This window comes from Adiantum capillus-veneris, chromosome 4, assembly GCF_014529385.1.
Source record: "Adiantum capillus-veneris isolate H3 chromosome 4, ASM1452938v2, whole genome shotgun sequence".
Taxonomy (NCBI): Eukaryota; Viridiplantae; Streptophyta; class Polypodiopsida; order Polypodiales; family Pteridaceae; genus Adiantum; species Adiantum capillus-veneris.
This window is the reverse complement of record NC_140934.1, coordinates 59,112,431-59,184,519: the sequence shown is the minus strand read 5'-3', so window position 1 is coordinate 59,184,519 and position 72,089 is coordinate 59,112,431. Positions and strand designations below refer to the sequence as shown.

General features: G+C 41.4%; 1 protein-coding gene and 1 pseudogene across 1 annotated transcript; both read right to left on the bottom strand.

Annotated features, from left to right (window-relative positions):
• Positions 1-36,265: 36,265 nt before the first annotated feature.
• Positions 36,266-36,756, bottom strand: LOC147459249 (uncharacterized; annotated as a pseudogene).
• A 20,454-nt stretch (positions 36,757-57,210) lies between these two features.
• Positions 57,211-59,839, bottom strand: LOC147459248 (pentatricopeptide repeat-containing protein At4g18520, chloroplastic-like). Its single transcript, XM_086510539.1, has one exon. The coding sequence runs from the start codon at positions 59,743-59,745 to the stop codon at positions 57,406-57,408; it is 2,340 nt and encodes a 779-aa protein (XP_086366665.1). The 5' UTR covers positions 59,746-59,839; the 3' UTR covers positions 57,211-57,405.
• Between the last annotated feature and the right edge of the window lie 12,250 nt (positions 59,840-72,089).

The window sequence follows — 72,089 nt, the reverse complement described above, 5'->3', positions numbered from 1 at the left end:
GTTTGTACATAGTACCAAAAGTCTAAAGATAGTACCAAAAATGATCCAGTTTGGTACTCTCTTGCATGCCAATGGTTGTACATAGTAGCAAAAACCTAAAGACAATACCAAATATGGAAAAAGTCTATTATAGTACCAAAGTTTGCATGAATAGTACCCAAGCATCATTGAACTACCCAATTTGGTACTCTCCTACCTGCCAATGGTTGCACATAGTACCAAAATCCTAAAGAAAATACCAAATATGGAAGAACCCAATTTGTTGTGTATTGGTTCTATATTGTACCAAAGAAGATAAAAATGAGTCATTTTGGTACTCTGGATTTTCAAAGTTTGGTCGACTATCAAAGATGTCTCTACAGTACCATATTGGGTATTCTACAGCTTGTTTTGGCACTACTGCACGAGTGGCATTTTACTATCTATATGAAGTTGGAACTTTCTAACCTTCTTTGTTTTGGTGCCATAGGTTGAGCTATACCAAAGATTCAAGAGCTCACCCTACAGTGGGAGTGTCTCTTAGATGCTTTGAGGCATTAAAGCCATACTTTATTCGAAAGTTGAAAGAGAAAATGCTCTATTTCAAAGTGGCTTTTAATCAGATGCGGAAAAACAAGTTTGAGCATCTCGAGAAAGGTCACCTTTGCACTTCCTCCATATGTTGTAGAAGTGATGATGTAGGAAGTGTTTTGCAAACCAAGCAGTCAGTCAACACATCACTAGTATGTGGGAATCCATCATGTGCCCAAAGCCTCCAAATAGTGAATACCATGACAAGAAATGCTTGATGGGGGACTGCTCCCAATGTGGTATACAAAAGTTAACATTTTGTCCCAATGAGATAGCATAGGATAGTAGGGAGGTGTAATGGAAATGGCCTATGAACTTTGAGAGTAGAGGAATTAGGAAATTAGATAAAGCAGTTTTGTGAGATTACTTTGTGAATATAGAGGGTGAACTTAATTTGATGGTAGCAACATAAACATAGTACTTAGTTAACTTGGCATGAACAATACTTTTGCAAGAGAAAGAGAGTTTAGAGAACACGACAACAGTTGAGGACCGGATTTATGTGGAGCCGGTCCTCCCTCCAATAGGCAATTGTACTATAGTTTCTCCCATCAAGAGAGACTTGGCCCCGGGGGATTCACTCTATATACAAAATGGGATGCCACCTGCGAGCGGACAACTTTGATAAACCCCTATATACGACTCATATTAGGGAATATGACCCCCCTTTCTACGCTTATACGATAGCCAATGCATAAAACTATCATACCCCTATCTTACATATAAAATTTAAGTCTCACATGATCTAAGTGAGTAAAACTAGTCAAAGAGCATGTAGCATAGTGATTGGAAATGTACGAAGGAACCACTTCTATTGATAACTAGATGTATCCTCAATGTGTTTTAGTTTGACTTTCAAACTATGTGCTCGTTCAGCCTGCACTCTAGCTACTCGTCCAATTTGGACCCATCTAAATTACTCAAAAAACATGGTTATAAAGTTGTGTTAGGTTCTCCGTGTAAATTTGCATCTATACAAGATCTATATGGCGTTCATCCCTCAACAAATGAACTATAATCACAAACAAAGCAATTTATACAAAGAAGTGTTAGTTCTTGCATGTATCTTTGTAGCTATTAACTCACAAGTTTGAAGGAAGACTCTTTTGGGAAGCCATAATTCTGAAACACAAAACCTTCCTCTCATTTTTCCCTCCCCCCCCCAAATTAAATATGATACCCCCTCCCTTATTTTTAAGCTTGGGAGATAGTTTATTGGGGGCCTGCCCCTACCTTATACGCTTATGTAACTTGTAAAAAAACCCCCCTCCACTGCACTTACGTGGTGCGGTAAGTTTTCCATGGTGAATCCCCCGGGGACTTGGCACAATACAATCTTTGTGTTCCTTGTGACCTAAGTGATGCAATGAAGATGGAAAGCTTCATGCATCACGAGAATAACATAAACTTTGTAGAAATACTATCCCAAGCCTCAGCCCCAAGGAATCAAACACCTTCGAAGGATGAGAGAGCTAGCGGGAAATGAGGGTAGGGAAGAGGAAGAAGAAACATTCCAGAGGAGAAATAAATAGTTTCTCATGTATCATCACTCTTCTTGCTAGCATAAATAATAGCATAGTAATGAAGATGGAGAAGATGGCGAGCTTGAGCATTGAAGCATGGCTCTTGGTTGGATTTGCATTCCATAGCCAAGAGTGTTGGTGTAGGCTCTCAACTTCTCTACTTGCTTCGAGAAGGAGATGTATCTCTTGCACTTTGCATTTCACACAATGAGTGTGTGTGTGTGTGTGTGTGAGAGAGAGAGAGAGAGAGTATACCCCCCAACCTAGTCCCCCTTCTTGCTTTGGTCTCGACCCCCCCTTGTAGCTCAAGCTTGAAGCTCATTGGACCCTTGCAAGACTCGCCAATCACATGCAAGATGCATTACAAGCAACAAGGGTAGTCTTGTGACAAGTTTCCCCCTTTCCCCTTTGAGAGAGAGGACTTGATAAATGCAAAAACAATTAATCAAATATACTAAATTATCATTGGACCCCTTGGGAGGATAACCAATAGGCTTTAGGCACACCATGAGGGCAACATGAGGAACTTGACAAGTGTTCTGTATGCTTTCTTTGTACCAAGATTGCCTTGTGTGAGGGTGTATATGTTCTCTCTCTATCCCCATCTTGTAGGGCTCGCCCCCTCCTTGTAGGGATAGTTGTTGAATTTGTGCACACCTTACCCTCAAGCACCTTAGTCATCAAGCATGACAAAGCACCTCAAGCTTGGGTAATGTTCCCACAAGCACCTCAAGCTCCCTGGTCGGCAAACACGACAAGCACCTCAAGCACCTTAGTCATCAAGCATGACAAGCACCTCAAGCTTGGGCTGGGTTCCCACCTCAAACTCAGCCCTAGCTTACCTAAGGTCAAAGGACTTTTTAACACTAAACTTTGGATGTCTTCAATGAAGCTAGCCCTAAGGTCTTTTGGGTAGCCTTGCTCTTTGATAGACCATCTCTCATTTGGACCCCTTTACCATTGGCCCCATGGTGAGATAGATCTGAAAGCACATGTCTATATTCTAACCCTTTTTCTCGTTTACTCTCCCACATTAAATGATCAATTTAATATGAGAAAATAAGTTGAGTTGGTTAGACATTAGATTCTATGACATTACCTCTCTTTTGAAATCATAGTCGTTCTCGACTATGAGGTAGAAGAGATAAAGCCTTAGTCATTAGTAAATCTTGCTTAGCGGGTAGAGGATCCCTTTTTACCCTACAACATCTTTCCAAGATGGATGACTAATCCATTTGGTGCTTGGGAGACGTAGCTGCCACAAGCATGTCTGCTCTTTAGTCCATTTCATTTTCCCAAGTAGAGTGACAAGTTCTACTTGGTGTTTGAGAGACATCATCATCACAAACATGATTCTAAGTATCCATACTACTTAAATTTGTGCACAATTAAAAGATAATTAGTCTTGTAAGACAAAAACATTGGTCATTTAAAAGAAATTTTTACATTTTCTTAACTCTAATGTAGCATTGTAAGCATTGACAAGGTTCATACTATCCTTAAGCATGTCTACCTTGTCTTCATGCCGAAGGATAGCTTCGGGTTGTAGCACCTATTCTTGGTCTTCAATTTTTGGAGGTTCTTCAATAATTGGTTCACTTGGTGGCTCTCCTTTGTAGGCTTAAGTAGGTTCACATGAAAAGCATTGTGTATGAGCCAATAGTTGGGAAACTTGAGTTGATAAGCCATCTTATTGATGGGATTCAATATTTGGAAAGGACCGTAGTATCTTTTTTCTAGCTTAGCACAATACTTTTGATGGCCCGTATGATTTTTGCCCGTCGTTTGCCTCAATCAAGCCTTGAGAAACTTAATTAAGCATTTTATTTAAATGTTAAGGCCCTTCTGTGCTTGTCAACAATACCTTTTTGCCTTTGTTGAGAGATATATATAGCCTTCTTAATCTTTTGAAAGATTCTTGCAGGTCACGGCTATACTCATCAACAACGCAGATCTTCCCATGTACTTTAAGTAGCAAGGGAATTTTAGGTCTTCTCCAATGATTTCAAAAGGTGCTTTTCCCATAGAAGTATGTACAGTAATATTGTATGCATACTCTACAAGAGGTAAGTACTTTTCCCATTGTGAGCATTGATCTACTTTGATAACATCAGTCTTTAATAAATCGAGTATCGTAAGGTTGGCTATCTCACTTTGGCAATCCGTTTGTGGGTGATAGGCCAAAGAGAAATTCAATCTTTTACCTAGATTTTCAAAGAGACCTTTGCCAAAAATTGTTGGTCATTCTAGGATCTCTATCTGAGACGATGGATGTTGGTAATCCATGGTGTTTGAAAATATGTGATATGAAGAGATTAGCCATTTAGTGTGCCTTAATAGTCTTTTTGACAGGAATAAAGTGTGCTTGCTTGCTAGACTAGTCAACTATTGTCCATATTCCCGTATTCCCATGGATAGAATTGGGTAATCCAAAGATAAAATCCATGGATATACTCTTCCATGGTGAATTTGGGATTAGCAATGGCTAGAGTAATCTAGGTTGCTTCCCTCTATCATACTTGGTCTTTTGTCATACTACACATTTTGAAACATACTCTTGTATGTCCACTTTCATGGTAGGCCAATAGAAGTACACTTCTACTCCTTGGAGAGTAGGTTGAATGCCTCTATGCTTCACATAGGGAGGAGCATGGGACTCATACATGACTTTCTCATGAAGGGAGTGGGTAACACATAGCCTATTTCCGTGCAGAAGATAACCATCTTGCAAGGTGAATGGTTCTTCTTTCTTCCCCAAAGCAAGGAATGACATTATGTCTCTAAGGTCAAGGTTCATAGCATACTCATCTATCGTAGAAGATAGATCATTTTGAGTTGCTATAGACACGACATTTACTTTTGGTCATCGTAAAAGTGCATCGGTCACTTGATTGTGCTTACCAGCAATGTGAGAAATATGAAAATTAAATTGAGAAAGAAAGTTTTTCCACCTCATTTGTTTGTCAAAAATCTTGGTTAGCGTCATGAAGTACTTGAGACTTTGGTGGTCTATTCGTAAAATGAATAGAGTCCCCAATAAATAGTGCTTCCTTGTATCTAGGGCATGAACAACTAAAAGCTCTTTCTTATAAATTTCCAAGACTCGTTCATCCGTATTGATCCTTCGGGTCTCATATGCTATGGCATGCCCTTCTTGAAGCAAGACTACTCCAAGGCAATCACCAAAGCATCACATTGGACCTCAAATGGCTTTGGGAGATCCGGAAGCATGAGGACTAGTTGGGAGGTAAGCTTCTCTTTGAGCTTGTCAAAAGAAATTTTCTCCTTAGGATCCATGAATACTTAATGTTCTTCTTTGTTAAGTCATGTAATGGTTCTGCTATTTGAGAAAATTCAGCTATGAAGAATCTATAGTATGCACACATACCAATAAAGCGTCTTAGCTCATGTATATTCCTTGGATTAGGCCATGCTTCTATTACCTCTAGCTTTGCTGGATCCATACAGATGCCATCTTGAGAGAAAATATGACCTAAGTATTGAATCTCTTGAAGGAAAAATTCGCTTTCTTTTGGTTGAGAAAAAGCTTGTTCTCCCTTAGTGCTTGAAAAAACACTTGGAGATGTTGCTTGTGTTCCTCCAAGGACTTGGAGTAGATGATGATATCATCAAAGAACACTCCAGTGAATTTACAGTAGGGTCTAAATATTTTTTCCATTAATATATTGAATGTGGCCGATGCATTAATCAAGCGAAAAGGCATGACTAGATATTAATAAAGACCAAACATTGTACGAAACGTGGTCTTTAGGATATCTTCATCCACTATCCTTATTTGATGTTAGCCACTTTTAAGGTCAATCCTATTGAACTAGGTAGAGCCTTGTAGCTTATCAAACTAGTCTTCTACTCGAGGCACGGGAAACCTATTTTTGATAGTGATATGGTTTAGTGCTCGATAGTCCACACACATACGGCATGTACCATCTTTCTTTTTCACTAAAAAGACTAGAGAACAAAAGGGAGAGGAGCTTGGCCTCACCATCCCTTTGTCTACCAATTCTTTTACCTGCCTCATGATCTCCTCTTGTTGAGCTTGGGAAACTCAATAAGGAGGCTTGTTAGGCAGTGAGCTTCCTGGTAGGAGCTCAATTCGATGTTCATCATTCCATGGTTTTAGAGGTAAGTCCATAGGGATATCATCGATGAACACATCTTGGAATCCTTTTAGAAAATTAGACAAGTCTAACTTTTCTTGATTCCTATCATTTACATTTGATGAAACATTAGGATCTTTTAGTGACTCTTTGACAAAAATCATGTACGCAAAAACTGAGCTCTTCGTTGATTTATCAAAAGCGGGAGGATTTACAAGTGGAATATTACGACCAGACTCACTAGCATCTATATACATGTTTTTTTCCCTGTAGGTGAAGTAGATTCTCCTTTCACGGAACTTCATGTTGGCAGCTATGCGGTGCCCCTAAGATAGCATCCTTATGTTGGAGAGGAGAGATGAAAAAGTCTTCTTTTTTTACATAGCTTTGGACATGAAGCCTCAGCTTCCCAATCAAGGGAGTAATGGAGGCTTGCTGTCCCTTGAAAGCAGCGTGCCATTACAACATCTCCCATCTCGAAAACTTGAATGCCCAACTTGGTGGCCAACTCCATTGACATGAAGTTGTGAGTAGAGCCAGGGTCAAACAAGATGAAGGCATCATGCTCCCTTACCTTTCCCCAAGCATAGGAGAGAGGTGAACCTTTGCAATGAGCATTCTCTTTTGTAAATTTGATGGTGAAAGCTCTAGGAGCCTCATTGCGAGCATTTCTCTTGGGGCAAGAACGATAGCCATGTCCTTGTTCCCCACACTTAAAACATTTATGGTCCTTGCAAAAAGCTTCAAGATCTTCAGGAGAGAGTTTGTTTTTACCTTTGTAAACTCCCTTCTCCTTGGACCGATTGTTGTTGTTGTTGTTATTAAAATTGCCTTGGGAAGAATTTTGGGCATTGGTTTTCCCCTTTGCATAATTTTTTTCTTTGTTTTCCACGGGCTTGACATTCCATCTAGCCCCTTGTTGGAAATTGATGCGCGAAGCAACCATGGTGTGTTGGATTACTTTGATGATAGAACCAGTCCATTGGGAGTTGACATACTTGGCCATTTCTTGAGGTAATCCCGCACAAAATTGTTGCTTTCACTCAGAAAAGTCTATCTTTTGGAAGACAATAGCCTTGAGATGTAAGTCCCAAAACTTGCCTACATATTTGCGGATAGACTCATGAGAGAGAAGTTTCAAACTGCGCCATTCGGTGAGCACTTTGTCCTTTGCATTGCTTGCAAGGAATTGCTTCATGATGGAAAGTCATAGAGTTTTCCATGTCTTTGGGGCTTTGTCGTTGCCATGAAGGCTAGCCCACCATTGAAAAGCTGTATTCTGGAAGTGCATAGCTACATGGCATAGCTCGGAGGACTCCATGAAGCCCTCGTCTCCAAAGGCCGCATCAAATTGCTGGATGAAGGCCAATACTTTGTCGGTGGCACCAAAGCTGCCCTCATAGGTGAGAAAAGAGACACTCTTTCCTCCCTCTTTGAAGTTCTTGAGCTTTTGGGACCTTTGCCATGCAGGGTATGATTTGCAATGTCCTCCCCTCTTGTATTCTCTACAAGAATAGCCATAGATTTTGTTGGAATAGGAGGAAGGTGAAGAAGAAGCAGAAGAGGGTGACCTCTTCCTTGCCCTTTTTTTCCTTTGTTTCCTCTCTTCCCTTTTGGAGTGACGAGGAGAGGGAAAGTGGCTTGGACGTTTCCTCATGGGAGGACCTGGTGATCGTCTAGAACACCGTCTTCATGGAGCCACATCTTCAGAGGAACTTAAAGTTTCATTACTTTCTTGTTCTTTGGATTCCTCCTCTCGCATGGGAGAGAGTCTTATTTTGGGGGTCTCTTCAAGAGGCCTCCTAATCTCTCTCTCTCTCCTCTTGGAGAGGACGGGAAATCCCATAAGCAGGAAGTTGTTGAGTAACTTGGGATTGCAAAGTAGGGTTGCCCATAGCTTGCTGCAGCCTAGTAACAAGATAATTGTCAAACATGGGGGCATCATCAGTAGCACCTTCATGTGCAAAATCAAAGTTATCAATGTTCATTCTACTCTGTTGGTTATTGTTAGCCATGTTAACAAATTTTTTGTACTTACTTAGTGTATGATTTGGAAATTCAACAACATAGTTGCTACTCCTCTAGCCTTTGAAAATCGGCACTTAAGTATCTACACCCACGACTCAAATTGGTTAGTTATAGAGAGTAGTGGAGTGGGTCTAATATTGCAGAGTTACCTACCGAGGGCTAGCTCCTTTTGGAATTCTTATTGTTGGTATACTTGCAATGCCCACCTCTCTCAGTTTTGCCACCACAATATATGCTGCATAGTTTGTCAGGCCCCCATATGAGGAGAAGCCAATGGTGCACATATATTTGGTGGATTCCAGCTTTGCACGCTGATGAGATCTCTATTTGTGATCGTGGATGGTACACAACAAATTTAGGGGCAACTTTGGGGGCCTTGGAATATTCCCCTTTGCTGGAATATTCCTTTTTGCCAGAATATCTTGGTCGAACGACGGTCGGAAGACAATCGAAAAATGGCCGTCCGGCGATCGGCGGCCAGTGGTCTTTGGCCAGGGCCGGATTTCCATGGCCGGCGGCCGATTTCTAGGAGAACTTGTCTACCCAAAAGCGGCTAGACGTGGGCGCATGGGAGAGTCCTACTTGGACTTTGCTATCTAAGGATGGGTGCACATGGGCGTTTAGAGGCTCCCTTACATCTATATAAGGAGGCCTTCTCATGAGTAATTTGGTAGAATGGTGTGCACACTTGATGCACACAACACATCCTTGTGTAAGGATTGTCAGTCCCTTGTATTCCTACTTGCTCTAGTTGTTTAAATCGCCATCTAAGCTCTACCTTGAGGGTGCATGGGTGGATGACGCCATCAATTTGTAATAGTGTGCTAATATAGTGTTTTTTATTTGCCACTAACCTACTTTTCATTGTATCTCTCTCTACTCTCCTTGCTACTAGATCTTTATTGTATTCTCCATTTCTTACATGATATCAGAGCACTAGGTGCTCGTAGCTAAGAAAGTACAAGAAGTACTTGTATACTTTGTAAAATCAATTATGTCGGAGTCTTCAAGTGTTGTTGCCAGTGCTACTCTGCTTTTCATTTGTTCACCAGCATTCATCGAAGGAAAGCTTGATGGAACCAACTACACATTGTGGAAATTCAAAATTTCCATAATTCTGGATTCATATGAATTGCTAGATACGGTGTTGGGGCCAAATGGTGCAGACCGGAGCCCACTGCAACAAATGATCTGGAAAATCCAATCATTGTAATTCCCCTGGATGCTACTCTTCTACGTGCCTAGAAAAGAAGGAATGCACATGCATTATGCGCCATTGTCATGTGTGTAAGTGATTCTGTCCTCACTTTGATTCAGCATACCACTAAAGCACATGAAGCTTGGAACATATTGGCTCGCCAATATGAGGTGCACAATCACACAAACTTGCTGATGGAGAGAAAGTGGAGGCCTTTATCAAGTAGATTAAGGACCTCTGAGATCAATTATCTTTCATGGGTGTGGCTATTTCTCCAAAAGATTTAGCTCGGAGCTGCATTCGCATACTTCTGGCGAGATTTGATGGTCTCATTATTGCACTCAACACTCAGGTTCATCCAACCCCTCTTATGTTTGAAGAACTGAGTACAATGTTGCTCGAAGAGGAGCTGCGACTTGGAACCAGGGATGGTGGAGGTGATGCTGCCTTCACAGCCAATGCAAAAGGCAAGGGCACTATGTCAAATGCTTCTAAGAAGAAGCCCAAGAAGAGGAAATTTTCAAGTAGCTACTTTTACTGTGACAAGAAGGGTCATGTTGTTAAAGACTCCAGAAAGAAGAAAGCAGACAAGAAGAACAACACCATGAAAGCTTCGTGGAAGGAAAGAGAATCTGCCAACAATGCTGAAATAGACCTTGAACTATGGGCCGTCATAGAAGAGGTATGCTCATCAGCACAAACTCTGATTGTTGATGGTTCTTGGATTCTAGATAGTGGTGCATCCTGACATATGACTAGTAAGAAAAACTAGTATAGTTTTCGAAAACCTCTATAGGAATCCATAAGTGTAATTGTTGGGAATAATGCCAAATGTCCAGCCGAAGGGTCTGGGACAATTTCTTTTTTAGCAGCTACAGGTGAATCTAAAGAGCTCTCTAATGTGTTGTACGTGCCTCAAATCAAGAAGAATTTCTTGTCCATTGCTGCAATCACTGATTGTGATCTTGAAGTCCCTTTCAAAAGAATGGTGCAAAAATCTTGGATTCTAAAGGCAACACAGTGGGAAAGGGCAAAAGGTGCAACAACCTCTACAAACTTTCTGCACTTATGGTCACTACAGAAAAATGTACAACTCAATTATGGCATGAGAGATTTGGTCACTTAAGCATTGCTGTGATAAAAGAGATGCAAAAATCTAGGAAGGTGGCACACATGCCTCAGTCTCAGATATGAATGAAGTTTGTGAAGATTGCATGATAGGAAAGCAAAAAAGAAAGGCATTTCCACAAGAGAGTAGTAATCGAGCTCAGTCTCCTCTAGAGTTGGTACACGTAGATCTCTGTGGAAAAATGTCTACATCCGCTTTGGGTGGATCTTTCTACTTCTTGTTGTTAGTCGAAAAATTTAGTAGAAAGATGTGGGTGTATTTCATTCGTGAGAAGTTTGAAGCTTTTGGAAAGTTTAAAATGTGGCAAAAGCTTGTAGAAAATGAAACAGGAAAGAAGGTGAAGAAGCTTCACACAGGTTGAAGAAGAGAATTCATCTCAAATGAGTTCAACAATTACTGCAATGGGCATGGCATAAAACAACACCTTACTATAGCTTACACACCACAACAAAATGGAGTTGTGGAGCGTCGCAATCAGACGGTGGTAGAAATGGCAAGGTGTATGCTCAAAGCCAAGGGTATGCCAGATTCCTTTTGGGCGGAAGCAGTAAGTACAGCAGTGTACATTCTCAATTAAAGCTACACAAAGGCTTTGAAAGGGAAAATGCCTCAAGAAGCCTATTCTGGTAAGAAACCTTCAGTCTTGCATTTCAAAACATTTGGGTGTTTTTGTTATGCAGATATTCCTGATTCACAAAGAACAAAGTTAGAAGCCAAAAAGAAGAAGTGCGTATTTCTTGGATACAGTGAAGAGTCTAAGGCTTATAGACTCTATGATCCAGAGGCAAAGAAAATACTCACCAGTCGAGATGTGGTATTTGAAGGAGGGCCACATACGGTGTAGAAACCAGGTTCGTACACTTTCTCATCAAATGAAGAAATAACTCACCATGTGCTAGACCAAAGACCAAAGTCAAGTAAAAAATCAAGAGGAGGAGTTGTCTGATGATGACTCAAATAAATCTAACCAACCTATTGCAGCATCATAGGAAAAGCCACTACCAAAGTGGGCACAACAGCTTTTTGACGCTCAAAACCCTCAAGTTCACGACCCTCATGAAGAGGAGGGGGGTTTGCAAGGGTCAAAAAGAATAGGCAACAAAGGAGAGCCTCCAAACATATCGTCAACATGTCTCTCATGATAGAAATTGTGGGCTCTATGAAGGAGCCAACCTCCCCCGACGACGAGGCAATGGCTGATCCAAAGTGGAAGGAAGTGATGCAGTCTGAATACGACAGCATCACAAAGAATGACACTCGGGAAGTAGTGGATCGGCCTCCAAAGAAGAAAGTCATTGGCACAAAATGGATGTACAAGCTCAAGCATAAAGCTGATGGCTCTTTGCAAAAGTACAAAGCTAGGTTAGTAGCACAAGGATTCTCTCAAGTCAAAGGGCTTGATGTTAGTGACACCTTCGCTCCCACAGCTTGAATGACAACTATTTGTCTTGTGCTTGCTCTTGCTGCTATCTATTTATGGGTTGTTTACCAAATGGATGTTGTGTCTCCATTTTTGAATGGAATTCTCAAGGAGGAGGTGTATATTGAGCAACCACCAAGGTTTGAGATGCCCCATTCAAAACAGAAGGTTTACAGATTGAAGAAGGCTTTATATGGCCTGAAACAATCTCCAAGAGCATGGTATGTCAGAATTGATAAGTTTTTAAAAAAACTTGTCTTTAGAAGAAGTGCTTCTGAAGAAAATTTATATGTGCTTAGAGAGAATGTAAAAAAAGTCATTATTATCTTGTAAGTCAATGACTTGATAATCATAGGTGACCACAAAGAGCTCAACCAACAAACTCGGGAGAGTTTGAGTTATGAATTTGAAATGACAGAATTACGTTTGTTGCATTACTGTTTGGGGATTTAGGTTTGGCAATCCTCATAAGGCATCTTCATTTTTCAACAAAAGTATGCAACAGAGATCCTAAAAGCTTTTGGCATGATGGATTGCAAGCATGTGGTGAGCACTCCAATGGAGATAAATGCAAAACTCTCCATGGAAGATTCTTCTCCCTTAGTCGACATTAAAAAGTACAGAAAACTTGTGGGAAGCTTAATTTTCTTGTTTAACACTAGGCCGGATACTTCTTTTGCAATAGGTGTTTTGATCAGGTTTTCCAACCAACCAAGAGAATCTCACTAGAAGGCAGGTGTGCAAGTTCTTAAGTACATCAAAGGTACTTTGGGCCATGGCATTGCCTATGGGCTTGGTAGAAATAATCTTAGTGGGTATTGTGACTCTGATTGGGCAGGAGATCGTGACTCTAGAAAGTCAGTTTTTGGATTTTGTTTCTCACTTGGTTCTGGAGTGTTTACTTGGATCAGCAAGAAGCAACCGACCATCGCTCTTTCTTCAATGGAAGTAGAGTATAAAGATACTTGTTTTGCAGCTTGTGAAGTAGTTTGGCTAAGGAGAGTCCTCATGGACTTAGGAATTTCTCTTCATTCAGCAACAACACTTCAATGCGACAACCAGAGTTGCATGGCGATTGCTAATAACCTTGTCTTCCATGCACGCACAAAGCATATTGAGGTTCAGTATCATTATCTACAAGAGCTAATTGAGGATGAAATTGTGGAGCTAGAGTATTGTCCTACTGAAGATAATTGTGCAGATATCTTCACCAAAGCTCTAGGGAAAGACCAGCTACTTCGACATCTTCGTCAACTTTGAGTTGGAACACGGCCAACATAGAGCATCTTTGGGTATTCATTGAGGGAGGGTGTTGGTATACTTGCAATGCCCACCTCTCTCATTTTTTCCACCACAATATATGTTGCATAGTTTGTAGCCCCCATATGAGGAGAAGCCAATGGTGCACATATATTTGGTGGATTCCAGCTTTGCACACTAATGAGATCTCTATTTGTGATTGTATATGGTACGAGAAAATTCAGGGGCAACTTTGGGGGCCTCAAAATATTTCCCTTTGTCGAAAGATTCCTTTTTGTCAAAATATCTTGGCCGGATGATGGTCGGAAGACAATCAGAAAATGGCCGTCCAGTGGCCGGTGGTCGGCGGCCAGTGGTCGCCGGATTTCCTTGGCCGGTGGACGATTTCTAGGAGGACTTGTCTACCCAAAAGTGTCTATACATGGGTGCATGGGAGAGTCCTACTTAGACTTTTCTATCTAAGGGCATTTGTACATGGGCGTTTAGAGGCTCCCTTACATCTATATAAGGAGGCCTTCTCATGAGTAATTTGGTAGAAGTGTGCACACTTGACGCACACAACACATCCTTGTGTAAGGATTGTTAGTCCCTTGTATTCCTACTTTCTCTAGTTGTCTAATCGCCATCAAAGCTCTACCTTGAGGGTGCATGGGTGGATGACACCATCACTTTGTAATAGTGTGCTAATCTAAAGTTTTTGATTTGACACTAATCTACCTTGCATCGTATCTCTCTCTACTCTCCCTGCTACTAGATCCTTATTGTATTCCGCATTTCTTACACTTATGTCTGAATAATGGTAAACAATAATGGTAAAGCCATAGGCAAGTCTAAAAAGACTCCATTATTGCACCATTCCCACATAGTGGGCTCAACAAAACCGATAATAGATCCCAATCCCACTTACCCTAATATAAATAACAAAATCACCCATTAATAGGCTACTTGAGCAAGAAAAGAGAAACCAAATTCTCTAATACCAATGTAACGAAAATGGCCTATGAACTTTGAGAGTAGTGGAATTAGGAAATTAGATAAAGCACTTTTGTGAGATTACTTTTTGAGAATTTGGTTTCTCTTTTCTTCTTAAGCAAGAAAAGAGTAACCAAATGCTCTATTACCAATGTAATGGAAATGGCCTATGAACTTTGAGAGTAGTGGAATTAGGAAATTAGATAAAGCACTTTTGTGAGATTACTTTGTGAGCATAGAGGGTGAACTTAATTGATGGTAGCAACATAGACATGGAACTTAATTAACTTGGCATGAACAATACTTTTGAAGGAGAGAGAGTTTAGAGAACATGACAATAGTTGATGACAGGATTTATGTGGAGCCGTTCCCTCCTCCATAGGAATTTGTATTATAGTTTCTCCCATCAAGAGAGACTTGGTACAATAAAATCTTTGTGTCCTTGTGGCCTAAGTGATGCAATGAATATGGAAATCTTCATGCATCACAATCATAACATAAAATTTGTAGAAAGTATTAACTATCCCAAGCCTCAGTCTCAAGGCCTCAAACACCTTCGAAGGTGGAGAGAGCTACGGGGAATGAGGGTAGGGAAGAGGAAGAAGAAACATTCCATAGAAGAAACAAATAGTTCCTCAATCATCATCACTCTTCTTGCTAGCATACATAATAGCATAGTAATGAAGATGGAGAAAATGGAAAGCTTAAGCATTGGAGCATGGCTCTTGGTTGGATTTGCATTCCATACCCAAGAGTGTTGGTGTAGGCTCTCAACTTCTCTACTTGCTTCAAGAAGGAGATGGAGATCTTGCACTTTGCATTTCACACAATGAGAGTGTGTGTGAGTGTGTGTGGGAGAGTATACCCCCCAAGCTAGTTCCCTTCTTGCCTGGCCAAGACTAGCCAATCACATGCAAGATGCATTATAAGCAACAAGGATAGTCTTGGGACAAGTTTCCCCCTTTCCTCTTTGAGAGAGAGGACTTGATAAATGCAAAAACAATTAATCAAAGCTACTAAATTATCATTGGACACCTTGGGAGGCTAACCAATAGGCTTTAGGCACACCATGAGGGAAACATGAGGAGGAACTTGACAAGTGTCCTATATGCTTTCTTTGTACCAAGCTTGCCTTGTGTGAGGGTGTGTGTTCTTTCTCTAGCCCCCTCTTTTAGGGCTCGCCCCCTCCTTATAGGGATAGTTGTTGACTTTGTGCACACCTTACCATCAAGCACCTTAGTCACATTACGAAAGTTTTGAACTCATTTTTGGGCCTTTTAAGAGTGTCACATCATCAAAGTTGTACAAAAGAAAGCAACCCGGTAGACCCCTCTAAATATTTCTCAGAACCCCATGATATGACCTATCATTGGAAAGCTTTTAAAAAATGGATTCTAAAGAGATAAGGTCCGAAAAGTTTGGATGACTTCTATGAAAGTTATGCCATTTTTTTTCAATCAACCAATTTTTGTTATCGTTACGGTAATCTAAAATCACCTTTTTCTTGATCTATATGAAGGCAATGTCCGATACATGCATGCTATATATCAATAGATAGCATTTGAAGAGTAGATTCTAAATATCCAACCTCCGACAAGTTTGGATCTTAGTTACAAAAATTTTACCGATCCCCACTTTTTGAAAGCTATGCCACATCAACAATTCTTACAAGGCCCAAAAATGAGCTCAAAATTTTCCTAATGCCAAGCATGACAAAAAGCCTCAAGCTTGGGTAATGTTCCCACAAGCACCTCAAGATCCTTGTTCGGAAAACACAACAAGCACCTCAAGCACCTCAAGCACCTTCTTCATCAAGCACAACAAGCACCTCAAACTTGGGTCGGGTTCCTACCTCAAGCTCAACCCTAGCTTACCTAAGGTCACCTAAGGTCAAAGGACTTTTTAACACTAACCTTTGGAGGTATTCAATGAAGCTAACCCTAAGGTCTTTTAAGATCCATTGAGTAGCCTTGCTCTTTGACATACCATCTCTCATTTGGACCCCTTTACCATTGGCCCCATGGTGAGATAGGTCCGAAAGCACATGTCTATATTCTAACCCTTGTTCCTCTTTATTATCCCACATTAAATGATCAGTTTAACATGAGAAAATCATTTGGGTTGGTAAGATATTAGATTTTATTATAGGAGGTGTCTGTGAAGGTTTTCATGGATGTTGGAACAACGAGATAGGTTGATGCTAGTGGGAGTGAGAAGAAGAGAAAGGACTTGATTGTGAAACGAATGAAAAATGTAATATTTTTGAGCTTATTTTCAACTCACTAAACAAGCTTCATCAAGCACAACTTTGTCTTCCGCTGGCAAGCCCAACAATTCAAGGATTGTTTGCTCAAGTTTCCTAGCAATGTCATTGTGTCAATTATTGACTTTGCAGAGAATTATTCTTTTATAATTTAGAATGAGATTCAATCAATGTATTGGAGAATTACTCAAGTCACAATACTTATGCACATCACTTATATAAGAAATGTAGCAGGTGATGTTCAAAAGACGCTACACTTTTACATATCAGATGACAGGAAACATGATACATTGTTTGTACAACATTGTTTCATGCTTCATGATAAGTGGTTGAAACAACATGGACATTGTTTGCAGCACCATTGGGTGTGGTCAAATGGTGCTGCTTCACAATTTAAAGCCCATAGACCATAGTATTTTGTGGCCAGGTACTATCACATGACAAGCTTGCGCATGATGTATAGCTTTTCAACATCCAACCATGGGAAAGGAGAGCATAATGGGGTAGGGGAAGTCATCAAGATAACCTTGAAGCATGAGGAATTGAATCAGGTGGCTAGCCTATGAATTGTGCGGATGATGTGGTCAACTTTTTGAATGCAACGTTTTAGCCAAAAGAATAGAGGCTAAAGAGGACCTCTACCTTATCAAATGCAAAAAATTGTTGTACCAGATGGTGAGAGCACAAAAGGATAAGTGGCATAACAATATTTTTAGAGGAGGGAAGGTTGTTGAAGGATTCTACTATAGCCAATTCAAAGGAAAAGATGATACATATAGCCTATTGGATCAAACATCTCCAGTCATGATCTACTCACATCTTGTAAGGGCCATACATTTACCGATGGATCCTATTGTAGGAGTCTTTATCAATTCAAGTTATCTACTGAAGTATATGAGAACATATACAATAGCATGCCATATGATGATGATGAGAGCGATGATGGTGCATCCATGTTACTTGAATCACGATTCCAAAACCCCTAAGTGGGATTTTTCTCCTAGATAGAATACATATTTTTCTCCTAATGAGTTACTATTTTTCTTGTTATCTTCACTTCCTCTATTTAGTATTTGAGACTATTGTACATTAACTATCAAGCTTTATACCAACTTTCCCCTAAGTAGTACCAAAATAATACTAGCCAGTTCCAAAAGGGAGGTAACCAGCACCAAAGTGATGACAAGAAGTACCAAAAATTTTATTGTAGCATTCTTTGAAAAAGCTCATGTACCAAAAGGGAGCTAACCAGTACCAAAGTGATTACAAGCAGTATCAAGGTTGGTACTTCATAGCTCAAGCTTGGTATTGAATAGCACCAGGTTTGGTACTGCATAGCACCAAGTTTGGTACTATTCTAGCACCAAATTTTGTACTGAATAGGACCAAGTTTGGTATTGTGCTAGCATCATTTCTTAAACATTTTCACCATTGTATTAATAGCAATGTCAGCGATTTAAAAAAATATGCTTTTAGACTACAAACTACTAAACAACACATGAAAAGACACTAAAGATGAAGATCCTATAGTGTACCAAAAAAATGGGTTTCCATTATATATTATGTGTCGTGATACAAAATTTCACCAAGTATAACAACTCAGGAATCTCCTATGTCAGGGGGATCAAATTTGTAAGAGTAACCCTCCATCTGTCATGGTTAGCAACATACCCACAAATATCATCTTCTATGTCAAAGATTGGTTTCTTGCTAGTGTACAGTGTTGGGTACTGATCGGGTATCAATTTGAGCGACCATGGTAAAATGAGTTCCACCAAGTAAAAAGGGTATTCTTTGCCTACTACCACAGGGTAGTATGATCTGATTGCAAGACAGTTCTCATAGTTATTTTTGAGTGACTTGTACCTACAGTCATCAACCAGAAGTGTGTCGCTAGCATCAAACTACGGGTGCCTTGCCCACACTGTCCGTAGGTTCGTTACGAGAATAGGCTTGTCGTCTACATTTTTGGGCAGGCGTGGCACCTCCGCCATACTCTGGTGCCATGTCTCACAGTCTTCTTGGGAGAGTACATCTACCATGCCAAAAGGAGGTTAGAAGTATGTGTAACTTAACCTCTGAAACACTCAAGGCTCACATGAGTTACCTGCAAAATACTTCTGGCTCACATGTTGGGGGAAGCAAGTGTTCAACATACTATCAATTTTGTCCTTTTATAGCAGGACCATAAAATTATCTTTTCTTTCTTTTTAAGAGTTAGTATGAACTCGTCAGCATTTGGCCTTATAAGAAAAATTAGCGATCTATAGACATTGAGGATTTGTAGGTGGAGTTTCTTGTTCAAAATGCAAAGGCCTTTTGGAATCTCCCTGCAACTTGTCAATAACACCCCATTGAGACCAAGCACAATCAGTCACCCAGGTTAAGCAGTCACATCAGTCACAAGCATTGTGTTTTTTGGTGTCATATCAAAAAACAGAACTGGTATGTCACCAAAAAGTACCAAATTGGTACTGTAGTGTCAAGTACTTAGTTTGGAAATGAATAGTAACATTGGAACACAGTTACAAGTTGAACACACAAGTATACCATAGAGAGAACAAGAGATGAAAGACATAGTTTGGAAATGAATAGTAGCATTGGAATACAGTTACAAGCTAAACACACAAGAATACCATAGAGAGAACAAGAGATGAAAGACAAAGGCCAAAAGTGGAATTGATTTAGTGAAATGAAATGCACATTGTGTGAAATACATAAGCATTAAGAAGGGCTACATTTTGCATGCACAAGACAACTAGGCGCGGTTGAGCTTCTTTCTTTGCACACAAAAAAGCTCCGATAGGGTCGCCAAATCAGTAGAATCACCTCTCGGATTTTTTACAGCATCACCAGTAGTTGGATTGGACATGTCCACTTACTTTTAAACTTATTTTGGAATGTGAAGTCCAAGTAGCTTTCATACTTCATCACTAGATCTCCTTTCTGTATTTTCTTGTTAGGAAGATTTTGATTGACCTTTGCAACCCACTTCTCCCGTTGCTTCACATAATAGTCTAATGTTGCTCTCTATCCATCTATAATTCTTCAAGACTAACAATACGATCTTGCAAAAACCTGTGTTAGGTGGCATTGATGCACCACATACCCTTCAAAGCACCTAACTATGCATGCCCTAGCAGCACTACCTCCTTACCATAAACTAGCTCAAATGGAGTGAAATTTTTAGCCACCCTGTAGGATGTCTTGTATGCCCATACGCATGTTTCTAGATTCATCACTCAGTCTGACTCCTGCTTGTACACATACTTCATCAACATCTTGATGAATTTTCCATTTGTGCTTCCACTAGACCATTACATTGGGGATGATAGGGCGAAGAGAACCGATGCTGAATGTCAAGATTTTTAACCAATGCACGCATTAGTTTTCTTATGAACCCTTGGCCCTTATTAGAGATGAGCACCCATGGCACTCCAAAAAAACAATAAATGTGATCAAAGACAAATTGAGCCACATTTGTGTATTTACCTCCTTAATTGCTTTGGCCTCAACCCACTTGGTGAGGTAGTCAATGGCTACTACAATTTACTTATTTCCAATGGCCGACTTAGGGAGAGGACAAATGGCATCCAAGCCCCACATCTTGAAAAAAAATTGGGCTACAATAGCTCCCTATGACTCTGGTATTAGCCTCTTTTTCCCGTGGTTTGACACTCATGGTAGGTTTTGCACCAATAGTGTGCATCACATACTACCAAAGGCCACCAAAAACGTGCTCTTAACACTCAAAACAGCACCTCATCTTTACCTTGATGTCCACTTTCTTCATGGCATTACCATGCCTATCTCTTGCTTATAAAGTACCCTCCTTAGAATTTTGTCTCTACTATAGGTCATCAGTTCTTCACTCACCAAAGTAGACTTGCAAAAATTTTGCAAAAACCTTCACTTTTGCAACCTAGAGAGAGCTTCCGGCCATTTTCTTGTGCTTAAAAAATAATCCACCTCCTTCAAAGTTTTCTTTCCTGCATAGGCGGCTGGTGTTACATACAGACCTTTCACAGGTACCCATACCTTGTTGCTAGCCAACCAATCCAGCTCTTGGTTTTGTTCTCTCTTGACATGCTTAAATTGGACCTCTTCAAAAAATATTAACAGCTTCTTGATGGCATAAAACCAACGCTTAAGGGAATCCATCTTTACCTGCCATAGGCCAAAAAGTTGCTTGATAACCAGCAGTGCATCACCTTTGACTACCACCTTGGATATGCCAAACTCCATACACTGCTTTAGACCCAAACAAAGAGTAAGGTACTCCGCTTCATTGTTGGTGTGGACATCTTTTAAGACATAAGCCCTCAAAAATCTACCCTGTGGATCCTTTATCACCACGCCACCTCTTGCCTTTTGTACCATTCTTGGATATGCCCCATCAAACCACATAGTAAAAGCATGTTGCAGATCTGGTTCCTCTTTAGCTTCATCTCAAATCACCCTTGGATAAATCGATAAATCAACCCCCTTACTGACCAAAATATCTGCTAAGTCGGACCGTCTAGTATGGTTGATTCTAAACTCAAATTCAAAGTCTTGAAGCTCCAACACCCACTTGATAATGCGCTTCCATGGCTTTAGATGCAACACCACCTCAGGCAATAGATTATTATCCCATCAACAAATAAAACTTACACACAATAAAGATGCACTTTGAACTTCTTGCAAGACAAAACCAATGCCATCAACCAATGTTCCACTTCAATATAGGTCATCTGCTTTTGAAGTAGATAGGCTTATAGCTCCTTCCTACTTTTTGCAACAACAATGCACCAATAGCTACAATACCAACCGTCATAGCAATATAGAAATCATCTTCACAATTTGGAGAACACGTGGCTGGAAAATCACAAAGAACCTCTTTTACCTTGTCGAAGGCCTCTCTCATGTGCTTGTCCATCCCACTCAAAACCATGCACCTGTTGAGATCTCTTCTGGAGAGGATACACATACTGTAACATCATCCAAAAAAATCACGACAGATACTTTAGCTTATGCAAAAATGAATCCAAGCCTTGAGCATTTTATGACGGCTCCATCAGTACCAATTCTTTCATCTTCTCTAGATCTGCTTCAATTTTGTTTTACAACACCACATGACCCAACATATGAGCTCACGGTTGTGCCAACTTGCACTTTTTAGGGTTCAACTAGCCACTTGCCTCATCAAGCCTCTAGAAACACAACTGCAACTTTGATAGGTGCTCTAATCGAGAACTGTAGCAACCAATATCCTCCATAAACACCTTAATGAACTTGCCCAAATATGGACCAAATACTCTATTCATCCAATCTAGTAAAGTAGCATAGGCATTCACTAAACCAATTGGTATTTTGCGATAGGCAAAGCATCCCCAAGGAGAAAAGAACGTCATCTTTATCTTCAAGTGCAATTCCTATTTGGAAGTATCTTGAAAACCTATCCATGATCGTATACCATTCATGACCTGCTACTTGATTCAAAATCTTGTCTTGGAATGGCAAGGGGTAATGGTTCCTCATGGTAGCCACATTCAATAGCTTCTAATCGACACACATTCCATTTTCCATTATTTTTAGGAGTGATGACCACTTGGGAAACCCACTCCAACTCCTTCTTGGGATAGATCATACCTACATCTAGTAGCTTGTTTATCTCCTGCCACAACGCCTCCTTTTGAATTTCACCTAACCTCCTTAACTTTTGTGATTTTGGCTTGTACCCCCTTAAGTACGATTTGTGTTCGACTCCCTTTGCTCCCCACAAATCCTTGTACTCCATTGCAAACAAATTAGGATAAGAAGCACAAAGCTAGACATAGATTTCCTTCTCTTGCTCGGTTAGGTCCTTGTTCAATATATCCACCACTTATTCTAAACCTATACCATGCACATGAGGCAACATATCTTTCTAGGTAGGGGAAAACTCTACGCTGACACCAAAAAAATCAGCATCATTTTCAACATATCATCATCACTCTCCTCTTCTCCTATGGTACTAATGTAGCCTTCATCATTAGCTATTTTAGTCTCAAACTCATACCTTGTATTAAATCCTCTTCATCCCTTGCTGCCATATGATGACACCGGCTCTCTCTAGTCTTTAGGTCTAGCACTACTTGCCTTCCCTTCTCTTTATCAAGCAAGGTAAACACCCCGATCTCCCAATCCTACTGAGCCCTTATTGCCAATAGCCACAACCTCCCCAAGATGATAGGGTATGCATTGTCATCTACCTTCATTAAAAAAAAGTCAATCAAACACTCTATTCTCATTACCTTCACCCTACGTCCTGAGCAATCATGCAATCTCAATTTCCCCATTGTAGTCTTTCAAACTTTCATAGTCCACTTTCTCTTGCACTTTAGGATGCAGACACGCCATAATTTGGAATACTCACCATTGGCTAGTTGCATAGCCGTTGCTATCTCTACCCAACATGCTTCAAAACGATCTAGAAATAGATTAAACTCCTCACTTACATCCTATTTTAGAGCCTTCAACTTTGCATCCATCTCAAATGGGATACTTCCTTGCATATATCATGCAAAAAGCTTGTTCGTAGAACCGGCCATGGCTGTCTCATCTTCCCTTCCAAAACTTTGAACCACTACTTAGCCTTATCATGCATCACCAATGGGAAAGTTTGCATTTTTCTATCTTCATTTGGCATCTATAGAGGCAACATGTATAGCTCAGAATCTGCAAGTCATTCGTCCTGGATTCTCTTCCCTTATAATAGCTTCATGTCGCCATGCCTCCCAATGTAAAAAAAACGGCTTCTTTATGTCTACCAAGGAGCAATCAGTGCACCTCCTCAGTGGGGGCACCAGACGATGGAGAGGGGAATGGGGAACACACCCAACACACACATAAATTCCTTTATATAGCTTAGGGCATTCACAACACCCCTATCCTCTCAAATACACCTTCAAAAAACACCACTCATGTCAATCAGGCATTGCCTGCACACTTCACAAACTCACACACCCTATATAGCTCTACAATCAAGCCCATTCATCTTGCAATGCTCAATTCATAGCCCTCTACACACATGACACTTATCTCTCACCCACTTTGCAACACTAAACATCACCAGCTTGGCGTACATCTACGCATGCACACTACACTGCGGATTGCACAACAGAGGTCAAAAAAAGGAGGGAAGGGGGAACAACACAGAATGCAACAATGATGGATTTCCCTTCTCAAAAAACAAGTTATAAAGCATGTGTGGTTGGCACCATAGCCCTCTTCCTCTTTTCTCGGCTCCACCAAGTTACCAAGCGTCAAAAAACCCCTCTTAGCCTTGCTTCCTCTCTCCCACAAAGCTCCAAAAAAAGGAACTTCAAGAAAGGCCCCCAAAAATGTTCTTCCTTGGTCGCTTATAGAGACCCCTTTTGGTTTTTTTTGGAAGCTATCATTTAATTGGTCCACTTTTGCACCCACACTTGGAAATTATTTGATAAGTAGTGTCCATCTTTCTCCCAGTACACATGAGTTTCACTTTGCTCATGGGGGGCAATGATGGTGTCGTCATTGCTCCCACCTTTGCCCTCAAAAAACGCGGGAATGGACCCCGTAGAGGATGCCACATCATCATCTTGCTTGTGCCTAGCCGTTACATGAACCATCTGTGCAACGCCTAGTGCAAACTCCATAGCCCAAGAGCTCAAGATCTCCCTTTTCTTCAATGCCTAAGGGAGGTGCCCGCTCCATGCTTTATACCCCATGCCCACGGCTCCCCCTTGTGCTATGGGTTAACCCACCTCCACGTGGTGCCCTGAGGCTCAATCGCCCCCATGGGCTTTCAAAAACTCCATACACTTTAGAAAAATCTTATAAACCCCCCTTTTTAAACCCCATTTTGACCTTCTACCACCTGATAACCAAGGCTCCAATGACCAAAGTATGAAATGCCATCAAAACCGCCTGTTCTGAGCTTTGGCCTCTCGAGTTGGCACCACAATTTGAGGCTCTCAGGTCCCCAAACTCAAGCCGCCAAAATAGGCAAAAACCACCTAGTCTCTTTTTCCGAGGAGGTGCTCCAAATTTCAACCTGGCATAACTTGCCACTTGGGATCCAGATTGAGAAGTTGTCTATTTTTGTCAACTCCACATGTTGTACTCTACCTTTTGGAATGTGGTTGAGGCTCAAAAACCTCTAGATGGCATGCTTACCAATGAACCAACCAAAGTGGGCACACAACTGGTCCCCAACAAACTTCCACTACCCACAACTTGCACTCTAGAGCTCCTATTGATGATTTGGAAAGATTGGCATGGTCCACAATATGAGCACTTCAACCCTATCCTTTCACTTTAGCTTTGACCACCTATCCCCACCTACCCTATCCATCAAGGATCTACAAAATATTCCAGCTTTAAGCTTCTCTATCTTTCACACTGGGACTCAATTTGAGGAGCCATCTGGACCAGCTTGTAGAGAATTCAGAATCCTACATTCTCGAGCACCATCCACACGTTTTCAACATCTACACCTACCACCCCAATTGGCCTTTCCTGGAGCCTTTTTGGCCTTAAAAATTGCATCAAACAAACATTTTTACCACCACTTGCTTGCCCAGGGATTTCACATCTACTTTGGCACTCTGGCGTGCACGGAAAACAGTGTGCAATTCAGTATTGGCAGCTCAGTCATCGAAGGCGATTGTGGATACGTCAAATAGTCGAGATGTAGAGCTGGCCTAGATCATGTGGTCTGATGTACAAGCTAAATTAAGGCAGCTTGAGAGTGAAATAGGGCAGATCTCTAAAGAAATGCAGCAAGCACAAGTGGAAGTGCAGGTTCAGTCAAAGCCAGACACTTTCTTGAAACAGTTACGAGAAACACGAGAAGAATTAGCCACGCTTGAGGCTAGTGGCAATGTGCCATTGGAGAGGGTGATGACGTTGCAAGTTGTGATCAGTGCTAACTTACAAGTTCTCGGTGTTCTTGGTGTCGCAGAGAGTGGCACGTCTGAAAACAACGATGTTGCAGCCATACAGGTTGATTTGCGAACACCAAGAAGATACTGTTGTTCCTCTTATTTTGTGTTTGAATACTTTTGTTGAATTTTTTTGTCCGATACAGGAGAGGCTACAACAAAAGAAGGTGCTCTTGGCGAGACTCAAAAATCAGGAGGCTTTTGTTGGCAGTGCAATTTTACAATTGCAACAGGGCAAAGCACCTGCATTCTCTCCATCACCTCCAATCATGCCAAATGTACGTCGAGGCATTATATTTATTGAGGAGCCGTGCACAGCCTGTGGGTTGGAACTTCAGGATAAAATACAAGTGGGTGTTTGCATGCTATCATGCCAACACCCATATCACAATTTTTGTTTTGCAACTTTGTCCATGTTGAGTGATTCCTGCTTGGCACCGGGATGTGGTATAGAGATCCCTGCTTCGGTGAAGAAGATGTTTGGTGCAGAGACAACGTCCGTGGTAGAAGAAAAAGTTACTACAATAGGTATGTTCCCAATTCTGGTTACTCAAGCTCCAAAGGAAGAAAAAGTTGTATTAGTAACCAAAAAGTATTAGTAGTAAGCTCTATTAGTAACCAATAGCTGTCAAATAACTGTATTAGTAGTAAGTTATATTAGTAACCAATAGCTGTCAATAGCTTGTAATTAGTGGTAAGTTGTCAAATATCTTGTAATAAGTAGTAAGTTGTACTAGTAACCAATAGTTGTATTAGATATAGCTATGAGTTAGCTATTTGATAGCTATTGGCTACCAATACATCTTACTATCCAATTACCAATAGCTGCTTATCACAAGCTTTTAAAAAGCTATTAGATACAGCTTTAAACAAGCTATTAGTTTACCAATGGCTTCCATAGGTAGTGGGTGATAGCTATCTGCTAGGTTTAGAGAGAGCTACTACCTGGTAATAGCTACCTGGCTCTTGTTAAATAGCTCCAGAATAGCTGTTAATTGTGTGAGTAAATACTTTCTCATTCACTAGTGGCTAGTATTCCTAGCTATTAGAATTTAATAGCTCTCTAATAGCTGGGTACTAGCTATTACATATCTGCTGGTCACGAAGCTTTTGACCAGCTATGAGGTAGCTATTGACTTTTGTAGCTGTACAATAGCTATTGATAGTGTGCAGATATACACACTCAGTCACCATGTGGCCACTATTTCTAGTTAGCAACAAGGAATAGTTGTTTAATAGCTTGCAAGTAGATATTATAGACCCAAACTTGGCTAAAGTTACTTCTCAGACAGCTTTTGACCAGCTATTAGGTAGCTATCATCTACCATAGCTAGTGGGTGATGGCCTATTAGCTGGTAGTACCTATTTGACCTATTATTAATAGTTGTGTGATAGAGCTTTTAATCAGCTATGAGTTAGCTATTGGCTTCCATATCTAGTGGATGATAGCTATTTTCCACAACTAGTAGGTGATAACTATTTTGCAGGGTTGGAGAGCTATTAGATGGAAGTAGCTATTGATCATAGCTATTGTCTTCCACAGCTAGTGGGTAATAGATTTTTGCCAATTTTGGAGAGCTATTAGCTGGAAGTAGCCATCTAAAGCTGTTATTAATAGCTACTTGATAGTGCTTATAACCAGCTATTAGGTAGCTATTGCCTACCATAGCTATTAGGTCAAATATATTTTCCTGGTTTTGAGAGCTATCAGCTGCTAGTAGATATCTGGCCAGCTATCAATAGCTGCTTGACAGACAACTTAGAACCAACTATCAGATAGCTATATTCTTCCATAGCAATTGGGATGGGTAAAAGATATTTGGAATGTTTTGAGAGCTACTAGCTGGAAGTAGCTATCTCACCAGCTATTAACACTAGGTTGGTAATGGGACACTTTTATGTCCTGTTAAGTGACCATTTTCCTTGAATTATATCAAGAGTTTCAAAATGGATTTTGAGGTTCTATCTATTTAGAAAGTTGTCTCATGAGATGAAAAAAACTTGACATTTTTTTGGAATATCAATTCCATCTTTAACCTTGTCCTTGCACAACAATTCACAACCTAAACTGTGTGAAAAAACGGGTCTTGTTTTTGGCTTTTTTCAGCTTTTTGCAACTATACCACTCTAGAATTCATGTTTGTGAGGTCTATAATGCTAGAGAACTATCTTTAGTAGTCCTCAACATGTCTTGATGCTTCTAGGGATAAATAAATGTTAAAGTTGTAAGTTATGACCAAATTACAAAAATTGTCAAATCCTATTTTTTAGCCAATTTTAGCTCTTCTATGATTTTTTTTGGTGGCTTTGATGATATTTAAATGCAGTTTTGATTTTCTATGTTGCATATTGTAACATAAAGCTAATATTCCTTGAGTTTTGGGGCACCTAATACCCTATTTTGCATAGTACACAACGATGGTTTATTTTTTCAATTATAGACGAAAACAAAACATTCTAGTATATCAAGTATAGCTTTTTCAATATTTCTAGTTTCTTGTGACAACTATATGCATTTTGTAGGTAGTAACCATATCTAGTCATAAGGATAAAATTTGGCTAGATATTGAATATTTTCTATGGGATTCTACAACTCATAATGTTGAACCCAGTTTTTTCACGTTTGCTGTATTTAGCACTTCATCTTTGTCCCCAAGATTCCCCTTGGTAAGAGATGTATTATTATTTTGACATGCTCCATGAATCCTTATGAACCTAAAGGACAATAGGAAACTAAGAAAACATGCATATATTATTTGTATTGAGCGTGGCTATAGAAACTTTGATGATAGGTTTGCAGATTGGTAAAAATTCAACTTTTTTGTACCTATTTCTTTTGGCAAAACAAAAAATAGTGAGTGAGAAGCAATCATATGTTCTGATCACCAACCCATTGAAGTTAACTAGGGAATTTATCTCAACTCCTACAAAAATCCCTAATCTTATTTTTATGCAACAAAACATAAGAAATGACTGTTTTGATGAAAATGTATTGGTCCATCAACTTTGGAGGCTTGGTGTGACCAAAAGATGAGAAATTTTACAAGTTTCTTATTTTTTCCATGTGTACTAGGCCTTGAACTATAACCTCATGAAAGGATTTTACAAAATGAGTGGATCTACTATGGTTTTGGAGGTTTTTTTCAAAACCCTGAAAGGACACTTTTATGTCCTGCTAGGTTACCAACCTAGTGTTAAGAAGCTATTGTCTTCCACAGCTAGTGGGTGATAGCTATTTGCCAAGTTTTGAGAGATTTTAGCTATTCTAACCAGCTATTAGGTAGCTATTGTGTAAGTATTAACCAGCTATTGGGTAGCTATTGTTTTTCATAGCTAGTGGGTGATAACTACCTATTGTGTAGGTATTAACCAGCTATTGGGTAGCTATTGTTTTTCATAGCTAGTGGGTGATAACTACCTGCTAGGTTTAGAGATCTACTGGCTGGTAAAAGCTAATTTATGCTTGTTAAATAGCTCCACATTAGCTGTTGATTGTGTGGTATATACTCTCATTGACTATGTGGTCAGTATTGCCTAGTTATTTACAACCAATTGCTGCCCAATAGCTTGCAAGCAGATAGGCTATAACTGCTTCTCAGAAAGATTTTTACCAGTCATTAATAGATGCCTAACATATAACTTTAACCAGCTAGTGGGTGATAGCCATTTGCTAGGTTTAGAGATCTAGTAGCAGGTAAATGCTACTTGATGCTTGTTAATTAGCTCCCTAATAGATGTTGACTGTGTGTGGTAAATCTTTTCTTGTTCACTATGCAGCAAGTATTTCTAGTTGTTAACAACCAAAAGCTGTCCAATAATTTGTTGAAAAGTTTGACTTTGTTTCCAAAAGGTTGACTTCCTTTTTTAATTGCTGCTTGACATATTTTTGTAACAGCAGCTGATTGTGTTCCAACCACATGCAAAGACATCTGGTGGAGATACAATGCAGTCAGCAGGATTCAGAGTCGGCTCTGATTGTTGGGGAGAATCCCCAGCAAAGTCTTCTTGCAACCCCTTCAAGAATTCACAGCTACCAGTAATCGAAAAAAGTAGTACTTGTGACATTGTTGCGGGCTGCTCCACAAGTCCAAAAGATGGTATTCAAAGAAAAGGTGAGGTCCAAGAGTTTCTTGCTAAGTTTCAAGTTGTGTACCTCTCTAGCCATGCTATGGCTACATGTTGTTGGCAAAGTATTACAGAGTTTTAGGTGGTGTATGATAGTTGTTAGCCAGTTAATATTATGTTATTAGTCAGCTTCTAGATAGATATTAAGTAGCTTTGAAGGTACTTCTAGTTTAATCACATCTTCCATTGCAGCTCCAGGGATATCTGAGACACTTGATGATGTTCCAGAGGCAACAGTTGGAGACATAGAGGACAAGGTAAAAAAGGGAAAGCTTGCAAGAGGTGGCAAGCATGGGCAAAGTACGTATAAGAGGTTGACAAGAAGGTCTGTAATTGCACAGGGAATTGACGATGAAGATACAAATAGCGATACATTGATGCAGAAAGGTATGCCTTAGTAAATTTAGTGTCAGCCCACTTACACGTGGTTGAGTTTTTGTCTTTTTGGAGCACTTACTCATGGCATAGCAACATGCAGAATATCCTGTCAATAAAGATTGTGGAGACACTCTGGAGAACATGTTGGCAGAAGCTAAAAGAAAGAGGCAAGGGTCAGCAAAGCCACCATCCAAGAGGATGAAGAAAACTCTGTTCAGCAAAACTCCTCCAGATGTTAGGAGTGGTGGTGAAATCCCTTGCCCAGATGTTGAAATAGAAAGGCATGCAAAGGATGCTGGCAAAGATTTTACTCTACCTTGGGTAATTGACCTAGCAATGGTTGGTGTTGAAGGCCCTACTCTTGATACAGTTGCTGATGCAAGCCTAAACGGTGAAGTCCCTGTACATCGTGTGAGCATTGATGGTACCGTGCCTGCTCCTGATACAGTTGTTGTTGATGCAAGACTAAACAGTGAAGTCCCTACTCATCATGTGAACATTGATGGTAGGGTTGATGGCAGTGTGCCTGCTCCACACCATGTTCATCAAGCAAGCCCTTTGGCTAATCACCCTAATACCACCAGCCAAGATCATGGTGCTGGTCTATTGTCCCCTGATGCATCTTTGTAAACTTTTCTGTTTCAAGGACATAATATGAATGCTATTCCAAGTTGTGTTTGCAAATATTTTGTTGTTTTTCCTCGCAATTAATTAACTTACGTAGATAGTCTTGTGTATGCAGTAATTCATAAGGTATTGATGTTGATGCTAGTAGTATGTCCACCGTCAGAAACAAAGCCCAAGTCAAGGCAAAAAAAACTCGTGATAGGTCACCCATTTAAAAGGTGGAGACAGTACATGGCACTCAAGTGGATGTACCACATCAGGTTGGCACATGTGTATGCATCCAGCTCATGTTCATGGGCTTTCCCAAATTGCAACGATCTGAGTTGGATGCTTGCATCAGTTGAGGAGGATTATCATGTTGGCCCAGAAAGTGTGCAGAATGATCCTCGGGCTCTTATTTTGGATATGAATGGTCTTTTGATTCATAAAGTGGATCTGGAAGAAGATATGTTTTTTCCTACATGGAATCTACAGTATGACCAGGTACTGGAGGAGAGGCCATGAAGGATATACTTCCTTGTGCGGCCTGATGCAAGGCAATTCTTATTGTGGGAAGCAACTCATTTCAATGTCTTCACTTGAAGCTCAGCCATGGAACATAATGCTGTAAAGTGTTTCCATGACTGCTTTCCAGGTTTACGAGGACTCGTAGCAGGGTTCATTGCACAGACTTCCTGTGATGTGATTCATAATCAAAAAATCAAGGGCAAAAAACCCATTTTCTTCAAGCACCTCAATGATTTCTGGAACAGGTGTAATGGTCAGTTTGGTCCACACAATACGCTACTGGTTGATGACATTTTGTACAAGTGTATATTTAATTTTTCTGGCAATTGCTACATTGTGCCAGCGTTCCTTACAGACATGCTTAGGCACATTGGTGGATTGCCTCTGATGTTTGGACATCCTGCTTTTTGTAACAGCTAGTGGATGTAGCTTCTGTGCAGATTTAGAGAATCCCCTCTGGTCATCCTATTTGTAACACCATACTTTTTTATGGTTCTTGCTCATTGCAAAAATCTGTAATATAATTCATCGCTCAAAGCGACCATGTACTGTTTTTTTCCTAAGAAGCTTATTAAGTTCCACTCTTATGTTGAGTACATTATACAAAATCTGGCTTTATGCAAATTGCACTGTTTACTTTCGTGCGAAGCTTATTAAGTTCCGGTCTTAAGTTCGAGTACATAAACATCATCTGTTTAGGATTTTCTCAATTTCCATGTTTTGTTGCCATGAGAGTTGTATTGATAGAAATAGGACAAATTACTTGTAGATTTGGCAGCGAGAATGGTAAAAAATTGTACCTGTTAACCCTGCATAACTAACTAGCAACGCATGTAGACCATATAAATAGAATGACGAGACTTGTTTGCTCATATAAAAACCATATGAAGACCATATGAATAGAATGACAAGACTTGTTTGCTCATATAAAAACCAAACGATTAAAATTACATCTCCCATGGCATGCTGTTGTATACAGATTTAAAGACCTCCGGCGAGATAGTATACAATCCCCTAGCACCCTGGACTATTCTCAGTGGGATTTTTATACACCTGACAAGATGGGAATACATGAAGACTATTTTTCTCCCCAAAAGCTTGTAACAATAATCGTTGACCTGCTTATAATAGAGGCCTTTCAAAATGTGCGACCCTGCTTCAAACACACTGCCCCAACTGTCGACGTCGTGTGCTTTGAGATTCTCCAATGTGCTTGTGCACTTGATCAAGTAAAAGTCGACACCTTCTTCGTTCCCCTCCTCGGCATTGACAGCAAAGTTGTCACCTACCTGAATCGCATCACTCAATGCTTCATAGTGCCCTTCAAAGATAGGCTCCTCAGATTCATCATCATTATTTCCACCATCACTTTGAGCGATTTTGTGGAAACTCCAGCTAGACATGTTTGTTTTGTTGTTGAAATTCTTCCACTGGTTGTGCATGCATGCACTACAATAGCAAGATAGCTGCCTGTGTGCGATGGAGGAGCCATCTTGTTTTGAGTAGCCCCGAACAGAATGTATGGAGTGTGCATTAGGGACAGCTTCACAATCCCATCTATTCTCCTTGGACATTGCTCCAAGCTTGACCTCCCAAAACACATGCTCTACCTGCCTATGCTTGGAAGGGTAGTGAGCATTGGACCCATCGGACAAATGCTGGTGAAGAAATCGCACAACATCAACTGCACATTTGAGCGTAGCTCCATTACTCTTCAACTGCTCGTGTGTAAGTGCCCTTTTCACAACTGCTCCTGTCCCATCATGTTCTCCTTTCCCGTGGACACTTCCAAAGAAGTTCCTCACCATCACTTTCCCTGTCAAAGTAGCATATCTACCAACAAAATAGAAAGGACTTTTTGCCTTGAACTGTGATGCTGCCCCATCTGACCAAACCCAGTGCTGGCTAACATCCAAGCCTCTATCTTTTATCCATTGCCAATGTAGCATAAAGCAGTGTTGGACAAACAAAGTGTCATGATTTTTATCATCAGAAATGAAAAATTGCGGTCTTTTTTATCTCAGGTCCAACACGATAGTACGTAATGTGTACAAAAATGGTGACCTAAATGGAATACCAATGCATCTATTGGATCTCATTTTGCTCCTTGAATGAATAATTCTCAACAAATTCCACCACAAATACAACAACATCTTCAGGGAAATGCATGATGCACACTTTGAAGATACGCAAATTCTGCCATCGATATGCAAAGTCATGTTTGATGAAAAATTGGAGATCTTTTTTGAATACCTGTAGCAATTCAGCAGTGATCATCTCCTCGCACATAAGTTCCTTCCTTTTCTTATTCTTTCCACCTTCACATTTGCCTGTTTCCACATCCTTAAATACTTTGACTTTGATGGTTCTTGCATCCTTTAGCAGCTCCTATGGACAACATACAAATTTCTCTGCCCCACATTTTTTACATTGACCCATGTGGCATTCTAGACCATGGTAGGTAGAGCCAACTTGCTTGGGACACAATAGAGAATCTATAAACTTTGAAATGCTCTTCACATTGCACTTTGTAGCAACACATGTTCCTGCAAATGATGAATCATTGCACACAATGCGTGCACATTTGCACAACCCACCATGCATTCCAAATGCTTGACTACGCATATGATTTACAGCCTCCTTCAAATATGAAATTTTCACATGGTAAATACAACAACATGTCAGCCTATCCTTTAGCTTTCGCACAAAGTAGGGCTTCTCTGATTCAAAAGCACGAAGCTGGATTGCTACATCCGGATTGGCATCCTTGAAATGTTGGTAGAGCTCAACCTGCATTCCACAACAAGAAAGCTTGAATGACAAAGAAATCATGTGTCAAAGCTACCCATTAGCTATCAATAGTAAGCTAGCTATTAATAGCTATCAAAAGCTATGAAATAAAAATCACTAGCTATAAATATCTATAGAAAAAAGCTATCATTATCTATCAAATACCCATAAAGTAGAAATCACTAGCTATAAATAGCTATCAAAAGCTATCAAACAGCTACTAGTAGCTTTCATATACAATCACTAACTATAAATTACCTTTCACCTAAACCAAAACCTGATCATTCACTATCAATAGCTATTACTATCAATAGCTATCAGAGAGCTACCAATAGTTATCAAATGGCAGTTATCAAAATCAATAGCTATAACTAGCTCTGAAATATCTAAGAAACGCTATCATTAGTTGAGATGTAGCTATTACCAGCTATAAACAGCTATTAAAGATTTGTCAATAGCTATCAAAGAGCTACCAATAGAAACCACATAGCAATCACTAAACACTAGCTATAAAATAACAATCACTAGCTATGAAAATCTATTATAGTTATCAAAGAGCTATTATTAGCTATCGAGTAGCAATCACTAGCGATAAAGTAGCCTTGGCTATGAAATAGCAAACACTAGCTATGATATATCTATCAAAAATCTATCAATAGCTATAAAACAAGCACTATCTATGAATAACTGCCAATAGCTAGCTATCAATAGCTATCCAATAGCAGTCAATAGCTATGAAACAACCACTAGCTGGGAAAAGCTATCAAATAGCAGTTACCAAAGAGCTACCAAAGAGGTATTAATAGCTATCAAATAGTAGTTATGAACATCAATAGCTATCTCACAGCAATTACTATCTATAAAATAGCTATCAAATAGTAAACAGTAGCTATGAAATAGCTATCATTAGCTATTATAGTTATCAAAGAGCTGTTCTAGTAGCTATCGTGTAGCAATCACTAGCTATGGAATAGCTTTGGCTATGAAATAGCAGCAAACACTAGCTATGAGATATCTATCAAATAGCTATCAATAGCTATGAAACAAGAAGCACTAGCTATGAACAGCTATCAATAGCTATCAAACAACAATCACTAGCTATGAAATAGCTTTAACTAAAGAAAATACTTGATTATTAGCTATTGATAGCGATCACTAGCTATAAAATGGCAATCATCGGCTATGAAACATCTATTATTTAGCTATTAAATACCAATAAATGGCTATAAAATAGCAATTGCTAGCTATGAATAGCTATCGGTAGCTATCAAAGAGCTACCAATAGCTATCAAATAGCAATTACTACATATAAAATATCTTTCAAATAGCAAACACTAGCTATGAAATAGCAGTCACTAGCCATGAATAGCTATCAAATACCTCTAACTAGCTATGAAATACCTCATTCTAAAGAAAATACTTGATTATTAGCTATCAATAGTCGTCACTAGCTATAGAATGTCATTGACTAGCTATAAAATATCTATTGATTACCTATTAAAAAGCAAATATAGCAATCACAAGCCATGAACAGCTATCAATTGCTATCAAAGAGCTATCAAGAGATATTTTATAGAAATCACTAGCTATAAAATAGTTTCACCTAAGGAAAATACCTAATCAATAGCTATTACACAATTGCTAATAACAGAACAGTTATTAGTATCTATCACTATTAACAAGTAGGTAATTACAAAAATAGTCATTATTGGCTATCAATATCAATACCAATCAAATAGCCTGGGAGAAGTTATGTAACAACACATAGCTACAGGTCAAACTTTGACGGCTATCAATTGGCCAATATAGTGAACAACTACGACATACATTTGACTAGTTATAAGATGGTACAACATAGCTAGTGGGTGGCTATGAAGTAAACTGCATTTGATAGCTATTAGTGTGGCAAGAGTTATCTATAAAACACGGATAGCTACCAGCCAAAATTTGACAGCTATTAACTATCCATTGCCAAAGAATAACTATAACGAATAGCCATGAAACACATAATTGGTAAAACCCTGGCAATAGTTATGTAAGTAATTCAAATAGCTGTGCAGTCGAAAAGCTTCTACCTGGCAAGAGTATCTAACAAATACAAAAAGCCACTACATGGCATACACTTTCTTCCATACCTGTGATACTTCCAATAAATGGATGGGATGTTCGATATACTCCTTCCAACCAATTCTCTTTTGACATATGTCTTTTTTGTTGGGGGATACACGAGTCTCAAGCATCCAAAAATTGACTATTAGCTCCTTGACCTCTTCAGGTATGCGACTTTTTTGAAGACTCCGATGACATGTGGCAAAGGACAAAGTGGTCTTCTCAGTTTGTTGGAGTAGCCGATTCTTGGCTCCATACAAGTTCCTTCTATGAATAGAAAGTAGCTTGGAGAAAACATTAACATTAAGGCCTTATGCCTCCTCTGGGTTTTTTGAGTTCAAAAGCATCATCATGTTAGACCTCTTGAGGAACATCTCATCTTCAGTTTGTGGCCTCTTCAAGTCTTGAAGTGTGTTCTGAATATCTCCTATCAGTGTATTTGCAAAACAGGGTGTTGATGCTTTGTCGTTTTGGATATCTTGCAGTGAAGGGTGCTGAACCATCCGATTGAAGATGTCTTTCTTGGTGTCCATGTCCATTCCACTTGTGCTTTGAAGTACATATCGTGCAATCCCTTTCGCTATCTTTGCTCTTTTTTCATTCTTGATGATTTTTGCACAGCCCTGTGCCTTTGTTAAGTCTTCTATTCCTTCGGCTGCTTCATTCCCTTCTCTTTCAACAACCAAACCTACATCTGCTCTTCTCTTCAATCGGGCTCTTTGTTCTCTCTTGCGGAAAGCTTTATATTCCCTGATCACCATTGCCTGCTTCAAGTTCTGGAATGAACCAACCATAAAAAAACATAACACAGTGACTTATTTACAATCATCAACTAAGCTACAAGAAGCTTTAGATAGTGCAGTCATAATCAAATAGATACTTTAGGGAAACAGCCCACCAAGGCATCTTCAGATTCACGGAAAAAAGTGCTACAAAAGCAAATAGGAACCCAAAAAAATTTCGGATGAAATAATGAGCTATCATGACATAAACAGCAAGTATTGCGAGGATCAAATTGTCATGGGGAATGCAGGGAATGGGAACCCCGAAGAGAGAAACTGACATCTAAAGGATTCTCACTTCTATAGCTATTTGTTTCATTTCATTGTGTTGATGTCATGAATGTTTCTCTAGACCACCACGTGGTGTTCTATGCTTACTATCTACATTGAGTGCCTCCTTCTCAGCGATACAATACAATGTAACAACCGTAGATAAATTAAAAACAATCGTAATATCCTAGGTCGTGTAGATAATAACCACCAATTGTGTGACTAAGCATGTGTACATACCTCCCAGATTTTACAATACAAGGCAACAACTATGAATAAATTAGATACTACAGATTGTGTGACTGACCGTATGTACATATCTCCTCGAATTTTGCCCTCACTCCCACCCCAAACATAGCAAGTGCATTTAAAACAGGCCTTCCCAAAGCACAACATTTAAAAAGAGAGGGAGAGAAACAGATATAATGGCAAGGCACCTGCTCCTTATCCTCCCCTTCCAAAGATGCAAGTTCCACCATGAGTTCTACTCACCTACAAAGCAGAAGAAAGATGCTTGGAGAGAGTGAGAGAGCAATACAGAAAGAGCTGCAGAGAGAGAGAGAGAGAGAGAGAGAGAGAGAGAGAGAGAGAGAGAGAGAGAGAGAGAGAGAGAGAGAGAGAGAGAGAGAGAGAGAGAGAGAGAGAGAGAGAGAGAGAGAGAGAGAGAGAGAGAGAGAGAGAGAGAGAGAGAAATACACAGAGCTGTAGAGAGAGAGAGAGCAATACACAGAGCTGTACAGAGAGAGAAAGAGAGAGATAAATATAAACAAAGCTATAGACAGACAGAGAGAGAGAGAGAGCAATGTTCCATAGTTGCGAGAACACAGACGCTACAGAGTGCGGGATGGTCGTTATGTCACCACGTTCAAAAAATCACTTGCCACAATGAAATTGTACTTCGTGAGTCTGACCACGTTCTAAAATATAGTAGTCCCAAAAAATATATTTTAATGTTTCAAAGGACGATAATTACTAGCTTCCTCACTCTCCTAAAATTGATGTCCCGGACACAGCTATTGTGTCCACCCACTCATGCTTCCACCCACATAGTGAATCCCCTAGGGATAACCCATTCCCATCTTTTCTTCAAGGTTACCTTGAAGCCTAAATGGATTCCAGGGAGTCTTACCGCCTTCTTTGATAGTTTCATCCTTGGTCAGAAATCCATTGAGGGATGGAGGAGTAAGAAGACCTATTTCTAGCTTTTTCATGGTTAGCCTTGGAGATTGAAGCTAGGTAGAAGGTATTGGGCATGCTCCAAACTTGTGGAATTAAGAGTCATCATTGCTCAAAAGTATGTTTATGCCATTGACAAATTGTGACAAGATTGTTTTTATCAAAATAGAGAAGAGGAACTCCCTTGATCATTCCCTCTGCCATTTTTTTCATTGCTAAGGCAATTGTGACCCATATACTACCACTACTAAGAGGAGAGGGGTTGAGTGAAAACCTTGGTGCATTGACCTACTAAGGACAAAGGATTCAAATAATACATTGTTGATGGAGATCTTTGCTCAAATAAAGTAGTAACATGCAGGAACATACTTGGACCGCAACCCATATGAAGTAATTAAACTCTACATGATGACATACCATTCCAAATTATCATATGCTTCTCAATGTCAATTATAACAAACAGAGAATCATAATCAATGTCCTCAACATGCTCGTTGCCTTCACAAAGAGAGATCACAGCTTCCAAAAGTATTCTTCCTTGAAGGACGGAGGTTATCCAATTAGATACTACTTTGGAAAAACATTTAAAGGCTGTTGTAAGCATTGTAAGGGTCTCTACTTATTCAAATCAGCCTTAATACCTCTCTTGTGGTGCATTTTGATTGTGTCTTTATTGACGGAGATAGGTAGAGCTTGTATTTGAGAGCCTCTTCCCATTCTAGAGTAAGACTGGAGCTTGGATTTCTTTGAATGTGTGGAAGATTTCAAGAGGAAGATCGTCAATACCTAGTTTCTTTCTTGTTTTGAGACCTTCTATAGCAAGCTTGATGTCAGACAATGAGAGGGTTGGTATGCAAAATCCCTATAATCTTGGGGATGAATGATTTCTTTTGTTGCCAAACTTAGTCTCGAGCCTCTAAGATTTTTAGAGAATATATTTACTTAGAATTGAAGATGTTTAAAAAGTGCATATTGTTTAGCTGTAGGCTTTTCCTCATCATCACTAGTAGCTATACCATCACTGATGGTGAAGAAAGGGATATCGTTATGGACCTGATTTTTACTAAGGATTTTGAACATCTCTTTAGAAGGCCTATCTATCTTTTGAACATCTCTTTAGAAGGTCTATCTACCTTTCTAGCCCACTAGTCTCTGTAAAGAAGGTGTTTTCATGATGAAGTGCTAGATATTCCTTAACACTCAACTGCTCCCTTAGCTTAGAAATTTTATATTTTTGTACATGGTCTTGGGAGTTAGAGGATTCTGAAGTGGAGATATTTTTGTAGATAAAATATATAAATAGCTAAATATCTAAGACATTGAAACATAACATCTACCAAAATGTAGCTTCACGAGCAAGATTACCTCTACTACAGTTTTGCCATGTAGATTGCCCTTCCATACCTATAATCTGCATGTCCAATTGGGGATTTTAAAATGGACCAGGAATATTTTTATATAGCCTAATTAAAAACCTATTTTCTAGGGATTCTACCATGTGAAGTTTCCCAGTTAGATCAAATGCTTCTTCAGACAAATAAGCTCCTCCCAGAATTGTTTCCTATCAACGACATAATTTGGATGCACTGTCAAAGACTACATATGAAGGAAGTCTTTAAATAAACCCATCACACAATTGCCTTATAAAAGTAACTTGAGACTCTTCAATGACCCACAAGAGAGGAATTTCAATAACACCCCCGTGTAATCCTCTAGTGATCTAAGAATATTCTTGGAATTTTACATGGATAATCTCTATGTTCCCTCTTCTTTGCAAAGACATCATGTTGGTAATCTACAAATGGTCATTGAAAAATGTTGATTATATAGGATTTGTTTACCGAAAAGTGTGTATTCATCATTAGGCAACAAAACATTTTGTGACATAGTGCCCAAGATGGGATCTTGATAGATCTAGATAAGATCAAGGCCATCACAGAATTAGCTAGAGAAACCACGAATCATGAAGTTCAAGCATTCATGGGACATTGTGGACATTATCACACATTTATCTACATGCATGATGTTGTAGTAGCTAAGACACTTTATGGCTTCATAATCAACTTCATCTGAACTGATGAGTGTGAAAATTTATTTCAAAAGATAATTCTTTGCTATCAACACCAATTTTAAAGCCATCGAATTGGAAAAAATATTTCATGTGCATGTAGATGCATCCAAATTTTCCATTGGTTAGGGTACACGGGATTTTCCAATCTTCTTTGTGAATAGATCGTTGATGTAAAAGAACCATACAACTCCTGAGAGAGAAGGACTTGATATGATGTATGTTATAGAGAAATTTTGGCATTCTCTCTTTGGAAAAAAAGTTCACATTCTTGGATCATCAAGCCTTATTCTTCTTGGTAAATAAAAAATGTACAATACTCGCAGCATAGTGTGTTTCTTTGGAGTTTGACTTTGGACTATATTGATAAAGAAGGGTGCAACAAGTAATAGAGCTAATCACCTATCTCGCATTACATCAAGAGAAGCACCTCAAGGGGTAGATAATGATGTATGAGATTTTTATTTGTTCTTGGTGGCAGTGATACCTAGGTGTTATGAGAATTGGTGACTCTTACAACCATAGCATAGTTTGACACATAGATTCCACTTCCCCTAGCCCCTAGAGTCATATAGCAATATGCTATGTACAAATTTCAAGTGGGTAGGTTATACAAAAAGTGTCCTGATGCAGTTTTGCAATTATATAGAGAACCTTGGAAACAAAGTTTCTACTAGGGCAAAGCTTACAAATGATAAGAGCCATGCATTTTGCAAAAATTCATAGTATTAAGAGGCTAAAATGGTTAAGCATGCATTGGCCATCAATGAAAATAGATGTCCATAGGTATGTCACGGATTTTGAACAATAGAATCATCAAGGATATTCAATATCATCCGCCACATTGCTTCAAATAGTTCTAAGCAGCACCCAACCTAGCATGGAGTTCAATCCATGAGCCAGCGGACTGCATCCAGAGGTACCTAGCAATTAGTGCTACCCCTGAATGTGTATGAATGAAAGCTTATGACCCAAGTGGAGGGTGAATATATGTGCACACTGTATTTGCAGAGGGGCGGGGGGGGAAGGGGGGGGGGGGGGGTAAAATAGAGTGCATAGATGACAAAAGAGAATCTTTTAAGGCTCCATCTAAATGAAACACAAAAACCATATATTTATGCTATCAAAAATTGGGTATACCATAACTTTAAAACCATAAATAGCTAAGTAGAAGCACCAACCATGTGTGGGATCACCCATCCACATTTGCTTCTATTATAGATAGAGAGAATTTCACTTTGTCAAGACCAATCTAGAACACCTCCATCTTACCTGAGCGAGACATAAGTCGAGGCTGCTTTGCCTCCATCCATGAACCCAACTTTGAAAGAATTCCAAATACCAACAGGTGGCAAAAAAACATAAACCATAATTCTAATTTAATCATATAGGCAAATGGAAGAGGTATGTTCACTTTCTCACATGAATCCCAGGAATCCATATGGTACCTCTCCTTTGAAGCACCGCTACATGTATAAGTAATCTCGTGCAAAAAGAAATCATAACTCACACTCATGAAATGATAACAATGATCTCAATACATTTATAAACATGTCTAATCAATGTCTTGATTTGACTAAGCAGGTTTCCCAATCCAACAAGTCTATACAGTGGCTCTCCAAGGAGTCTAGGGTTCAAAATATTGCCATTGAAGTAGCAAGATGTATTTTGACCATAACTCTTCACTCAAGTGGAATTATCACATGACAGTTATTCAATAATCACGTGTTCACATGAATTTTTTCGTAATTACAATCTGTTATTATCATATTCACATAATTACACTTTACATGATCACATTTAAGATGGTGAATGGTGACCTGATACTACCCACCAAAAGCATGATGGGCTTTTGGAGTTTCTTGATGGGCCTGCTAGGAAAGACAAAGAGCGTTGCGGGCCCGTAAGAAACCCCAAAATCCATCTGGAGTTCTTATTGCAAGAGTGGATAATTTTTGGCCATTACTTCTTGCATTTGAGCACACCTGCAACAACAACAAACTGCTGGCAAAATAGTTGAGATGCAAGGAATACACTTTGTGCATACAAAGGACATAAGTTCCGATCCCTCAAAGAAACATATTTTCTCAAGGAGCTGGTTGAAGCTTCCGATGCATATGCGAAGAAATGACATCAAATGCACCCTGCATAACTGCAAATGCCAGATGGCTGAATACTATGCAGGGTGCATTCTATACTTGCACATTACTTTGGGAGAGCATGTGGATGTAGCAGAGGAGGCGAGTGGTCCGTGTGTCAAGGTGACAAGTTGGTGCCTCATAGAAGTGGAGCCTTATAGGTTTTTGATGGCGTACAGCTTCCAAAAGGCTCTTTTCCTACAAGTGTCCTTCTTACCATCCCGATTGGTGATTTGTAGTATGTAATTCTCAATGACATCATGGATATTTGAGACTTGTTAGAGACTATTGCCTCACCATAGTGGTGGAAACACTAGAAAAGGATGATGCCATCATAGACCCTGAGCACGCTAAATAGATGCCCATGTGTCTGAAGGTGAGTGTGTAGATCCAGTAAGTGCACTTGCAATGATCTACAATGATGTAGCATGGTGTGAGGCAACACATCCAGCGGAAGAGGAGTTCAAGGCAGCGCAAGAAAAGCTAGAAATAACAAACATGGGAAAAACCAATTCATCGATGTCCTCATTGGCCTCAACATCCAGGGCGCCACCCAACATGGACAGTGCCATCAATTTATGGATCGAGGCACTACTTAAGGAATATGAAAATCAAATGGTGAAGTTTTCTTTCCTTTTGTATTTATGTAAGGATTAACACTTCTTTTATATGTAATAATCCTTGCTATTAATTGCTCGCAGTTGGTTGTTTATGAAGATAACTTCATCCCTCATCCTTGCAAGCGAGGCATGGGAGACTTAGGAAATAATTCATGCCTCCGCCAATATTTGAAGAATTTGAGCTATCCAAGTTTTCTGGTCTCCCATTCGTCCTTCTCCAATGATAACATTGAGCTACCTCTGATGACCTTGAAGACCCTATCTAGATACCTAGGAGGCACCCTCATCAGATGAAATGCAGATAAGATTATGCTTTTGGAGAAGCAAGCAGCATTGACAATGTTCGATCAAGGCCCGGGCGTGTATGGATTGCGAAGTCGCTATTTTTTGGCACAAGCAGAATAAGGTCTAGCATGTGGATTCACTGACCCTGACCAATTATTGGTGCATGACAAGCATGCTCTAATTGGCAATAAGTGGTCAGTCCTTGCTACTACAAATGAAACTACCTATGTTGAAGTAGAGACTGAGACAATAGTGTCCGACTTGAATGTGTTGTTGACAACAGAAGCTGATCATTTTGTTTTTATCAAGAGACAAAGGCAAGAGGAGGAGGATCACTCACACGGGGCCAAAATCCCAGAATACTTTGTAACATTTCCCAAGGAAGAGTGATGAACAAGCTTCAATATATATTTGTATTGTAGAAAAAAGGATTACATCTTTTTTCTTGTTTTTTCCGTTTGTTGTAAAATTAACAGCAATGATGAAAAGAGAGATTACATCTGATACAAAGAGTTCTTGTAGGGACTTGCTATGTTTAAGAGCTCTTAAACAACTTGTGACGGAGTAGTCCAAATCTTTTGCATGCGTTCTTTTTTTAGCCGCCACTCTGTATATCATATTGCGATAGACAATGCCTCCCGTATTTCCTTCCTTTATCATTTTCTTGCCAATCTCACTGCTTGACCAATCTGACTATCTCTGAATTGTTCCTTGAGGTGTGACTTGTGCATAAGTTTGCGATAAGTTCATTGATGTAGTTCCTCCAAGCCATTGGCTTTGTGTTACGGCATGAGTCGCACATGCGGTCCTGCGGTCTTGCGGAGGTCTGGACATTGCGGATCAGGAGTCATGCGGTATGCGGTGGCCGTGATGGCAGTTCTTTACAAGATATCATGGGACAGGAGGAGTGTGTGCACCGTTCCCAATCTGCGCTAGAGCAGCAGTTGTATATGGGGGGCATACCTGTCTTTGATGTAACTACCTTTATGTTATCCATTACATCTGCTGTTGTAACTCTGTGTCCGGATTACATATGAATGAAGCAAGATGTGTTCTGTGTCATGTACTGTGTACTATCTTCTATCTATTTCTATGTGCTGATGTTCACATAATGTAAGGTAGTTTGCGGGTAATCATTCCCGTAATGCCTATTGCTCCTGTGAGGGCAATAGCCATTACATCTGGTGACCACGATGAGTGATGGACGACCTGCGATGAATATGCATGCGCACTAGGTCGCAGGGTCCGCCTGACCCTATGGTTCCAATTGTAGGAAGATGTCGGAGGAGAGGCGGTTCGGATGAATTTGTCTTTTCTTCACCACAGGCTAATGAATCTGTATCTCCATCACCAAGCTCGATGCGTGGTAGGCGGTTGCGGCGGGCGAGGCATACTACATGCAGTGAGTCATGTCCTCCTTTTGTACATTCACCCTCACCCACACAGGTTGCTCCACCACCGTCTCCGGTAAGCAGTCCGGGGGTGTCTCCGCCACTGTCCCCACCTCCTAGTACTCGACAGCTTTTTCTGGGAGGAGGTACAGTTGGGCAAGGGATGATGACACATCCTCAGATTAAGTATAGTCGGTTCCGAGGTCTTTCGAGAGAAGACCCTGATGCACATTTGTGCCAATTCAATAAAGCTTATGGACTGAATCATCCCGGGGTGGTGATTCCTCTCCATCAACAATCAGTGTTTGAATCTACACTCTCGGGGAAAGCTATGAAATGGTTGTCCGAATACCCTGATGATCATTTTCAGACATATGTTGAAGGATCTAGAGCATTCTTACGAAGGTTTAGAACGGAAAAGATAGTCCCTCAACATTTGGAAAAGCTTCGAACGCTGCGGCAGAAGTCATTGCCAGTGGACGATTACGTTGCAAAGTCATTGCCAGTGGACGATTACACTGCAAAGTTTCGGATGCTTTTGCAAAGAGTACCTCAGGCACAAAGGCCGACAACAGAAGTGCTGAATGATTATTTTTTGTGGGGGCTCAACAAGGATCTCAGAACTGCTATGGAAACAGTGGATAAGGTAACTACTCCACTGGATAATGTAATTGCTAGGACTGTAGTAGCAGGAGAAGCTTTAGAGGATACGGAATCCCCAAAGAAATCAAAGAAAAAAGACAGCAAGAAATCTCATCGAAAGTCGCAAGACAACGGCAGTGATAGTTCGGAGTCGGAGTCCGCAACATCAGACTCCTCAGACTCAGGCAGCAGCGATTCGGGGAAAGAGTCGGAAGAGATACCTCGGAAAAAATCCCAGCGTCACGGGAAAGGTGTTTTATCTGGTTCGTCAGAATCTACTACGGTGGCTAAAAGTCTGAAGGAACTATGGTGTACCCAGTGTCGGAATTTGGGCCATGCTGCTCATGAGTGCGCAATGAATCAGAAGTGGTGTGCGATTTGCACGACCAATACTCATAATACAGTGGAATGTTATTTCAATGGTCGGGGTCGTCGAAGTCGAGGAGACTCTTCTACATGGCAACAACCACAGATAGGGCAGGGACAAGAGCCTGCTGTGGCGATGGCTCATGCTCATACATCAGAGACGCCTTTGCAAGGTCAAGCAGGAGGACAGGGTCAAGGGGGAGGACGAGGTCGCAGAAGAGGTGGCCGAGATCCTAATCGCCCCAATACATACCTTTTCTGTTTAGGGGATGGACACTGGTGATCCGAGTGTACTGAAGCTATGGAATATGATCGGAAGAAGCAGGAACGCGCTGCAGGGAAACAACCTAGTGTGGCTATGGTTCAGATTGAAGGATTAGAGGAGTCTGATCCAGTGGTTTCATTAATCACGCGATCGGGTAAAAATGTGGTTCCAACACCCGATGTAAAGATTCCGGATTGGACGGCTCAGGAAGAAGTGCGGAAAAAGACTGTGTCCTGGTTGCCACAATCTGCACCCCCATTGAAATCATCAGGACCATCGACCATGGGCCCGGAAATAAAGGAAGGAAAAGCTGGAAATAAGGATGATATTAGAGAAGAAGAGGATTGGAATTCAGTTTGGAAAGAGGTCCTCACGTCGCCAATACAAGTACCTCTGGGTTCATTACTGAAATCGGTCCCGAATTTTCATAATGCATTGCTGTGACAAACATCCACAGAGCTGAGAGAAGTCGCCATTGGGAAAGTTGAAAGCGAGGAGGATGATTCAGCCCCGTTGCCGGCAAATAGGATCACGGATACCCGTATTTCGGAGCTTTCAGTTAGATACCATGGAACATACATTGACAAGGTACTATTAGATGGAGGAGCGGGAGTAAACATTATTACTCAAGCAGCTTGTGAGCGTTTTGGACTCAGTGATTGGGAGCCTGCACCCTTTGTAGTCCGCATGGCAGATCAAAGAAGAGTGCAACCAGTGGGGTTACTTCGGGGCATTGTCTTGGATGTGGCGGGCTTATCTTTTGCCGTTTCCTTAGTAGTCTTGAATATTGAGGATCATAATCAGGATTATCACATTATCTTGGAGAGACCCTGGTTACGACAAGCGAGGGTAAAGCATAATTGGGAAGCAAATATGCTTACAGTAAAGAAGGGTAGAAGGAAAGTGCGGGTGATTTTGGGAACATGCAGAAAACCAGTTCAGGCAGCATGGCCAGTGATAGCAGAAACAGTAAATATGGTGGAAGGATTAGAAGAGGATGAAGAGGAGCAATTTCTGAAAGCTAATCCGGATTTGGTTTCTTTATATCTAGCGGATATTTCTCTGGTTCCAAAGGGGAACTTGGTGGGGGCTTCAGGAACTCCAGTAGTAATAGGGGAGAAACAATAGGTGTTTCCAAGTCCTGAATCATTAGAGGATGTTATTCAGCAAGAACGAGCGTTTGAGACGCAGATGGAGAAAATTACAAGGGTTAAAGAAGATGAATTGGAGAAGGTATTTCTTGGGGAGCAAGCGGAGTCGCAGCCCATCTACATTAATAAGCAGCTTGAGGCAAGTTTCAGAGGTGATTTGATTAAGTTGCTGACAGAATTTAAGGATGTTTTCGCATGGGAATATGCGGATATACAGGGATTGGATCCTAAGTTTTATCAGCATACGATAAATCTGAAACCGGATGCGGTGCCAGTGAAGCAACACTTATATAGGATGAATCCGAATGTGGCAAAGCAAGTTAAGATAGAAATTGATCGTCTTTTGGAGGTGGGTTTTATTTCTCCTATTGATAATCCGGAGTGGATTTCTCCAATTGTGGTTGTACCAAAAAAAAACAAGCAAATCCGAATTTTTGTGAATTATCGGAAATTGAATGCGGCTACTATTCCAGATCCTTTTCCTTTTCCATTCCTGGATTCCATTTTGGATGATGTAGCAGGACACGAGATGTATACTTTTTTGGATGGGTTTAGTGGATATAACCAAATAAGAATGGCATTGCGGGATCAACCAAAAACAGCTTTTATTACCGCATGGGGTGTGTTTGCTTGCACAGTGATGTGGTTCGGATTGCGGAATGCGCCTTCAACTTTTCAAAGGGATATGTTTCAAATTTTTGGTCCTTATTTGACGGATTTTATGAGAATTTTTATGGATGATCTCAGTGTTTTTGGAGCGCAATTAGAGCACTTGAAGCAATTACGGTTATGCTTTATGAAATGCAGAGAAGTAAAATTCAGTTTGAATCCTTTAAAGTGTGCATTTGCTGTTCGCAGTGGCACGCTATTGGGGCATATAATTTTCGAAGATGGTATTTCTGTGGATCCGGATAAAATAGCCGCAATTATGGAAGCACCTCCACCCATGAACCAGAAACAGTGTCAGGGTTTCCTGGGTCAAGCCCGTTGGCATGGGAGGCATTTGCGGTTTGTCGCGCATTTGGCAATCCTGATTACTCAGGCAGCACATGCTATAGATTTTGAATGGACGCAGGAATGTGATCTAGCTTTTCGGAGATTAAAACTTCAGCTATCCAAAGCTCCAATTATGCTTCCTCCGAATTGGGGTCAGGATTTTCATGTGTTTGTGGATGCTTCAGATCGAGCTATTAGCAGTGTGCTAATGCACGAACAAAGTCAAGGATGGTTCTGACCTGTCTATTATGCCAGCATACGATTATCATCCACAGAAAGGAATTATTCAGTAACGGAAAGGGAATGTTTAGGGATGATTTATTCAGTGAAGAAATTCCGGCACTATCTGTTGGGCCGACGGTTTTTCTTTCATGTGGACCATTTGGCTCTTTTAGACCTGGTACGTCAACAGAATTTGATGGAAAGATTGGCCAGATGGGTGCTTTTGCTGCAGGAATTTGACTTTGAGGTCATACATCGTCCAGGAGCTCAGCATGCGGTGGCTGACTACCTATCCAGGTTAGATTCCGGTGAGCCGCCGACGGGTGTAGTTGATGAATTTCCGGATGCGTCTCTATTTCTAATAGGTGTGGTTACAGAGGATACCGCAGTTCCGCAACAACAAGCAAGGGTCATCCCTAGCATCCCATGGACATGGTATGAGGAGATGTTTCATTTTCTCGACAGTGGCGAAATGCCTTCCTTCTTGTCCAGCCATCAGAGGAAACGTATGGCTATCAGAAGCGGGAATTTTGAGATTATTATGGGGAAGCTCTATTATCGTACGGTGGCGGATGTATTACTCACATGTGTGCTACCATAGGAGCAGGAAGCGGTTTTGGAGGAAGTCCATACCGGTATTGCAGGAGGCCACTTTGCAGCATTAATCACGGCTCGAAGGTTCTCCAATCCAGATTATGGTGGCCTACATTATTTCAGGATGTGAGAAATTATGTGCAATAGTGTGATGTGTGTCAACGGATGGGGCAACCTACCAAACGGTCCAGAATGCCTTTTCAGCCGGTTTTGCCCTTGGAGCCTTTTCAAAATTGGGGTTTGGATTTTGTTGGACCTTTTAAACCAGTTTGCAGCTCACATGGGTAATAAGTATATTTTGACAGCCACGGATTATGCTACCAAATGGGTGGAGGCATGGCCCTTGAGAGATAATACTCCAGTTTCTGTGGTTGGGTGCTTATATAAGGATATCTTTTCCAGATATGGCTGCCCTATTGAGCTGGTTAGTGATCGGGGAAGTCATTTTTTGAATAAGGTGATGGAGAGAATGCTACGGTTTTATTTTGTATTGCATAGGAAATCTTCTCCATATTATCCTCAGGCGAATGGGCAAGCAGAATCAACTAATAAGCAATTGATTTGGATATTAATAAAGTTAGTGAATATGCATCGAACAGATTGGGATGTGAAACTTCCTTCCGCCTTATGGGCCTATCGGACAGCTTATAAAGTGGCAACAGGATTGACTCCTTTTAAGTTGGCATTTGGCATGGAGGCAATCACCCCAGTGGAGCATGTGATTCCGAGCCTGCGGATGCTGATTGCGGATCGGCTTCTTCCGGAAGAGTCTGTTATTTATCGTTTGGATGTTTTGCAGGAACTAGACAAAGAGCGGTTGCATAGCTTTGCGGTGCTACAGGATCTGCAGTCCAGGAGGAAAAAATGGTTGGATCGCCCGAAAGCACGGCAATTTGTTTGGGGACAGCTGGTCCTTGTCTTTAATTCCTGCCTCGGAAAGATGGCTGGGAAGCTTAAATTACGGTGGTCATGACCATTCTGGATTTTTCAAGCATGCGGGCCCATATCTTTTTATTTGGCGGATTTGCGGGGGGAGGTAATTTCTGTACCGGTCAATGGTTTCAGACTGCGCCATTACGTTTCACCTACCCCGATTCAGTGCCCCTTTGCTGTGGTACAAGAGCCGGAAGCCGCCCTAATAATGATTGGGGATTCTTTTGCATGCAATCTTGGAAAGCGGGAAAGGAGCTATGATGGTTGCGACACCGTAGCTCGCCCTATTTTGGGAACTCATTGTGAGAGGGTTACTGCATGCAGACGATTGTTTTTGTGCTTCTCTTATTCTATGTATCACGCGTCCTTAGCTCAATATTCTCTGCTCCTGCATCTCATCGTCGCCATGATGGCTTCTCTCCTGCAATGCATCCCCTTTACTCCAGTCCAGCAGTTAGCGCTTCGCCGAGTGGATGCCTGGCTGCAAGATTTGCGGCTGTGAGTGTTTGCCAACTTGGATTGGCAAGGGATACCTGTTCACCCGTAGGCCGCAGGTTTGATTGAGCAACTGGCTATTGGAGATATGGTGGAGTTGAATAACCAACAGATTCAGCTGACAGCAGAAAGAATTTCCAGGTGTTTCTGTTTGCCCAACGATGGAGTTGTGCGAGCATCTCATGTGATTTTTGTTGCTGATGTCGAGTAGGAATTTGGATTGAAAGTGAAAGATGAGTATAAGCTTTCAGGGTTAACAAATGTAGCGACCAGGGATGCGTACAGATGGTTTCTCGAGGCAATTTGGCTACAGGCCAAAACCTATATCATCTCGACCAAAGCAAGGAATGTTTTACATTCGACCAACCTTGGGCCAGTGGCTTGGGCTGCAGTTTTCAGAGAGAGACTGCTGGCAGAATTCCAAAGAGTAGTGGCACAGTTGGGGTGAAACACCCCAACCAACACTAAAGTCGGACAGCTACTGACACTGATCTTTCCCTTAAGATAAGTTTTTCCTCTCACCCTGCGTCCTCTATGCCATTTTGAAGATGACAGATTGGTGGTCCAAGGGACTGTTGCACCTTTGTCGCAAACCCAGAGTTTGGCAGTTCTTGTTGGGCGAGAAACACAACAGAATGTTGGCACTGAGGATTTGTCGGGTCCATCGACTGCAGTGGTACCCTCTGAAGCACAAGAGATGGCCACTGTAGGACCAGCAACTCGCAAGCGTGGACGGGAGGAATAGAAGTTTTCTACACCACCTCCTACGACTGCATCTCATGTGCCGGAGGATTCTGTGGTGGCACGCTAGAGACGCCGAATGCAGGAAAGGGTGGCAATTGCTACTCCCCCTAGGACTGGCTCTCCGGCTGCGGACATTCCCTCGCAACCGGAAACTTCTGGAACCACCAATGCGGCTGCGTCGACGGGAGGCACTATTCCCGCAGTGCTACCATGGGAGGCAACGGTAGCAAACCCTGTTGACCAAATACAGGCATGCGGCACTTTTTTTAGCAGACTTGCGGAGTCTATTCGTGCGGCCTGGCCAGCCCCCGCAACAGAGGGTAGAGTTAATGAGCTGGAAACGCAGGTGACGGCTTTGTAGGCTCGCATTACCGATTTGACCAATCAAAATGAAGATTTGACTGCAACGGCTCACCAGCAGAATGAAGAAATACAAGCGCTTAGGGGGGCTAATGCTGCGTTTGTGTCTTCTATTCAAGATGAAATGCTTCAATTGCGAACGCAACATAGCCTTGCCTTATACTTAGTCTCGCATCCTAAGGATGTCATGATCAATATGAATGATTTGGATGCGTTGGCAGTGGAGATGCAACAGGATCTCCACATTTTTTTGGAAAATCAACTACAGAGCTGGAGCACACGGTTATCTGCTGAGGTGAGAGCACAGCCACCAACTCAGCAGGTTGTGATGCAGCAACCTGAGTCCTCCAACACTGATAGAGGTAAGAGTGTTGTTCCAGAAGGTTTTGATATTGCTGATTGGGCACAAGCTACAGAGGATTGTGCTGAGGCCCAGGCTCATGTATCTCGTTTGCAGAAAATGATTCGTCGATTTAGTAAGGAGCGGCGCAGGGTGTGTTTTTTGGTGGAGACTTTGGCTCACTCTTTCTCCCTCAGTCTACCCCCATGCCCTCCATTTTGGTATGCTCTCAATAGATACCTCTCTCGCTATTATCCTCTACATACACCTCTTGCTCCTTTGCCGCAGGTGCCGTAGTCTATTTCTTTGCCGACGCAGTTTATTCCTTGGGCTCCTTGGCCGGAGTACACTAAGATAGATCCACATCTTTTGGATGAGGTCTATTGGGCCCATACTGCAAATTTTAGAGGCTTTGGCTACATTGACATTTCCTCTTCACCAGAACAGGTCGAAGATCAGCAACCAGAACCTTCCAACTGGAGGGGCTGAGTGTGGGTTCGCGCAATCCACCGTGCATGCCAGGTGTTACGGCATGAGTCGCACATGCGGTCCTGCGGAGGTCTGGACATTGCGTATCAGGAGTCATGCGATATGCGGCGGCCGTGGCGGTAGTTCTTTACAAGATATCATGTGACAGGAGGAGTGTGTGCACCGTTCCCGATCTGCGCTGGAGCAACGGTTGTATATGGGGGGCATACCTGTCTTTGATGTAACTACCTTTATGTTATCCATTACATTTGCTGTTGTAACTCTGTGTCCGGATTACATATGAATGAAGCAGGAGGTGTTCTGTGTCGTGTACTGTGTGTACTGTCTTCTATCCGATTTCTATGTGTTGATGTTTACATAATGTAAGGTAGTTTGCGGGTAAGCATTCCCATAATGCCTATTGCTTCTATGCGGGCAATAGCCATTACACTTTGTTTGCACCACCTCAATGGCGGGTGTGGCTGAAATAACGAGTACGAGCTTGATAGTGAGTTTTCTCCATGCGTTGTGTAGACCAAATAGCCAAGCTTTCATGTTGCCTAGCCAACCAGGGCATGTGGTTGCATCTAATGTGCTGCATAGAAGACCAACACAAGCTCCATATGAAAACAGGTTTCCATAATATCCATAAATTACTAACTATACCATGCAATAAATGATGTGATGAATTGTCCACACAGATACGAAAGACTTGTGAAAGGTTTCTAAAGCCTCTTCAAAATATGTATAGTCAGCATCGCTCCATGTATTGAGCTCACAGAACTTGAATATTTCATCCAATCTTTTTCACACGTTTGCCTTGCGAGTCCTTGCTGCACCATTGTCTCATAGTCAACCACTCCATTGTGGAGATTTTTCTACCTATTGTATCTCAATGCTTGCCTTTGTCGTGCACTTTGGATTTTACGTTGTCTGCCACTTATCAACATTGACAAAAGATCCGAGCTTTCACACAGCCAATAGAGAGCTTTTTCAAAACGTCCCAATCATTCTTAGACCTCTCCTCATCCTGCTTTATCTTTACATGCCCTCCATGCAAGCCCATATTTGAGAAAATTGTTTCTAGAGCCAGGATAGCCCTCTTCTTTGCAGGTGTGGGCTGAGTGGTCCAAGCAAAACAAATGTAGAGGAAAATGAGTTTTTCAATGATCTGTGTAGCTAGTGGGATGTCCAACACTCACTGGAAGTTAGGGTCTTGTAGGTATCTGTTTGGTGCTCTCTTCCAATACCGTTTGTCAAGGCTATGGATCCTCCCATGCAATATTGGCAAGGGCTTTTTCTTATTGCTCCTTTATAGATGTTGTACATGCACTTCAAGGTCTTCAAATCTCCAGCCATATGTCACTCCACTGTGTAGGATCCCATGTTGTAAACATCAAGTGTCTTTCCATTTCTTTGCTCACTTATTACTTCAGGGATTCTTTTTTGATGAAGACCCCAATTCAGTATATTGAAGTTCTCTACAGGCACCTGCAATAGAGATATTTAGTGAGTTCAATTGCACATGAAGAAGTGAGTTATCCAAGCTAATTATTCTGTCAGAATACTTTGAATGTGGTGATATAATATTTTTAGATTGCACGCTAAAGTTTCTACAATTGTTAGCTACAATGCTTCCATCCAGTGCTCTATTCAATAGTGTTATTGTGACTCCCTCAACCTTAGTCTGTTTCACAATCTCACATTCATCTAGTTTAACACCATTGCATTCTTAGGGAGTAACTTCAAACAGTTGTACAATGTATAACTGCAGAGCGATCAAATCATAAAAATTATTGTTGTACTTATCATAAACCACTTCCTCCCCTGATGTGGCGATCTATATGTTGACTGAATGTGGAAAGGGCTCCCCGCATTTGCAGCACCTCCTCGTTGACCTGATGTTTTGTCTTCTAAATGGAGAAAGAGTTTGGCAGCACTGTGTGCTTTAGGTGAAACTTCTTACCTTGTTTTTGCATGGACCTAAAAAGGATAGCTCGTTTCAGTAAGCTGAGTCCCCTTATAGTGTGAGAGAGATGCACATAACCTTACATACCTGAAACTTACAAAATATCCTTTATTTGAAATACTAGCTTCTTCCAAAATAGACTAAACATTCCATGTAAGAATCTGATTCTTTGCATAATATTGTCAAGTTGTTTGGTAACGATCTTTCCATAGTGCTTGTCGTCCAACATCCCAAGAATATTTTTCAATTCATTATGAGACTGTACAGAGAAAACGAAGTGGGTATGTTGTGCTCGACATCGTGCTCGGGGTGAAGCAATGATCTAGAAAACAAGTCAAGAGTAAGATACAAGGCAAAGAGCATATGGAATTAGATGAACTTACTTGATGGACCGGGCTCTTCTTTTAATTCTCCCGGAGCCAACCTTGAGCTGCTCGATGTCCCATAGTCTTCTTTCTCTTTGTTGTGGACCCAACATAGTTTCTTTTTCTCTAAGCTTCGTGATGATGCCATTGTTGCCTTTATGTTGTTGAGCACGGTGCTCCACAATTTTGTTCAAGCGCGGGTCTTCTTCGTACGCAATGTCTCTTTCAAGCTACAAAATATCATTCCGTGCAATCAAGTGCGTAGTATAGCCGTATAGAGTGTTATGGCCATCTCCCACATAGTTCACCAATGAAGTTATGTCCTTGAAACGTGGAGTTGAGTTTGTGATGGGATGCTTAGGTACATTCTACCATCGACCCAAAAAGGTCCACACTTTTCTTGCCATGTGTCTTAAATTCTCCTTTGAATCTTCAGAAATGGTGTGTTACTTGTTTTTTTTTCTGAGGGCCTCATTTTCTTGTGGGAGCTCTATATGCAAATGATACACGTCTCTTTGATTCTTGACAGAACTTCTATGAGGAGACAATGGCAGCATCAAAACGGCTAGCAAAACGAGGAGAGGCCAAAGCATGCGAGAGCGCAAACAAGGGAAAGTTGAAAGGGTTGGAGAAAAGACATTCGATGCAAGACGTCAGTGGCTATTGTTAGTTTTGAAAAATACAGAAGATTGAGATATTCAGCATTTAATTCCGAGTCGTCGCAGGTTTTATTGCCTGGATACCTTTTGAGTTTTTCATTAAACATATCCTGCAGTATGGGTGGTTTTACGATATTTGGAAAACAAATATGGAAAATGAAAATAGGGACTTTCTATTATCTCTCTCTATGCTGACAGGGCATTTCTTACAAAGCCTAAATTTGAGTCCAAACTTTTCCTAATGGCACAATGGATCCATATCGAGTCTAATTGGGAATAAAGAAGCACCAAAAATTTAGAGTTCAATGCAATTGGCCATAATTAAATGAAATGAAGGCTCAATTTCATTGATTTGCACCGATTTGTACTGGTTTTATTGAACTATATTACACCTTTTTTCCCTTTAGGATCTAGATGATCCCATTTGGGCGACTCTAATGTAGTGTAATTACGTTGATAGATGGACCCAAATTACACTCATTTGTGCCTAACAAGTGTTTATACACAACTACTAGACTCCATGTGGTTTTTAAAAGTTCTTTTAGTCCACAATTGCTCTCACATTAGTCAAGTTTCTTGCAGTTGATTGCTAAAAGGTGGGTAAGAGTAAAAAAATGACAAAAGTGGGTGGAAGGAGAAAGAATTAATCAAACGGTATTGGAAGCACTTTGGTCTTTTTAAACTTGTACAATTCAAAATGTGGCAGGAGTTAGATAGAATTCAAAAAATTGGATGAACATAGATGGTATTGATAGAATCGTATCGAAAGCACTTCGATCTTTACCAAGTTGTACAATTCAAAAGTGGCAAGACTACCATGCAATATACTAATTGCATAAGTGTCTGTGATTCATTTTAATTGAAGGTTTCTTTGAAAGCAAATGACAAAAGGTTAAAAACCTTAATTGGAAATGTGAGATCTCATATGGAAAATGAATGGACTTATGGATGTGAGAAAGTCAAGTGTATGAAGGAGATGAAAGGTGAAAAGCTGGTTCGAGGAAATGGAGAGTCAAACAATGTAGAGAAGATGAAATGAAGAGTCTCATTTGCCTACTAAAAGAGAAAACTTGCATGCGATTATATGATGAGTAGGTTATGACAACAAAGGTGCCCAAAAAGTAGAGGAACCTAAAAGGCAGAGCAAGACAGATGGCAGATCAAAAGCAGGCCTATTTTGCAGCACAAAACTCGGACTCGGAAAAGAGGAGATTAGTGACTAATTTTGGCAGCTTTCTGGGAGTAATTGGCTTCAGAGCTTTATCACTCGTTATGAGCTTTTTGCTTGCTTTCTTTGTACAAAAGGAAAGCATGAACCATAGTAGTTGCCTAGGGTTACATGTCCTATTTATGTTTATGTTATGGTTCATGCGTGCATGGGTACTCCTTTTCTTGTAGGTGCTAAATCGAAGCAAGCATTTGTTAAGGTCATGGAAAGAGAAGGCAATTGTGTTATCTGCTCTCTCATACCAACGCTGAGCTTGCGTGCACTGCACGGGGCGGTAGAGACCTGCAACCTCTAAGCTTTGGCATTGCAACTCCATGCTGCTGCAACGTAGCCGTAATATGCATAGGAATCATTGCCAATAATTTTATGATGCCTCAGCATGCAGAATATATATTGCATGTGCGGTTGTGCCTGACTGCACTTGTGATGCAGAAAGGACTGTTTTCATGCACTCCTCCAAGAGGGCCCCCCTCCCCTGGACCTCAATGGTCCTTTATTAACCTTACCCTCCGTAATCACTGCCTCCGCACGGCTCCCCACTCCCCCTCGGTCCCCATGCAATTGCAATGATTACTGGGAAAGGTCAGTGAAGGACCTTTTGCTACACCTTGCACACATGCTGCTCCAATGACTGGGCATGTTACCTGTCGACCATCTTGTGGCAATGAAGCTGGAAAGACTGCGCTGATGTGTCTGAACCCCCCCCCCCCCCCCCCCCCCCCCCCCCCGGGTCCCCGACCCCAAACCTTGACGATTTTCAGTTAGCAAGCACTTGATGAGGAGATGTCCAACGACTGCCCAACACATTCCAAAATTCTGTTTTCTACATTGCCCAGCACTGTCAACAACTGCTGACTAAGAATCTTATCGTGAAATTTTTTTGCCCATGTCATGTCTTGAATATCACCACATGCCTTCAAGATGTAAGCATAGCCTTCAAGACCAAAGCATAGGTGATTTTGTCTGGAGAGACGGCATTACTTTGCATCAGCTCATAACAGCCCAGAGCTTCCTGACCCTGTCCCTGTTCAGCATATCCTGCAATCAGTGCGTTCCAAGAACCAACATTCCACACAGGAAGCTCCTCAATCACTTTTTGTGCATTCTGAAGTACACCACATTTGGCATACATATTGACCAAGGCGATGCCAAGCGCCCCTTCTTTTTCCAACAGCCCCTGACTGACAATATCATCATGAATTCTTTTTCCCATATTAGTGTCTTGTGTAGTGCCACATGCCTTCAAAATGCAAGCGTAGGTGATTGCATCTGGTGAGATGCCTTCGCTTCGCATCTGCTGAAGACAGCCCAAAGCGTCCTGGCCCCTCCCTTGTTGGGCACATCCCGAAATTAGTGTGTTCCAAGAGACGACATTCCGTACAGGAAGCTCATCAAGCACTTTTTGTGCTTTCTGAAGTAGACCACATTTGGCATACATGTCCACCAAGGCATTGCAAAGCTTGACATTTTCTTTCAACAGCCCCTGACTAAGAATATCCTCGTGAATTCTTTTACCCATATCAGTGTCTTGAATAGTGCCACATGCCTTCAAGATGGAAGTGTAGGTAATGGCATCTGGAGAGATGCCCTTGCTTCGCATCTGCTGAAAACAGCCCAAAGCTTCCTGGGCCTGTCCCTGTTGGGCATATCCCGCAATCATTGCACTCCAAGAGACAACATCCTGGACAGGAAGCTCCTCAAGCACTTTTTGTGCTTTCTGGAGTACCCCACATTTGGCATACATGTCGACCAAGGCAGTACCAAGCACGATGTTTTTTTTCAAAAGCCCCTGACTAACAATATCATCATGGATTCTTTTGCCCATATCAGCATCTTGCGTAGTGCCACATGCCTTCAAGATGCAAGCATAGGTGATTGCATTTGGAGTGACGTGCTCACTTTGCATCCTTTGAAAACAACCCAAAGCTTCCTTGCCCTGCCCTTGTTGCGCATATCCCGCAATCAGTGCATTCCAAGAGGCGACATCCCGGACAGGCAGCTCGTCAAGCACTTTTTGTGCTTTCTGAAGTACCCAACATTTGGCATACATGTCGACCAAGGCAGTGCCAAGCACGACGTTGTCTTTCAACAGCCCCTGGCTAACGATATCATTGTGAATTTTTCTGCCCATATCAGCGTCTTGCATAGTGCTACATGCCTTCAAGATGCAAGCGTAAGTGATCGCATCTGGAGAGACCCCCTCACTTCGCATCTGCTGAAAACAGCCAAGTGCTTCCTGGCTCCACCCTTGTTGGGCATATCCCGCAATCAATGCACTCCAAGAGATGACATTCCGGACAGGAAGCTCCTCGAGTACTTTTTGTGCTTTCTGAAGTAAACCACATTTGACATACATGTCAACCAAGGCATTGCCAAGCTTGACGTGGTCTTTCAACAGCCCCTGACTTAAAATATCATTGTGAATTATTTTGCCCATATCAGCATCTCGTGTAATGCCACATGCCTTCAAGATGCAAGTGTAGGTGATTGCATTTGGAGAGATGCCCTCTCTCTGCATTTGCTGAAAACAGCTTAAAGCTTCCCGGCCCTGCCCCTGTTGGGTGTATCCCGCAATCAATGCACTCCAAGAGACAACATCCCGGACAGGAAGCTCCTCGAGCACTTTTTGTGCTTTCTGAAGTATACCACGTTTGGCATACATGTCGACCAAGGCATTGCCAAGCACAACATTTTTTTTCAACAAGCCCCGACTAACAATATCATCATGAACTTCTTGGCCCATATGAACGTCTTGCATTGTGCCACATGCCTTCAAAATGCAACCGTAGGTGATTGCATCTGGAGAGATGCCCTCACTTCGCATCCGCTGAAAACAGCCCAGAGCTTCCTGGCCCTGCCCCTGTTGGACATATCCTGAAATCAGTGAGTTCCAAGAGACAACGTTCCGGACAAGAAGCTCGTCAAGGACTTGTTGGGCTCTGACAAGTGCACCGCACTTGACATACATACTGACTAACGTGTTGCCTAAGTAAGTGTTGTTTTCAAGTAACCCACGATCGCAAATATGAGCATGTATCATAGTGCCTTGGTGCAAATCCTTCTTCTTAGCACAGCCTTTGAGAGAGCTCACCAAAAAAAGACTCATTCTCTTTCTCTCCATGCTTGCTTGTGTAGCGTATATTGCTGCTTTCCTCGCGCTGCTCTGGATGGTTATTAGAGAGAAATGAATGAAGAGGGTCTGCTTGTGTGTGCGTGTGTGTGTGGGCGTCTTACCTTCACCAAAACAGTGGCACATCCTTGCATTCTGCTGTCGCCAAGGGATCGAATTATTTAGAGACGGTTCAATGTATTCGCCTAAGGTGGTTTACTTGGCAAGCCTATGATGGTTTTCTCAAATGAAGTCACTAAGTAAGCCTTGATCCATCATTAAGGGGATCCACCATTTCGAGCTTTGTTTGAATCCCATGCATTGGCTGTCGATGACAACATGCACTCTTAATATTATCGTCGACAAGCAACCCACATATGCTTCAGCATGTGTAAGGAAGATGATGATGGGTTAGAAGCATTAGAGTACTCGTCCCTCATTCCAAAGTTCTGCCCAAAGCTAGAAGCCAACATCGGTTGTTCTGTGAAGTGTTAGCAGAGTTCTTCATCAACCTTGCCTAGAAGAGCTCAAGAAGGTAGTTGAAGCTCACACAAATGGTAAGTGAGTGATGTAATTAGATTTCAATTTGATTGCTCTACGATTATCTCTAATGTTACATCTATGGTATAATGGTAGTGAAATTGGTGTCGATAAGAAGATGTAGAAATACTTTTATTTTTACTTTTAAGAATATTCAATTGGTTGGCTTAAGGTCTTTCAGCAATAAGGTCTCTGGACATGACCATTTGGCTAAATCCATACTACTGTCTCCCAATTAGATCGGATGACAGAGGTGCATGCCATGCTCCATGCTTTTTTTATCCCATGTGGATATTGTCGAGTTCATCAAAAGCTTTAAAAGCACGGCTTGTAGCGGATAGGCAAAACTTGCAAACTAAATAGCAGATTTAGCCTTCATTGGGCTTTTTGCCCGTGATGACAAAAGGAAAATCAAAGATCTACAAAAGGAGCTTGAGCATGCGGCTAAGTGGAAAGAAGAGAAACTACATGGAAGCAGTGGTGATGGTAGACATAACAGGAAAAATGAACACTTCAATTTGTTGGGGTGGTAAAGCCCAATGTGCCGCGCCTGAGTGTTGGGCGGTCGGACACTATAACTGGGAACTAACACTAACCATTCATTCTATACAAAAGAATAAGGACTCATAACCCTAACACTATTGTGTTTGGAGTCCACCCAAATCTGTGTCTCCTCTCTTCTCCATTGCTGCACACACACACACACGCTCTCGCACGCACTCTTCAACTGGTATCAGAGCTCAGGGATTGGGAGCACCATTGGAGCTCAGCGGGGAAGCAGACAGAGAAGCAGCAAAAACTGCAGCATGTTTTTGCAGATTTGTTTTGGCCTACCAAAATTTTTTCATTCAAGTTGATTCTCGCTATTCTTGACCGGTCTTTTGTTCTCTTCAACTTTGCAGAAGAACGTTTTCTCAAAATCTTCACCAATTTTGAGATACGTCACTCAGACTGCCTGTAGGTCGTGAAGTAGAAGTTGCAGATGTTTACAGATCTGTTTCGACCTGTAAAAACAGCTTATTTCAAGTCCATTCCCGCGATCCCCGACCGTTTTCATGTGGTCTACAACTTTGCACACTTTGAGAGATATTCAGTTCAGACAGCAGGGTGGTCTACCCTCGTCGGTTCTTCTGCGTACAGGTTTTCGTTGTAGACTCTTTCTGCAATGTCTGTCACATGCATATTTGATGTAAGGTCTTGAGGGTCTGTTATATCAGACAAACCGCCGCAGCGGTTACAGAAAGGGTTTTTGTGGTTGTTGTAAGATTTTATGCGGTTTATGTATTGTGATGGAAATATGCAAAGCCTATTGTTGAGGGTCGTAGTGAGGTTTTATTGAGCTGGGGGATTCTCAAATGTGGAGATCCTTTCGGTGATACAGGTTTTGGAGCAAGTCCCCGACATCCCCATAGTTTTGACATCGACATAGGATGTATGTTTATGTGGTTAGTGCAGTATTGGTGTGCATCTACTGACCCGCCATTGTTGGCATTGCTCTCATCTTTATGCGTATGCCTTTGACAGTGTTCAGTTGGTCAGAGACACTCTTCTAGAGTTGGAGACATTGACAGTGATAGTTCTTTGAGATTTTATCTTGCCGGTTTAGCCACTTTGCTCAGCGTTTCAGTCATTGTACACATTTGTTTTGGGTTCAGAAGTCAATTTTGCAGGGGAGACTCTGCCGAAATTTTCCAGGTTTTCTATCATCTTCTTTAGTGGAGCGGATCTATCACTTTTGTTCCTTGTCGAGTGATGGCTTCATCATCGGAGAACTCTTTGTTCAACATTGAGAAGTTGGATGGCACTAACTTCCCATTTTGGAAGGAACAAATTTACATTGTCTTAGTTCAGAAGAAGCAGATCCGGACGATAAAGATGAAGGGGATAAAGCCTGAGGATATGGATGAGTATGACTGGGAGAAGCTGGATGAGCTTGCCAAGTCCACCATCATGCTGACTTTGTCAAAGAATGTGTACTTCAATGTGAACATGGCTAAGACTAGTTATGAGTTGTGGAAGAGTTATGTGACCTGTATGAGAAGCAAAGTGCATCATCACAAGTTTATTGGCTAAAAAAGTTAGTTGATTTGAAGATGGATGAGGGCACACCCATGTGCAACCATCTCAATGAGTTCAACACAATTTTCAGTCAGCTTTAGAGAGTCAATTTTGACAATTCAATCAAAGCAATGTTCTTGCTCGTTACGTTACCAGAAATTTGGGATACTTTTCGCATAGCCATAAGTAACTCGGCACCTCCTGATGGTTTAACATGTGCTTCTGTTGAGGGCAGTTTGCTCACTGAAGAGGTTAGCAGGAAGAATCTTGATACTTCTCGTGGTACTAGCAATGCTCTCGTTGTTCGTGGTCGATCACAAGAAAAGGGCAAGAAGAATCAGAGAGGAAAATCTCGTAGCAAATCACGTGGCCGAAAAGACATTGAGTGCTATCATTGTCACAAAAAGGGTCATATGAAGAAAGACTGTCGAAAGTGGAAACAAGAGAAAGGTAAAGACAAGAAGTCGGAAGAAGGCAAGACTAAGGAAAGCAGTATAAAGATTGAAGAGATCAAAAAACTTTTTGTTGAAGATTTTGATGGAGATATTTATCTCACATCTGCCATGGATTCAGCATTTTTGGTTGCCACTGATGACTATGCTTTACAGGATTGGGTTATTGACTCCGGTGCATCGTTTCATGTGACTCCTCACAGAGAGTGGTTCAGTACATATGATGCAGTCCGTAAAGGTCGTGTTCATCTTGGCAATGATTTTGCTTGCGACATAGTTGGTGTCGGCGATGTGCAGCTGAAATTTCAGAATGGTTCTTCATTCATGCTCAAGAATGTGAGACATGTGCCGAATCTTACCAAAAGCTTGATTAGTACAGGACAATTGGATGACGCAGGATATTACTGCACATTTGGTGATAGCTCGTGGAAGGTCACCAAAGGTTCTTTAGTAGTAGCACATGGTTCAAAGTCTAGGACTTTGTACATGCTACATGTATCCAATGTTAAAAACCATGTAATTTGTGTAACCGAGCAGCCAAGTGTTTCTTTGTGGCATCGTCGGTTAGGACATATGGCTCAAAAGGGAATGAAAATCTTATCTCGTTTTGGTTGTGTGCCTGGCTTCAATTTCTCAGACTTTTCAGTTTGTGAGCATTGTCTTTATGGTAAACAAACATAGTCACCACACAAAAGGGGAAGCACTCGGAAAAGTGAGCCATTAGAGTTAGTGCATAGTGATGTCTGTGGACCTATGCCTAACGTATCCATGGGAGGTTCATTGTACTTTGTTACATTCATTGATGACTTCTCAAGGAAAGTGTGGGTATATCCTCTCAGAAAGAAGGATGAAGTTCTTTCAAAATTTCAGAATTTTGTGGCATTAGTGGAGAATCAGTCTGGCAAGAAAGTAAAGTGCTTGAGGTCAGACAATGGTGGTGAGTATGTCACTAAAGCCTTTCATAATTTTTGTGATTCCAAAGGCATAAAAAGAGAGCTGACTGCTCCATATAACCCTCCACAAAATGGTGTTGCCGAGAGGATGAACCGTACCATACAAGAGAAGTTACGTAGCATGTTGTCTAATGCAGAGTTACCTAATGGGTTTTGGGCGAAAGCGTTAGCAACTGCTGCCCATCTTATTAATAGATCTCCCAACAAGGCTTTAGATGAGAAGGTACCTAAAGAGCTTTGGTCTGGGAAGCCCCCTTCTTACAAGCATCTTAGAGTCTTTGGCTGCGAAGCGTATTGCCATGTTCCAAAGGAGTTTCGAAGCAAGTTGGCTCCTAAGTCAAAGAAATGCATATTTCTTGGCTATGGCAATCCTGGTGAGATGGGATTTTGCTTATGGGATCCTGAAGCTAAAAAGATAGTTCGCAGCAATGACGTATACTTCAATGAAGAAAAGATGCATAAGAAGCATGTGCATACAGTGGAGGTTAGGAGAGTTATCTTCCAAGAAGATGGAATTGTCCACAATAGGGCTGAAGTGCCTAATGTCAGACAACAAGTGCAAAATCCTCCTGTAGTACAAGATGTTGCTGAGGGACAACCGGCTCAAGCAGTTATTAGAAGGTCTACAAGAGTTTCAAGGCCTCCTGATAGATTTACTCCCTCATCGGACCACATTATGTTGACAGATTGCGGAGAGCCTTCCTGCTATAAGGAAGCCATGTCAATGGATGACAAGGCGAAGTGGGAGAAAGCTATACAATCAGAAATGGACTCGTTGCGTAAGAATCAAACTTGGAAGTTGGTTCGGTTGCCTAAAGGTAAAAAGTCATTACCATGCAAATGGGTGTACAAGAAGAAAATTACACCTCATGATAATAAACCCAAGTACAAGCCATGGCTTGTTGCTAAAGGATTTAAGCAGCAGAGCAGGGTATTGACTTTGATGAGATCTTTTCTCCGGTTCTCAAGATGACTACTCTGCGGTATGTACTTGCGTTGGTTGCTAAAGATGACATGGAACTTGACCAGATGGATGTCAAGATGGCGTTCTTGCATGGTGATCTTCAAGAAGAAGTTTATATGCAGCAGCTAGAAGGTTTTGTTGAGAAGGGCAATGAAGACTTGGTGTGTCAGTTAGAAAAGACTCTTTACGGTCTAAAACAATCATCAAGGGAGTGGTATCGTAAATTCTACTCGTTCATGTTCTCTCAAGGCTACAAACGTAGCAATATGGACCATTGCCTCTACACTAAGCAAGCTAAAGATGGTAGTTTGTTGATTTTGGTCCTTTATGTGGATGATATGTTAATTCCCGAGAAATGCAGGGATGAGATTTCAGCTTTGAAGTCAGAGTTACATGCAAACTTTGAAATGAAAGACATGGGTGAAGCAAGCCATATCCTTGGCATGCGCATTAAGCGAGACAAATGCAAGAAATTGGTCTATTTGTTTCAATCTGAGTACATTGCTAAAGTGATCAAGCGTTTCAATATGGAGAGGGGGAAGGCATTGAGTACTCCATTGCCTCCATATGTGAAACTTTCTAAAAATGATTGCCCTAAGTCTGAAGAGGAAAAGGCTGAAATGGCAAAAGTGCCTTATTCATCTGCAGTTGGAAGTTTGATGTATGCTATGATTGCTACATGTCCTGATATTGCTTTTGCAATGGGAGTTGTTAGCAGATATATGTCAAATCCAGGCAAGAAACATTGGGAGGCAGTGAAAGGGGTTATGCGATATTTGAATGGTACAAAAGACATGTGCATTTGCTTTGGAAGAAAAGAAGCATGTGTAATTGGTTACACGGATGCAGATTATGAAGGAGACTTGGACATGAGAAGGTCCACTTCAGGCTATGTTTTTGAATTCACTGGAGGTGCAGTTACATGGCGATCTCGTTTGCAAGATTGTGTTACCTTGTCTACTACAGAGGCTGAATATGTTGCAGCTTCAGAAGCTTGCGAGGAAGCTATATGGCTTGGTTGGCTGGTGGGAGACTTGGGAATCAATGTTGAGATGCTTGTGTTACATTGTGATAGCCAAAGTGCTATACAATTGGCAAAGAATCTAGTGCTTCATGTAAAGACAAAGCATGTGGATGTGAAGTATCACTTCATTCGTGAGGTGCTTGAGGACAAGCGATTGCAGCTTGCCAAAATTCACACCACTGAGAATCCTGTTGATTTTCTAACAAAGGGCTTACCTTCAGAGCGGTTTGCACATTGTTGGGCACTCATGGGCATTGGGTAGATAATCATGGTCATTGTCTACCTGTATTGTATATATATATACATTATCACCCCAGCTTAAAGGCACATTGTCCTTTAAGTGGAGGTTGTTGGGGTGGTAAAGCCCAATGTGCCGCCCCTGAGTGTTGGGCAGCCGGACACTAACCAGGAACTAACACTGACCATTCATTCTATACAAAAGAATAAGGACTCATAACCCTAACACTATTGTGTTTCACTGCAAGAGGTTGTGTGCTCTTGTGACGCTGTTAGCGACGGAAATACATTGGGTTTTTATAACCCCCGGCGTCGCTAAAACCGTCGCTAATAGCGTCGCTACGAGAGTGTCGCTATATGCGTCGCTATAACCGTCGCTATATAGAGACGCTCATAGCGACGGTCATAGCGACGCTTACACAGAAGTCTATAGCGACGCTCCAGAGCCATAAATAGCGACGGTTATAGCGACGCCCGAGAGATTTTTTTTTTTGGTGACAGGACATTGAATGCCCTGCCACCCATCAACCATATTGTACTTGATTCACTTTTTAAAAAAAGTGCAAGGGTAGATAATAGATCCAAAATAGTCACCCACAAGACGCATTGTTTGCAAAATTGACAATTGTACACATCATAGGCAAAATGAATTGATTGGCAAATGTAATAATGACAATTGTACAACATCATAGGCATAAAGAATTGATTGGCAAAATGAACTGCGGTGACAAATGTAATAATATACATGGTTCAAAAAGACGTATAAAATCCGTCTCATGATACATAAGCTATGAGAAACCCTAAACTAATGCTATCTAGCTACGGCTAAACTGACGTCGTCTAGTCAGACGTCTCATCGCGTCCAAGCGGCGTATTTGTCGGATTCTGCAAAAAAAGACAATAAGACAGCTTTCAGTAAGTATAAACATATAACGACATTTATAAAACAATACAAAAAATAGAAAAGAGTAAACCCTAATACTAACCATGCCGCCACGAGAACTGAGAATGTCCATCAGGGCGTTTAAGCCCTTCCTGCCTGCGTACTCGCGCTCGTACGGTGTGGGATCACGTCCTGTCATCGACCACTGTCAAAACATACAAAGAATTCATTATGTTAGAATTAAAAAACTCATAAACCCTAAACTATTGAACATAAAGAGCAATGCAAAAACACTTACAAAATCGGCCTCAAATGATGCCCATCCACCGCTCCCCAAGTGGTGCAAGCTCCCTGCCTCTACTCGCGCTCTGGCTGCATCCTTTTGTTGCTTCCACTTGTCGGGATTCTCACGCGCTGCTTTCTTCGCATTCTTTCAATCTTCTTTGGCCAGCCAATCTGGCCTGTTCCACCCATGCTTGATTGCTTTTTGCACTTCAGAACGCTTGTGTTTGCAGTATTCGCGCATTCGAATCTTCATCAGGTCTTCATTGAAGCGCTGATCCCGTGTTGGAACGGGAAACTCATCATGAAGTATGCTGATGACTCTGTTTTTTAAATCACTTGGTACTTCACTCCATTTGTTTAGTATGTAGTGTCTAAACAGCTGAGAGCAAAGACCACGCATGCGCGAGATCACCTTCTTGCCGTCATCATCCATGATGATGCCGCCGCTGAAGTCGACGGAGTAAGGCAAGCCCTCTGGCCGGTGACGCGTGAACCTGGGTGTCCCAGCAGGGGTCTCTAGCGGCGTGTTGATGGGGGTACGGACGTCAGGTGTCTCCACCGGCGTCTGGGCCCCGAAGCGAGGAGTGTTGAGTGGGGTGGCTCCTGGCGGAGTAGGTAGAGGTGTGTAGCTACTAGGAACAGTCAGCCGTGCAAAACCTGGCGTAGATGGCGATGCTGTGGCTGGTGTGGGGGCGGGCAAAGAAGGGGAGGGTAAAGAGCCTTGTCGAACACGAGGCGGTGTGGAGGCATCGGTGGCGGAATCCCCACAACAACCGCCACCGCCACCACTAGAGCGTCGGTGTCTAGACGAGTGTGAAGCTCGTCTCGTCGACGCCGAAGCTTCGGAGTGCGCCGAATGCTCCGAAATAGAGGGAGATGCGGATGGAGTAGGAACGCGCGATGATGCGCCAGAGCGATGACGCTCCACGTACCACTGTCTCTGCTGCGGTGACAAAGAAGAAAGAAACTCCTCATCATCCATACCTGCATTAAACACACAAATATTTAAACTTAATATTGAATGATTAGAGTAGACAATGACGCAAAGACCATTAAATACAATGACGTAATGACGCATATAAATACAATGACGCAATGAATTGAGTGATAGAAGAGGCAAGACAAAAACTCAGAATTTTCAATCAAAAGATGTGAGCGCGAGTAGAAAAGAGCGTTATACACCATGGAAGGTACTTAGAGAGCCAGAGCTTTTACAACACGGAGCAAAATTGTTCAAATACAATATTTGTGGCTTTAAGAGATCTCAGTCACTTCGTCACCGCATTGTTGTGCGCTTTTCAATTGGTTGTGCAACCATCTTAAGCTCATGAAGGTTGGTAGGCTCTCCAGAACCGTCGGATAGTGCATCGGTGGTCGTCTTCCCCGTCTCCACTTGATTCGTGCCCTTTGTCGCTCTTGCTTTGCATCCTCATATTGTGAAATCCACTTTTGCATCACTGGATTGTGAAGCATGCAAAATCGGTTGATTTTAGCCTCTAGATCTTCCGTCATCTTCTTCTCAACACCGAGATTGCACATGACAATCCCAGATATGCGCTCATCATCTATGGTTCGCCATAGCGTGTCCCGGGCTTTATCAAATCCGTCTAGCCACTCTCCAATGTACACTAGGGACTCTGATACCAACCAACCTTCTGCCATGCTACCCTCCGGACGTGCCTTTTGACGCACATATCCCTTAAGCGTTTTCATGAAACGTTCTAAGAAGAACATCCATCTGGAATGAACTGTGCCAGCTATTTCCACCTCATCAACTATGTGAACAAGAAGATGCACCTGAATGGTTAGCATGGTAGTAGGAAAATGTTTCTCAAACATGCACACAAGCTCCGCAGCATTTAGTTTGGCGAATGGTATGGAGTCTACGTTGATTTCCTTTTGTGAGATCCATTGCACCAGCTTTGCAAGTTTGTAGATTGTGTTACGGATGTCGAGAGACAAACATCCCTCAATGGCAACCGGTAAAATAAACTGTAAAGTATGTGCAGCAATGATATTAAAGTCCACATTTTATGCAATGATATTAAAGTCCACTATGAACGTACCTGACACATTTTATGCCAATCGTGTGACTTCAAACCGGTAAGCTTTCCTTCTTTAGTAAAACACGTTCGGAGCGAGTGCATTACGCCAGTGGGGGTCCGCAAAGATCGAATGGTCTCTTTTACTTTGCGTTCTTGGGCTCCTGTGAAAATCCATGGTGCTTTAGGGAGTTTTATCGATCCATCAGACGCTGTTTGCGGTCAATATTTCTCCATACGATCCACATTTCTAAGGTCAACTCTGGCTCCCAAAGTATCTTTCTTACCGGTCAGATGGTCCCATAGTAGATTACCCACATTCTTGAATATGTGCATTGGATCGAGCAAGTGATTGATCATGAGTCGGGGCCAGTATGGTAACTCGTACCATAGAGATAGTCTCTTCATCCCTGGAGGCAATCCGTCATCGCACATCTCCTTCTGCTCTAACCATGCTTGTGCAGACATCCTTGGTGGCTCTCTTCCCAAAAAGCCGTCGCGTAACACATGATTCTCTGGAAGATACGCTTGATGACCTTCGTAGATTTGCTTCTTCAGTGAGGGCGCCCTACGTGCATTCAGTCTAGGTCCACATGTGACACATGCTCTGTATCCGCTTGTTTGAAGCCCTGCATGTATACACATGATAATAGATCAACTATGGGAAAAAACAAGATTTACAGTGTCTGAGTGAGGAGTGTCAATAGATCACCTGAGCATTCTGTTAGCCCGGGATAGTCATGCATGGTCCACATTAGAATGCCTCTGATCAAAGCATTCCGTCGTCCTGTGTATCGGCTCATATCCACCACCTCTATGCCAATCCACAATTGTTGTAGCTCTTCCAATAGTGGACGAAGATACACATCCATATTCCCCACTTTATATCGCCCTGGCACAATCAAGCTTAGCCATAGGTGCCCCTTCTTCGTAGTCAACCACGGGGGAATGTTGTAGTTGACGATGACAACGGGCCATACACTGTAAGATGTTGATCTTTGACCAAATGGATTTACGCCATCCATAGCCAGGCCTAAGCGCAAATTTCGAGCTTCCCTGGCAAAATCCGACCATGTTCCATCTATATGTTTCCAGGTTGCACAATCTGCAGGAATTCGTAGCACACCATCCGAAGATTTATTCTCCTCATGCCATGATGCTAGGGCGGCCATGGACTTACATTCGAAGAAATGCTTGATGCGAGGAAGCAGAGGAAAATGTCGCAAAACCTTTTGTGGAATTTTTGTCCCGTGGAGATCTACTCGATATCTTTCGGAATCACATTTCGGACACTTCTCCATGTCTATGTATTCCCCTCTGAAAAGAATGCAGTCATTAGGACAAGCGTGGATAGAATTGTAATCCATCCCCAAGTTTCGCAAAATCTTTCTTGCTTCATCTCGGGAATCTAGCATCACATTGTTAGCTGGTAGTATGTGCTCTTTAAGCAATCTACACAACATAAAAATACGATACAGTCGTGTAAAAATCTATCAGATCATTATACATTTAGAGTTTTATTAAAGTAAACTAATTGTAATAGATCACTTGAAAAGCGTTGTGACGCTAGTGTCACTCCATCCAAACTTTGCCTGCATGTTGAGAAGAACCAGGAGTGCTTTCAATCTAGACATACGTGCTCCATTATACAATGGCGTATCGGCTTCACTTTTCATATGATCATAGATAAGCCTTTCTGAATCCATGATCGTCTCGATCATTTCATCAATCTCGGGCTCAAACATTGCCTCGTTGGGAATGTGCTCTGCATGATCATCCCCCGAGCTGTCAGAGGCTACATCTTGTGGCCTCACATATGCTGCTTGACCAAAGCGCCTGCAAACACGTCTATTGGGTTGCAAGATTGCTGCTTGTTGGCCAGCGTCAGAGTCCGACGAGTTATAATTGGCAACAACTCGATCTATAATAGATGGATCGAACTCGCCAAATTCGCGAACGTGCTGCAAAGAAACACGTCTTGTCCGTCGCACAGCATGCTTGCATTGATTACAAGGACATAAGACCCTCGTTGAGAGATAGGTGTTTCGGTTGGACGGTCCCACATCCTCGTCACTACTCATAATGAGGATAAACCTAAATCTAATAACCTGGACAACAAATTTAATATTCTATTGGCATTCTTCTTCTTATCTCTCTCTCTCTCTCTCTCTCTCTCTCTCTCTCTCTCTCTCTCTCTCTCTTTACCTCACATTCTCTAGTCATGTCCAATCCCCGCACACCTCGGTCTAGAGGTGCACGGAGATCAGAACCACCGGGTTATAATCTCGTCTTTATTGGTCAATACCTATATTTGTGGGTACAAGAAATCTACAGACCCACGTCTACATGATACTGCATGTAGTGGACAAAACCCCTTTGCCTCTTCTCTAGCTGTAGCACTTCACAGCATCTTAACATCTTTTCACAGTAGATCTTTTCACTGTTCGTCTAACTCTAAACCCTAAACCGTAAGTAATTCTTGCGTGGACTCGATCTAACGTAAATAAGCGTAAATATAAATAAACGTAAATCTAACTAAAAATAAACCTAAATCTAATTTAACGTAAGTCTACATCTAACCTAATCTTTAACGTCTTTTGGAATAGTTTCCTACGACATTAAAACTCTCTTCTTCTTGTGTGTGTGTGGGTAAACCTAAATAAACCTAAGTCTAATCTAATATAACATAAATCTAAATCTAACGTAAATTATGTTATATTAAAAACAAAGAACTAAACTAACAGGGATTATATGAACCTTAAAACTGATTTAACACATAATTTTTCACATAACTCGGCAAGAGTTGGCATTCTCATCACTAAAGATGTGAGAGTTAACTTCCGGCGGTGACGCTGCCTCATCTCCATCCACATCTGACGACAGCAATTGGCCCTTTAGACCGTTCTTGCTCTTGTTACTAACTTTGAAGTTGTTGTTGAATGACTAGAGGTTGTCTAGATGGTCATTGTGTCGGGGATGTAGTGACTCTTGCCGCCCTGAAGATCCACCTTCTTCCCTATTTTCTGAAGACATTTCACCAGTACTTTTGGATC

Coding starts and splice junctions, on each gene's coding strand:
- LOC147459248 (XM_086510539.1), bottom strand. CDS start 59,745: ATGTGCCACTGTTTTGGTGAAGGTAAGACGCCCACACACACACGCACA.